Source organism: Meles meles, unplaced genomic scaffold, assembly GCF_922984935.1.
Source record: "Meles meles unplaced genomic scaffold, mMelMel3.1 paternal haplotype, whole genome shotgun sequence".
NCBI classification, from domain to species: domain Eukaryota; kingdom Metazoa; phylum Chordata; class Mammalia; order Carnivora; family Mustelidae; genus Meles; species Meles meles.
In genome coordinates, this window is record NW_025721609.1 from 1,091,268 (window position 1) to 1,163,356 (window position 72,089).

The following is a 72,089-nucleotide window of genomic DNA, read 5'->3' on the forward strand; positions in this document are numbered from 1 at the left end:
GAGAGAATTAGTGATATAGAAGACCAAATGACAGAAAATAAAGAAGCTGTGCAAAAGAGAGACAAACAACTACTGGACCATGAGTGGAAAATCGAGAGATAAATGATACTATAAAACAAGCAAACAAACAAATTAGAATAATTGGGATTCCAGAAGAAGAAGAGAGAGGGGATCAGAAGGTACATTGGAGCAAATTATTGTAGAGAATTTCCCTAATATCACAAAGGGAACAAGAATCAAAATCCAGGAGGCACATAGAATCCCCCTCAACATCAATAAGAAGAGGTCCACACCCATCATTTAATAGTAAAACTTACAAGTCTTAGTGACAAAGAGAAAATCCTGAAAACAGCCGAGGACAAGAAGTGTGTAACATACAATGGTAAAAATATTAGATTGGCATCAGACTTATCTACAGAGACCTGGAAGGCCAGAAAGAACTGGCATGATATATTCAGAGCACTAAACGAGAAAAACTTGTAACCAAGAATACTTTATCCAGCTAAGTTATTGTTGAAAATAGAGATTTAAAAGCTTCCAGGAAAAACAAAAACTGAAAGAATTTGCAAACACCAAACCTGCTCTACAGGAAATATTGAAAGGGGTCCCTAAGCAAAGAGACACCCTAAAAGTAGAAGACCAAAAGGAAAGGAGACAATACACAGTAACAGACAACTTACAGACAATAAAAAGGCACAAAATTGCAGAAGGCCCTTCCTCTGTATTTTTCTTCTGTTGGGTATTCCTCCTCCTAGTCATTTTGGTAAGAAATGACTGAACAGATGCACCTGGACTTATCGATTGTGGTGCAGTCAATGTGCACCCTGGAACCCTTCTGTGCAATCAGGATTCCCCACCCAAATGAGAGAAAAAAGAAAAGAAAAAGAAATAGAGAAGAAGAAAGGGAAAAAAAGGGAAAAGAAAAAAGGAAAAAGAGAGAGAGAGAGAGAGAGAGAGAGAGATAGGAAAAAAAGGGAAGATAAAAGAGAAGGCTCAGCCCAAATGGGCCACAAGGTAAGATTTATGAAGTATACAAACAAAAACTGACAAACAAAAAGACTGATAAAAGCATAGGACAAGAGAAAAATATATATATATATAAGCAAATAAAAGGGAAGAACCTCATCAGAAAGAACCCCAAGTATAAGATTTATATATTATCAGGACAAACACAAATTCACAGAAACACTGACAGAAGGAAAAATTGGGAGAGTGGTTATAAATTCTCAGTGTGGGTGGGGAAGGTTATTTTGATTCTTCCTGAAGGAATCTTGATGTTTTGGTTAAGGGACTCAACTTTCCTAAGTTACAGGGGGATTAGAAACTGGTTTGCCTATAGAGGCAGCATTGATTGTGGAAAGGGGATTACATTGAAGTTTAACTCTATATGTATAGTAGAAAATAAAAATTAAAAAAGAATAAACTAGACTAAACTAAGTTAAATTTAAAAAGAAATAAAAAATAGAAAATCAAAAGAAAAACACAGTTGTATGTATCAAAAAGTTCAGGTTAGAAGGTTATTAAAGAATTTGATGTACTGGACATCTCAGTGTGGTGATAAATAAGTTAAAAAATATCTGTTTGTATATAAAAAAAAAAGAACCAGAATATTGGTAAAGAGTTAAAAATAAAAGTTGTATTTATGAAGTAATGGTGGTTGTTCTCTTGTAGTTTTTTTTTCTTCTTCCTTCCTGGTTGGTTTCCTGGGGGAGGGACCTGCCATGTGCATTTTCAGACAATGATGTTCCCTGAGTTATGTCGTCCCGCTCCCCTCAAGGGGGCGGGCTCCAAGGAAACTGTTTTTTTCAGGCTTTTGTTCTCTGGGGATTTTTATGTTCTTTCATCTGTTTTCTCTCGCCTTGACAGCTTTTGATGGTTTTTGGAGGTTTAGAGAAGAGCAAACTGCACCCCGAACTCCCTCTCAGAGAGAAGCCTCAGAATGTTTTGCAAGAGCTGCTGGCAGAGTCGGTTCTGAATCACTGTCCCTGGGAATGCAGGAGCTCCTCCTTTTACCCAAAACCAGGGCAGCGGTGGCTGTCTGGGCAGCTCCAGACCGCCAGAGAGGTTCCGAGCAGAGATCGCATGCTGAGAATTTCCCGCTCTCCTGGGCTGGCAATGTCTGTTTTTTTCTGGATGCGAGAGCTCCAGGCTAGCGCCTATGAGCACCTATCCCACGGGAGGGTGTGGGACGCGCGCGTTTCAGGATTGCCCTCTGGCCAGGCATAGAGGAAACATTCCTGAACTTCATAAAATCAATCTATGAAAGCCCCACAGCAAATATCATCCTCAGTGGGAAAAAGCTTGCAGCCTTCCCGTTGAAATCATGAAAACGACAAGGATGCCCCTCTCACCAATCTTGTTCAACATAGTATTAGAAGTTCTAGCAATGGCAATCAGACAACAAAGAGAAATAAAAGGTATCCAAATTGGCAAGGAAGAAGTCAAACTCTCTCTCTTCGCAGATGACATGATTCTTTATATGGAAAACCCCAAAGACTCCACCCTCAAACTACTAGAGCTCATACAGCAATTCAGTAACGTGGCAGGATACAAAGTCAATGTACAGAAATCAGTGGCTTTCTTATACACTAACAATGAAAATGCAGAAAGGCAAATTAGAGAATCGATTCCATTAACTATAGCACCAAGAGCCATAAGATTCCTGGGAAGAAAGCTAACGAAAGAGGTAAAGGACCTGTACTTGAGGAACTACAGAACACTCATGAAAGAAATTTAAGAAGACACAAAAAGATGGAAGACTGTTCCATGCTCTTGGATTGGAAGAATAAACATTGTTAAAATGTCTATACTGCCTAGAGCAATCTATACTTTTAATGCCATTCCGATCAAAATTCCACCGGATTTTTCAAAGAGCTGGAGCAAATAATCCTAAAATTTGTATGGAATCAAAAGAGACCCTGAATTGCTAAGGAAATGTTGAAAAACAAAAACAAAACTGGCAGCGTCACGTTACCTGATTTCAAGCTTTACTACAAAGCTGTGATCACCAAGGCAGCGTGGTACTGACATAAAAACAGACACATAGACCAGTGGAACAGAGTGGAGAGCCCAGATATGGACCCTCAACTCTATGGTCAAATAATCTTCGACAAAACAGGAAAAAATATTCAATGGAAAAAAGACAGTTTCTTCAATAAATGGTGCTGGAAAACTGGACAGTGATATGTAGAAGAATGAAACTCCACCATTCTCTTACACCGTACACAAAGATGAACTCTAAATGGATAAAAGACCCAAACTTGGGACAGGAATCTATCAGAATCCTAGAGGAGAACATAGGCAGTAACCTGTTCGATATCAGCCACAGCAACATCTTTCAAGTTATGTCTCCAAAGGCCAAGGAAACAAAAGCGAAATTGAACTTTTGGGACTTCATCAAGATCAAAAGCTTCTGCACAGCAAAGGAAAAAATCAACAAAACAAAGAGGCAACCCACGGAATGGGAGAAGATATTTGCAAATGACAGTACAGACAAAAGGTTGATATCCAGGATCTATAAAGAACTTCTCAAACTCAACACACACAAACAGATAATCATATCAAAAAATGGGCAGATGATATGAACAGACACTTCTCCAATGAAGACATACAAATGGCTATCAGACACATGAAAAAATGTTCATCATCACTAGCCATCAGGGAGATTCAAATTAAAACCACATTGAGATACCACCTGACACCAGTTAGAATGGCCAAAATTAGCAAGACAGGAAACAACGTGTGCTGGAGAGGATGTGGAGAAAGCGGAACCCTCTTCCACTGTTGGTGGGAATGCAACTTAGTGCAGCCACTTTGGAGAACAGTGTGGAGATTCCTGAAGAAATTAAGAATAGAGCTTCCCTATGACTCTGCAATTGCACTGCTGGGTATTTACCCCAAAGATACAGATGTAGTGAAAAAAGGGCCATCTGTACCCCAATGTTTATTACAGCAATGGCTATGGTCGCCAAACTGTGGAAAGAACCAAGATGCCCTTCAACGGATGAATGGATAAGGAAGATGTGGTCCATATACACAATGGAGTATTATGCCTCCATCAGAAAGGAAGAATACCCAACTTTTGTAGCAACATGGGTGGGACTGGAAGAGATTACGCTGAGCGAAATAAGTCAAGCAGAGGGAGTCAAGTACCCTATGGTCTCACTTATTTGTAGAGCATAACAAATAACATGGAGTACATGGGGAGATGGAGAGGAGAGGGAGTTTAGGGAAACTGGAATGGGAGATGAACCATGAAAGACTATGAACTCTGAAAAACAACCAGAGGGTTTTGAAGGGGCGGGGGTTGGGAGGTTGAGGAACCAGGTGCTGGGTAATAGGGCAGGCACGTACTGCATGGAGCACTGGGTGTGATGCCAAAACGATGAACACTGTTATGCTGTAAATAAACAAATTAAAAAAATAAATAATTTTTTAAAAAGGCACAAAATTCATATCTCTCAATAGTTACCCTGAATGTAAATGGGCTAAATGCCTTAATATCAAATCAATAAAAAACAAAACCCATTAATATGCTGCCTACAAGAAACTCATTTTAGACCCAAGGACACCTCCAGATTTAAAATGAGGGGTAGAAAACAATTTACCATGCTAATGGGCATCAGAAGAAAGCTGGGGTGGCAATCCTTATATCAGATCAATTAGATTTTAAGCCAAAGACTATAATAAGAGATGAGGAAGGACACTATATCCTACTCAAAGGGGCTGTCCAACAAGAAGATTTAACAATTTTAAATATCTATGCCTCTAACGTGGGAGCAGCCAACTATATCAACCAATTAATAACAAAATCAAAGAAACACATCTTCAATAATACAATAATAGTAGGGGACATTAACACTCCCCTCACTGAAATGGACAGATCACTCAAGAAAAAGATCAACAAGGGAATAAAGACCTTAAATGACACACTGAACCAGATGGACATCACAGATATATTCAGAACATTCCATCCCAAAACAACATAGTATACATTCTTCTCTAGTGCACATGGAACATTCTACAGAATAGATCACATCCTGGTCACAAACCAGGTCTCAAGAGGCCCCAAAAGATTGGGATTGTTTCCTGCGTATTTTCAGACCACAATGCACTGAAGCTAGAACTCAATCATAAGAGGAAATTTGGAAAGAATCCAAATACATGGAGGTTAAAGAGCATCCTTCTAAAGAATGAATGGATCAACCAGGAAATTAAAGGAGAATTGAAAAAATTCATTGAAACAATTGATAATCAAAGCACAATGGTTCAAAATCTGTGGGACACAGCAAAAGCAGTCCTGAGTGGAAAATATGTAGCAATACAAGCCTTTCTCAAGAACCAAGAAAGGTCTCAAATACACAACCTAACTCTATACCTAAAGGAGATGGAGAAAGAACAACAAAGAAAGCCTAAACCCAGCAGGAGAAGAGAAATAGTAAAGATCAGAGCAGAAATCCATGAAATAGAAAACAATAAATAAGTAAATAAGTAAATAAATAAATAAAACAGTACAACAAATCAAAGAAACTAGGAGCTGGTTCTTTGAAAGAATGAATAAGATTTATAAACCCCTGGCCTGAATTCTCAAAAACAAAAGAAAAATGAACCAAATAAATAAAATCAAGAATGAAAGAAGAGAGACCACAACCAAAACCAAAGAAATACAAACAATTGTAAGAACATATTATGAGCAGATATACACCAAGAAATTTGACAATCTGGAAGAAATGGATGCATTCCTAGGGACATATAAATTTCCAAATTTGAACCAGGAAGAAATAGAAAACCTGAACAGACCCATAACCAGTAAGGAGTTTGAAGCAGTCATCAAAAATCTCCCAATAAACAAAAGCCCAAGTCCAGAGGGCTTCCCATGGGAATTCTACCAAATATTTATTTTTTTAGGATTTTATTTATTTATTTGACAGAGATCACAAGTAGGGAGAGAGGCAGGCAGAGAGAAGAGAGAGAGGAGGAGGAAGCAGTTTCCCTGCTGAGCAGAGAGCTTGATGTGGGGCTCAATCCAGGACCCTGGGATCATGACCCCAGCAGAAGGCAGAGGCTTTAACCTACTGAGCCACCCAGGTGCCCCTCTACCAAACATTTAAAGAAGAATTAATCCCTATTCTCCTTAAACTGTTCCAAGGGATAGAAATGGAAGGAAATCTTCCAAGCTCATTTTATGAGGCCAGCATCACCTTGATCCCAAAACCAGACAAGGATCCCACCAAAAAAGAGAATTATAGACCAATATCATTGACGAACACAGATGCGAAAATTTTCACCAAAATACTAGCCAATGGGATTCAACAGTACATTAAAAGGATGATTCACCACGACCAAGTGGGATTTATTCCAGGGCTGCAAGGTTGGTTCAACATTTGCAAATCAATCAATGTGATACAATACATTAATAAAAGAAAGAACAAGAACCACATGATACTCTTAATATGAAAAAGCATTTGACAAAGTACAGCATCCTTTCTTGATCAATACTCTTCAAATTGTAGGGATAGAGTGTACATACCTCAATATCATCAAAGCCATTTATGAAAATCCCATAGCAAATACCATTCTCAATGAAGAAAAACTGAGAGTTTCTCCACTAAGGTCAGGAACACAGCAGGAATGTACATTATCACCACTACTATTCAACATTGTACTAGAAGTCCTCCAGCAATCAAACAACAAAAAGAAATTGAAGGCATCTGAATCAGCAAAGAAGAAGTCAAACTATCACTCTTTGCAGATGATATGATACTTTATGTGGAAAACCCAAAAGACTCCACTCCAAATCTGCTAGAACTTGTACAGGAATTCAGGAAAGTGTGAGGATATGAAATCAATGCACAGAAATCAGTTGCATTTCTGTACACCAACAACAAGACAGAAGAAAGAGAAATTAAGGAGTCAATCCCATTTATAATTGCACCCAAAACCATAAGATATCTAGGAATAAACCTAACCAAAGAGACAAAGAATCTGTACTCAGAAAACTATAAAGTACTCATGAAAGAAATTGAGGAAGACACAAAGAAATGGAAAATGTTCCCTGCTCCTGGATTGGAAGAATAAATATTGTGAAAATGTCTATGTTACCTAAAGCAATCTATGCATTCAATGCAATCCCTATCAAAATCTCATCCATTTTTTTCAAATAAATGGAATGAATAATCCTAAAATTTATATGGAACCAGAAAAGACCTCGAAAATCCAAAGGAATATTGAAAAGGAAAGTCAAAGTTGTGGCATCATAATTCCGGACCTCAAGCTCTATTACAAAGCTGTCATCATCAAGACAGTATGGTACTGGCACAAAAACAGACACATAGCTCAATGGAACACAATAGAAATCCCGGAAAGAGACCCTCAACTCTTTGGTCAACTAATCTTCAACAAAGCAGGAAAGAATGTTCAATGGAAAAAAAGACAGTCTTTTCAATAAATGTAGTTGGGAATATTGGACAGCCACATGCAGACAAATGAAACTGGATCATTTCCTTGCACTACACACGAGGACAGACTCAAAATGGATGAAGGACCTCAATGTGAGAAAGAAATCAATCAAAATCCTTGAGAAGAACACAAATAGCAACCTCTTGGACCTCAGTCACAGAATTTCTTCCTAGGAACATTGCCAAAGGCAAGGGAAGCAAGGGCAAAATGAGCTATTGGGACTTCATCAAGATCAAAAGCTTTTGCACAGCAAAGGAAACAGTTAACAAAACCAAAAGACAACTGACAGAATGGGAGAAAATATTTGCAAATAACATATCAGATAAAGGGCTAGTATCCAAAACCTGTAAAGAACGTATCAAACTCAACACCCAAAGAAAAATAATCCAATCAAGAAATGGGCAGAGGATATGAACAGACGCTTCTGTAAAGAAGACATCCAGATGACCAACAGACACTTAAAAAAGTGCTCCACATCACTCAACATCAGGGAAATACAAATCAAAACCACAATGAGATACCACCTCACAGCAGTCAGAATGGCTAAAATTAACAAGTCAGGGAATGACAGATGCTGTCAAGGCTGGGGAGAAAGGAGAACCCTCCTACACTGTTGGTGGGAATGCAACCACTCTAGAAAACAGAATGGAGGTTCCTCAAAAAGTTGAAAATAGAGCTACCCTATGGCCCAGCACTCCCATTACTGGGTATTTACCCTAAAGATACAAACATAGTGATCTGAAGGGGCACGTGTACCCGAATGTTTATAGCATCAGTGTTCACAATAGCCAAACTATGGAAAGAACTTAATTGTCCATCAACAGATGAATGGATAAAGAAGATGCAGTATATATATATATATACAATGAAACACTATGTAGCCATCAAAAAATGAAATCTGACCCTTTGCTAGAATGTGGATGGAACTAGAGGGTATTATGCTTAGAAAAATAAGTCAATCAGAGAAAGACAATTATTATATGATCTCCCTGATATGAGGAAGTGGAGAGGCATCCTGGGGGGTTTACGGGGTAGGAAAGGAATAAATGAAACAACAGGGGATCAGGTGGGAGCAAACCATAAAAGACTCTTAATCTCACAATACAAACTGAGGGTGGCCGGGGAGAGGGGCGTAGGGAGAGGGTGGTTGGGTTATGGACATTGGGGAATGTATGTGCTATGGTAAGTGCTATGAAGTGTAAACCTTGCAATTCACAGACATGTATCCCTGGGGCTAATAATTCATTATATGTTAATAAAAAAATTAAAATGGGAAGGAAAAAGAAAACATTGCTAAAACCAATATATTAAAGATTTCCTCCAGTTTTTTATGAGTTTTAACGTTTCAGCTCTTACATTCAGACCTTTGATTCACTTTGAGTTAAAATGAAAAGTGTATGTTCTTCAACTTTTATTTTAATTTTCAAAATCATTTAGTCTGTTTGGGTTACCATGAGATTACAAATGAATTTTAAAGTACTTGGAATATCAGTGCTAGAAGAGTCTATGAGTCATTATTCCAGTTATCATATATGCAAAATACAAATGGAGTTAGTTTATGGTAAAAATGCCTTCCTTTTGAAAATTTGCAAAGGATGCAAGTCGTATGTTAAACAAATGGCACTTGATCACATTTCCAGGGTTCCTTATAGTGGTCTGTAAGTGATAACTACAGATAATTTTCCAGAACTGATTAAAGACAGCAGTATGAAAGATCTAATAACTCCTTGGCAGAAAACAAAACAAAACAAAACAAAAAAAACAGAAGTAGATCTCACAGTGAAATTGCAGAAGAGTAAAGATAAACAAAAAATTACAAAATGAGCAACAGAGAAAGAGGTTACTCGAAGTAATGACAGCTAAATTAACAGCTGGCTTCTCAACAGCAAATAAGGACATTGAAAGTAGAGAAAAGCTATTTTAGTATGAAGTCCTGATATTTGTGGTGTTGTATATGACAGTGCTTAGTGTAAGCAGTGGTGTACTATTCTTACTGTTTATGGAAGCATAACAGTATATTGAGGACTAGAATACAAAAACATTGTTAATTTACCTTGAGATACTTAAACATAATATGAATTGAATTAAAAATAAAATTGGTTAATTGAGACATTGATTCGATATAGATAAAGAGATTGATAGAGTTAGATACATAGAAGTAGAGGAAGAAATAAAGATAGAAATAAAAGTATAGATTAATTTCAGTCTCAATAAATATTAAATATATTTTTAAGTTGAAAAACTATTCTTTTAAAAATTAACGGATCAACAACAGCCAAGACAATGTTAAATAAGAACTCTGTCTTACCAGACATTGTCATACCAGAAATCCAGATTTATTTTAAAACTATATGAGCAAAACAGTGTGAAATGGACATGTTGTGAGACAAATAGATCACAGAGAAAGAAGAAACGATTCAGATATAGGTCCAGGGGGGCCTGACTGACTCAGTGTTTAGGCGTCTGCCTTCAACTCACGTCACGATCCCAGCATCATGGGATCGAGCCCCATATTGAGCCCCATATCAGGTTCCCTCTTCAGCAGGGAATCTGCTTCTTCCTCTCCATCTCCCCCGTGCTTTGCTCCCTCTCTCTCTCTCTGTCATAATTAAAATCTTAAAAAAAAGAAATGGATCCACACATATGTGGCCATTTTATGAGGCATTAATTTATATGATAAATATTTACTGAATTTCTACTGTGCACAATTTCTGGAGGTTATTGAGATATATTAGTGTGCAAAAGAGGCAAAGGACTCTGTTCCAGAAAGGCAACCATTAGAATTGACTAGCATAGCAAAGTTGATCAGATAATCCTGTAAACACAGTCAAATTTTAAAGAAAAAGAGGAAAAGAGAGTAGAGTAAATATAGGAATTGATTAGGATGAGGTAGTGTTTGTTACTTTTTACAGTATCATTAATATCACAGATCATTTGGGAAGGGTAATGTGAGCAAATTCTTAAAGAGATAAAGAATTTAGCATGAAGGTAGCTGGGAAAAGGGAATCCCAAGAAGGAAAAAAAAATCCAGTGTAGTTGTTGTTAGGTGTGTAAGTTTTAAAACTTCCAGTTCCTTTACCAGGAAAAAACAGGTTTATTTGTGAATAACAGAGAATTGCTATTTGGGATGTGTGAGCCAAGGGAAAACCATGGCATGAGTAGAGAACAAGTGAGAAAAGCTAACTTTTATAGGAAAAGGAAGAGTTGGCAGAAGCTTTTATAAACAAAAAGCCATGGTGCCTGGGTGACTCAGTCAGTTAAGCATCTACCTTTGTCTCAGGTCATGATCTCAGGGTCCTGAGATCAGCCCTGCATTGGGCCCTGTTCTCCATAGGGAACCTTCTTCACCTTCTCTTTCTGCCTGCAACTACCCCTGCTGTTTTTTTTTTTTCTCTCTCTCTCTCAAATAGATGAATAAAATCTTTTTAAAAAGTCTGGTGGTGGGTATTATGGAGGGCATGTATTGCATGGAACACTGGGTGTGGTACATAAACAATGAATTCTGGTACACTGAAATGAAATTTTAAAAAATGAATATATACGTAAAAAAAGTCTATTGGAATAAACTAGAAATGTGAAGTATAGTGGGTTTTCACTGACTGAGTTGTAAATGTTTTTCATGGCCTGGGCTGTTGCAAGGGGACAAGAAAAGTTTTCCACCTTGTGCTAGAGTACTAAAGTAGTATTTACTTGCAAGTTAGGTCTGCAATTGAAAACAAATTGTAGGGCATAAGAGGTCCTGCTTTTGTCTTCTCAGCCCATTTTAATTTTATTTTTTAATCCATTTTAATTTTAAAAATTTTTATGGAAGTGAATTTACCAATGTTATGTTGTATATAATGGTGTACAATATAATGATTCAACAAATCTATATATTTCTCAGTGTTTATTGAATAAACGTACTCTTAATCTACTTTATTTTTTTTTAACCTGGTCTTCCACCTGTATTCCCCCAGCAATCACCAGTTTGTTTTCTGTATTTAAGATTCTTTTCTTTTTTTTTTAATTGTTGTTCATGACTCTTCTTTCCTTTGATTATTTGTTTGTTTCTGAATACCACATAAGTGAAATCATATAGTATTTGTCATTTTTGGACATTTAAATTAGCATTATCCCATATATATATGTATATATATATATATATATATATATATATATAATATATGAATGTATGTATATATAATACATATGAATGTAAACTTGCATTTACAATATATATTGTAAATGCAAGTTTACATTCATTTATGGATGAATAATATTCCATACTATACCATACTCTATATGTACCACATCTTCTTTTCCACTTATCTATGGATGGACACTTGGATTGTTCCTTATTTGGATGTTGTAAATAATGCTTCAGTGAACAGGGTGGATATATATTTTTGAATTACTGTTTTCATTTTCTTTTGGTTAATACCCTGTAGTGTAACAACTAGATCATATAGTGACTGTATTTTTAATTTTTTGAGGTTATCCAGGCTGTGAATAACGTGTTTCCACAGTCGATGCACAAATTTGTATTCTCACCAGCAGTGCACATGGGTTTCTTTTTTATCACATATTCACCAAGAGTTGTTATTTCCTTTGTGTTTTTTATTTAGCCATAGTGACAAGTGTAAAGTGATATCTCACTACGGTCTTAACTTACATTTCTCTGATTCTAAGTGATGTGAAGTATCTTTCCATGTGTTTATAAAACATCTGTATGTTCTTTGTCAATTTTTAAATCAGATTATTTGTGTGTTTGATATTGCCTTGTATAAGTTCTCTATATATTTTAGATACGTTTTCTTCTAGGAATTTGTTTCAGATATTGCACTTAGGTCTTTAATCTAATTTAAGTTTATTTTTATGTGTGGCTTAAGTAAGTGGCCTAGTTTCATTCTATTGCATGTAGTTATTCAGTTTTCCCATCATTATTTATTGAAGAGATTGTCTTTTCTTCCACTGTAAACTTTTGGTTCTTTTGTCATAGATTAATTGTCCATAAAAGTGTGGATTTAATTCTGGACCACGAATTCTGTTCCACTGATCTATGTGTTTCTTTTTTACTTTGTACCATACTGTTTTATTACAGCTTTGTAGTCTATCTTGAAATCTAAGGTTGTAAGTTCTTCCTCTTCAAGATCACCTTGGCTCTTCAGGGTATTTTGTAGTTCCAATAAAATTCTAAGACTATTTGTTCTAGTTATGTGGAAAATATTGGAATTTTGACAGGGATTTTATTAAATATGTAGACTGCTTGGAAAGTAAAGGCATCTTAACAATGTTAGTTCTTCCGATCTATAAGCATAAAATATCTTTCCATTTGTTTATGTCTTCTTCAATTTATTTCATCAATGTTTTATAGTTTTTGGAGTGCAGATCTTTTACCTTTTTTTGTTAAGTTTATTCTTAGGTAATTTATTATTATTATTTTTTGGTACAACTGTAAAAGTGATTTTCTTAACTCTTTTTTTGCTACTTTATTATTAGTGTATAGAAATGCAATAGATTTCTATATATTAATTTGTATCATCTGACTTTATCAAATTGATTTATCAAGCTTGGTAATGTTTGATGGAGGATTTAGGGTTTTCTAAAGTTAATATAATGTGTAAAACATGTGACTGTTTTACTTCTTGCTTATGAATTTGGATGCCTTTTATATCTTTTTCTTCTTTGACTGGTGTGGCCAGGACTTCCAGAACTATGTTGAATAAAAGTGGTGAGTGGACATTCTCATTAGCATTTTTCTTCCATTGCCATTCTTTGGAACACTTTGAGAAGAGTGGGTATTAATTCTTCTTTAAATGTTTGGTATAATTCCCCTGGGAAGCCATCTGACCCAGAAATTTTGTTTGTTGAGAGATTGATCACTGACTCAATTTCTTTGCTCTTTATGGGTGTGTTCAAATTTTCTATTTCTTCCTGTTTTGGTTTTGTTACTTTGTAGGTTTCTAGGAATTTTTCCATTTCTTTGACACTGTGCTGTTGGTTGACATATAATTATTCATAGTATTGTTATAATTATTTTCATTTCTGTGGTGTTGGTTGTGATATTTCCTCTTTAATTCATTAGTTGTTTTTTTGTTTGTTTTGTTTTGTTTTGTTTTTGTTTTTGTTTTTCATATCCGGGTCCTTACTCCTTTCTTTTTGATACATCTGGATAGGGGATTATCAAATTTATTAATTCCATGGAAGAATCAGCTCTTAGTTTTATTAATTTGTTCTATTGTTTCATTTCTATATCATTCATTTCTTCTCTAACCTTTATTATTTCCATTCTCCTGTGACTTTAGGCTTTATGTGATGTTTCTTTTCTAGACCTTTTAGGTGTAAGTTTAGTTTATATATTTGAGACTTTCCTTGCCTCTTGAGATAAGCTTTATTTTTATTTTATTTTATTTATTTTATTTTTTCAGCATTCCAAGATTCATTGTTTATGCACTACACTCATTGCTCCATGCAATACATGCCATCTTTAATACCCAACACCAGGTTCATCTAAATCCCCATCCCCTCCCCTCCAAAGCCCTCAGTTTGTTACTCAGATTCCACAGTCTCTCAGTCTCTCATGGTTCATCTCCCCCTATGATTTCCCCCAATTCCCTTTTACTTTCCTTCTCCTAATGTCCTCCATGCTATTCCTCATGCTCCACAAGTAAGTGAAACCATATGATAACTGCCTTTCTCTGCTTGACTTCTTTCACTCAGCATAAACCCCTCCAGTCCAGTCCATGCTAATACAAAAGTTGGATATTCATCTTTTCAGATGGAGGCATAATATTCCATTGTATATATGGATATATTTATCCATTTGACTGTTGAAGGGTATCTTAGCTCCCTCCATCGGTACCCCAATGTTCATAGCAGCAATGGCCACAGTTGCCAAACTGTGGAAAGAGATAAGCCTTATTGCAATATACTTCCTTCTTAGGACTGCCTTTGTACATATGAAATTCTGTCGTGTTTTCATTTTCATTTGCTTCCATGTATCCTTTTTTATTTTATTGTAATTTCTTTTTCTTTTTTTTAATTTCTCTTCAGTGTAACAGTATTCATTGCTTTGCACCACACACAGTGCTCCATGCAATATGTCCCCTCCCCAATACCCAACAACTGGTTCCCCCATCCTCCCACCCCCCACCCCTTCAAAACACTCAGGTTGTTATTCAGTTTCCATAGTCTCTAATGGTTCACCTCCCCTTCAAATTTCCCTCAATTCCCTTCTCCTATCCTTCTCCCCATGTCCTCCATGCTATTTGTTATGCTCCACAAATAAGTAAAGCCATATGATAATTGGCCTCTCTGCTTCACTTATTTCACTCAGCATAATCTCTTCCAGTCATGTCCATGTTGCTACAAAAGTTGGGTATTCATCCTTCTAGGGGAGGCATAGTACTCCATAGTGTATATGGAACACATCTTCCTTATCTATTCGTCCCTTGAAGGGCATCTTGGTTCTTCCACAGTTTGGCAACCGTGACCATTGATGCTATGAACATTGGGGTACAGGTGGTCCTTCTTTTCACTACATCTGTATCTTTGGGTTAAATACCCAGTAGTGCAATTGCAAATTCATAGGGAAGCTCTATTCTTAATTTCTTGAGGAATCTCCACACTGTTCTCCAGTGACTGCATCAACTTGCATTCCCACCAACAGTGGAAGAGGGTTCCCCTTTCTCCACAACCTCTTCAACACACGTTGTTTCCTGTCTTGCTCATTTTGGCCATTCTAACTGGTGTAAGGTGGTATCTCAAGGTGGTTTTAATTTGAATCTCCCTGATGGCTAGTGATGATGAACATTTTTTCATGTGTCTGATAGCCATTTATATGTCTTCATTGGATAAGTGTCTGTTCATATCTTCTGCCCATATTTTGATATGATTATCTGTTTTGTGTGTGTTGAGTTGGAGAAGTTCTTTATAGATCCTGGATATCAACCTTTTGTCTGTACTGTCATTTTCAAATATCTTCTCCCATTCCGTGGGTTGCCTTTTTGTTTTGTTGACTGTTTCCTTTGCTGTGCAGAAGCTTTTGATCTTGACAAAGTCCCAAAAGTTCATGCTCACTTTTGTTTCCATGGCCTTTGAAGACATATCTTGAAAGAAGTTGCTGGGGCAGATATCGAAGAGGTTACTGCCTATGTTCTCCTCTAGGATTCTGACGGATTCCTGTCTCATGTTGAGGTCTTTTATCCATTTAGAATTTATCTTTGTGTACCGTGTAAGAGAAAGTTCGAGCTTCATTCTTCTACATATAGCTTTCCCAGCACCATGTATTGAAGACACTGTCTTTTTTCCACTGTATATTTTTTCCTGTTTTGTCAAAGATTATTTGACCATAGAGTTGAGTGTCCATATCTGGGCTGTCTACTCTATTCCACTGGTCTATGTGTCTGGTTTTATGGCAATACCATGCTGTCTTGGTGATCACAGCTTTGTAGTAAAACTTGAAATCAGGTAATGTGATGCTGTCAGTTTTATTTTTGCTTTTCAACATTTCCTTAGCAATTTGGGGTCTATTCTGATTCCATACAAATTTTAGGATTATTTGCTCCAGCTCTTTGTAAAATACCCTTTGACCCTACAATTTCACTACTGGGTATTTACCCCCAAAGATACAGATGTAGTGAAAAGAAGGGCCATCTGTACCCCAATGTTTATAGCAGCAATGTCTACAGTCTCCAAACTGTGGAAATAACTAAGATGCCTTTCAGCGGATTGGATAAGGAAGATGTGGTCCATATACATGACGGAATATTATGCCTCCATCAGAAAGGAAGAATACTCAACTTTTGTAGCAACATGGACGGGACTGGTAGAGATTATGCTCAGTGAAATAAGTAAAGCAGAGAGAGTCAAGTATCATATGGTTTCACTTATTTGTGGAGCATAACAAATAGCATAGAAGACATAGGTATATGAAGAGGAGATGGGAGTTAGGGAAATTGGAAGGGGAACTGAACCATGAGAGACTCTGAAAAACAATCTGAGGGTTGGGAAAGGGTGGGGTGTGGGAGGTTGGGGGAGCCAGGTGGTAGGTATTAAAGAGGGCACATATTGCATGGAGCACTGGGTGTGTTGCAAAAACAATGAATTCTGTTATGCTTAAAAGAAATTTAAAAAAAGAACCCCAAGTATAAGATTTATATACTATCAGGACAAACAGAAATACACAGAAGCACTGGTGGAAGAGAAAAATGGAGAGTGGTTATAAATTCTCAGTGTGGACGAGGAAGGTTATTTTGATTCTTCCTAGATATATCTTGATATCTTTGTTAAAGGACTCAAATTTCCTAAGATAAAGGGGGTTTAAAAATTGGTTTACCTATAGGGGTAGCACTGATTGGGGAAAGGGGATTACCTTGAAGTTTACTCTATATGAATATTAAAAAAATACAAATAAAAAAGAATAAACTAAACTAAACTAAAATTAAAAAAAAAATTAAAAATAGAAAAGCAAATGAAACACATGGGTGCATGTATCCAAAAGTTCAGGTTAGAAGGTTATTATGGAATTTGATGTACTGGACATCTCACTGTGATGGTAAATAGGTTAAAAATTATCTATGTATAATAAAAAAATGAACCAGAATAGTGGGAATGAATTAAAAATAAAGTATCTAGAAGGATGCTGCTTAGTCTCCATGTATTTGGGTTCTTTCTAGCCGGGCTCGAAAAAGGCATGGAAGATATTAGAGAAACCCTCTCTGGAGATATTAAAGCCCTTTCTGGAGAAATTAAAGAACTAAAATCTAACCAAGTTGAAATCAAAAAAGGTATTAATGAGGTGCAATCAAAAATGGAGCCTAACACTGCTAGGATAAATGAGGCAGAAGAAAGAATTAGTGATATAGAAGACCAAATGACAGAGAATAAAGAAGCCGAACAAAAGAGAGACAAACAGCTACTGGACCATGAGGGGAGAATTCGAGAGATAAGTGACACCATAAGACGAAACAACATTAGAATAATTGGAATTCCAGAAGAAGAAGAAAAAGAGAGGGGAGCAGAAGGTCTATTGGAGAGAATCATTGGAGAGAATTTCCCTAATATGGCAAAGGGAACAAGCATCAAAATCCAAGAGATGCAGAGAACCCCCCTCAAAGTCAACAAGAAAAGGTCCACACGCCGTCACCTAATAGTAACATTTACAAGTCTTAGAGACAAAGAGAAAATCCTGAAAGAAGCCCGAGAAAAGAAGTCTGTAACATACAATGTTAAAAATATTAGATTGGCAGCAGACTTATCCACAGAGACCTGGCAGGCCAGGAAGAGCTGGCATGATATATTCAGAGCACTAAACGAGAAAAACATGCAGCCAAGAATACTCTATCCAGCTAGGCTATCATTGAAAATAGAAGGAGAGATCAAAAGCTTCCAGGACAAACAAAAACTGAAAGAATTTGCAAACACCAAACCAGCTCTACAGGAAATATTAAAAGGGGTCCTCTAAGCAAAGAGAGAGCCTAAAAGTAGTGGATCAGAAAGGTACAAAGACAATATACAGTAACAGTCAGCTTACAGACTAATAATGGCACTAAACTCATATCTCTCAATAGTTACCCTGAATGTTAATGGGCTAAATGCCCCAATCAAAAGACACAGGGGATCAGAATGGATAATAAAAAAACAAAACCCATCAGTATGTTGCCTACAAGAAACTCATTTTAGACTCGAAGACACCTCCAGATTTAAAGTGAGGGGGTGGAAAACAATTTACCATGCTAATGGGCATCAGAAGAAAGCTGGGGTGGCAATCCTTATATCAGATCAATTAGATTTTAAGCCAAAGACTATAATAAGAGATGAGGAAGGACACTATATCCTACTCAAAGGGTCTGTCCAACAAGAAGATCTAACCATTTTAAATATCTATGCCCCTAACGAGGGAGCAGCCAACTATATCAACCAATTAATAACAAAATCAAAGAAACACATCAATAATAATACAATAATAGTAGGGGACTTCAACACTCCCCTCACTGAAATGGACAGATCATCCAAGCAAAAGATCAACAAGGAAATAAAGGCCTTAAATGACACTCTGGACCAGATGGACATCACAGATATATTCAGAACATTTCATCCCAAAGCAACGGAAAACACATTCTTCTCTAGTGCACATGGAACCTTCTCCAGAATAGATCACATCCTGGGTCACAAATCAGGTCTCAACCGGTATCAAAAGATTAGGATCATTCCCTGCATATTTTCAGACCACAATGCTCTGAAGCTAGAACTCAATCACAGGAGGAAAGCTGGAAAGAACCCAAATACATGGAGACTAAACAGCATCCTTCTAAAGAATGAATGGTTCAACCAGGAAATTAAAGAAGAATTGAAAAATTCATGGAAACAAATGTTAATGAAAACACAAAGATTCAAAATCTGTGGACACAGCAAAGGCAGTCCTGAGAGGAAAATATATAGCGGTACAAGCCTTTCTCAAGAAACGAGAAAGATCTCAAGTACACAACCTAACCCTACATGTAAAGGAGCTGGAGAAATAACAAGAAAGAAACCCTAAACCCAGCAGGAGAAGAGAAAACATAAAGATCAGAGCAGAAATCAATGAAATAGAAAAAAAAAATAGAAAAAATCAATGAAACTAGGAGCTGGTTCTTTGAAAGAATCAATAAGATTGATAAAACCCTGGCCAGACTTATCAAAAGGAAAAGAGACAGGACCCAAATAATTAGAATCATGAATGAAAGAGGAGAGATCACAACTAACACCAAAGACATACAGACAATTATAAGAACATACTATGAGCAACTCTACGCCAACGAATTTGACAATCTGGAAGAAATGGATGCATTCCTAGAGACATATAAACTACCACAACTGAACCAGGAAGGAATAGAAAACCTGAACAGGCACATTACCAGTAAAGAGATTGAAACAGTCATCAAAAATCTCCAAACAAACAAAAGCCCAGGGCCAGATGGCTTCCCAGGGGAATTCTACCAAACATTTAAAGAAGAAAGAATTCCTATTCTCCTGAAACTGTTCCAAAAATTAGCAATGGAAGGAAAACTTCCAAACTCATCTTATGAGGCCAGCATCACCTTGATTCCAAAACCAGACAAGGATCCCACCAAACAAGAGAACTACAGACCAATATCCTTCATGAATGCAGATGCAAAAATTCTCGCCAAAATACTAGCAAATAGGATTCAACAGTACATTAAAAGGATTATTCACCACGATCAAGTGGGATTTATTCCAGGGCTGAAGGGTTGGTCCAACATCCACAAATCAATCAATGTGATAGAACACATTAATAAAAGAAAGAACAAGAACCATATGATACTCTCAATAGATGCTTAAAAAGCATTTGACAAAGTATAGCATCCCTTCCTGATCAAAACTCTTCAAAGTGTAGGGACAGAGGGCACATACCTCAATATTATCAAAGCCATCTATGAAAAACCCACCGCAAATATCATTCTCAATGGAGAAATACTGAAAGCTTTTCTGCTAAGGTCAGGAACACGGCAGGGATGTCCATTATCACCACTGCTATTCAACATAGTACTAGAAGTCCTAGCCTCAGCAATCAGACAACAAAAAGAAATTAAAGGCATCCAATTTGTAAAGAAGAAGTCAAACTATCACTCTTCGCAGATGATATGATACTATATGTGGCAAACCCAAAACACTCCACTCCAAAACTGCTAGAACTTGTACAGGAATTCAGTAAAGTGTCAGGATATAAAATCAATGCACAGAAATCAGTTGCATTGCCGTACATCAACAACAAGACAGAAGAAAGAGAAATTAAGGAGTCAATCCCATTTACAATGGTACCCAAAACTATAAGATACCTAGAAATAAACCTAACCAAAGAGGCTAAGAATCTATACACAGAAAATTACAAAGTACTCATGAAAGAAATTGAGGAAGACAAAAAGAATTGGAAAAATGTTCTATGATCCTGGATTGGAAGAATAAATATTGTGAAAATGTCTATGCTACCTAAAGCAATCTACACATTTAATGCAATGCCTATCAAAATACCATCCATTTTTTTCAAAGAAATGGAACAAATAATCCTAAAATTTATATGGAACCAGAAAAGACCTCGAATAGCCAAAGGAATATTGAAAAAGAAAGCCAAAGTTGGTGGCATCACAATTCTGGACTTCGAGCTCTATTACAAAGCTGTCATCATCAAGACAGCATGGTACTGGCACAAAAACAGACACATAGATCAGTGGAACAGAATAGAGAGCCCAGAATTCGACCCCCAACTCTATGGTCAACTAATCTTCGACAAAGCAGGAAAGAATGTCCAATGGAAAAAAGACAGTCTCTTCAATAAATGGTGCTGGGAAAATTGGACAGCCACATGCAGAAAAATGAAATTGGACCACTTCCTTACACCACACACGAAAATAGACTCCAAATGGATGAAGGACCTCAATGTGAGAAAGGAATCCATCAAAATCCTTGAGGAGAATTCAGGCAGCAACCTCTTCGACCTCAGCCATAGCAACATCTTCCAAGTACAACGACAATGGCAAGGGAAGAAAGGGCAAAAATCAACTATTGGGATTTCATCAAGATCAAAAGCTTTTGCACAGCAAAGGAAACAGTTAACAAAACCAAAAGACAAGTGACAGAAAGGGAGAAGATATTTGCAAACGACATATCAGATAAAGGGCTAGTATCCAAAATCTATAAGGAACTTAGCAAACTCAACACCCAAAGTACAAACAATCCAATCAAGAAATGGGAAGAGGACATGAACAGGCATTTCTGCAAAGAAGACATCCAGATGGCCAACAGACACATGAAAAAGTGCTCCACGTCACTCGGCATCAGGGAAATACAAATCAAAACCACAATGAGATATCACCTCACACCAGTCAGAATGGCTAAAATTAACAAGTCAGGAAATGACAGATGCTGGCGAGGATGTGGAGAAAGGGGAACCGTCCTCCACTGTTGGTGGGAATGCAAGCTGGTGCAACCACTCTGGAAAACAGCATGGAGGTTCCTCAAAATGTTGAAAATAGAACTACCCTATGACCCAGCCATTGCACTACTGGGTATTTACCCTAAAGATACAAACATAGTGATCCGAAGGGGCACGTGTACTGGAATGTTTATAGCAGCAATGTCTACAATAGCCAGACTATGGAAAGAACCTAGATGTCCATCAACAGATGAATGGATAAAGAAGATGTGGTATATATACACAATGGAATACTATGCAGCCATCAAAAGAAATGAAATCTTGCCATTTGCGACAATGTGGATGGAACTAGAGGGTATCATGCTTAGTGAAATAAGTCAATCGGAGAAAGACAACTATCATATGATCTCCCTGATATGAGGACATGGAGAAGCAACATGGGGGGGTAGGGGGAAAGGAGAAGAATAAATGAAACAAGATGGGATTGGGAGGGAGACAAACCATAAATGACTCTTAATCTCACAAAACAAACTGGGGGTTGCTGGGGGGAGGTGGGATTGGGAGAGGGGGAGCGGGCTATGGACATTGGGGAGGGGAGGCGAACCATAAGAGACTATGGACTCTGAAAAACAACCTGAGGGTTTTGAAGGGTCAGGGGTGGGAGGTTGGGGCAACCTGAGGGTTTTGAAGGGTCAAGGGTGGGAGATTGGGGGAACAGGTGGTGGGTAATGGGGAGGGCACGTTTTGCATGGAGCACTGGGTGTTGCGCAAAAAGAATGAATACTGTTACGCTGAAAAAATAAATAAAAAATAAATAAATAAATAAATAAAATATAAATCAATTCAAAAAAAAAAAAATAGAACTACCCTATGACCCAGCAATTGCACTACTGTTTATTTACCCTAAAGATACAAACATAGTGATCCAAAGGGGCATGTGTACCCAAATGTTTATAACAGCAATGTCTACAATAGCCAAACTATGGAAAGAACCTAGATGTCCATCAACAGATGAATAGATAAAGAAGTTGTGGTATATATACACAATGGAATACTATGCAGCCATCAAAAGAAATGAAATCTTGCTGTTTGTGACAACGTGGATGGAACTAAAGCGTATCATGCTTAGTGAAATAAGTCAATCGGAGAAAGACAACTATCATATGATCTCCCTGATATGAGGACATGGAGAAGCAACATGGGGGGTTAGGGGGATAGGAGAAGAATAAATGAAACACTTCTGCACTCTTTGTGATAATGTAAATTAGAGCAGCCATTGTGGACACAGTATGAAAGTTCCTCCAAAAATAAAAATAATAGTCCTACCATACAATTTAGCAATTCTACTTCTGGAAATATATCTGAAGGAAACAAAATCACTATGAAGAGGGATACCCGTGTACTCATTTTATTGCAACATTCGTCACAATAGCGAAGACATGGAAGCATTTTAAACAACCACTGAGGGATGAATGGATAAATAAAATGTGATATATAACTAATATGAGTTATATTTTAACTTTTTATTGAAGCAAAATAAACATACAAAAATATTAAATATAAAAAAGTTGGAAGTTTAGGGGCAGCAGGGTGGCTCAGTGGGTTAAGCCTCTGTCTTCAGCAGAGATGATCACCAGGCTCTGCTCCGCAGGAAGTCTGCTTCCCCCCTCACTCTGCCTGCCTACTTGTGATCTCTCTCTTTCAAATAAATAAATAAAATATTATAAAACAAGTATGAACTTGGTAAATTTTCTTAAAATGAACACTGGGTGTGTAATCAGCATCTACACAAAGCAACAGGAAACCACTAACACCCCAGAACCTACCCACAAAACCTTTCAGCCACTAATCTTCCAAGCATAGGGTAGTTTTGATGAATCTGTACTTTATATAAATGTAATCTTTTCTAACTTTCTTCTTCAGTTCATCATGTTTCTGAGATTAATGTATAGCATTGTAAGTAATGTTAGTAGAATGTTTATTCTTCTTCTTTTTTATTATTAATTTTTTATTTTTGTATAAACAAATAATGTATTTTTATCCCCAGGTGTACAGGTCTGTGAATCACTAGGTTTACACACTTCACAGCACTTACCATACCACATACCCTCCCCAATGTCCATAACCCCACTCCCCCTCTCGCAACCTACCTTCCACCCAGCAACCCTCAGTTTGATTTGTGAGATTAAGAGTCACTTATGATTTGTCTCCCTCCCAATCCCATCTCATTTCATTTATTCTTCTCCTACCTCTCTAACCCCCCATGTTGCATCTCCACTTCTTCATATCAGGGAGATAATATGATAGTTGTCTTTCTCCGATTGACTTATTTCACTAAGCATGATACCGTCAAGTTCAATCCATGACATTACAAATGGCAAGATTTCATTTCTTTTGATGGCTGCATAGTTTTCCATTGTGTATATATACCACCTCTTTTTTATCCATTCATCTGTTGATGGACATCTAGGATCTTTCCATAGTTTGGCTATTGTAGACATTGCTGCTATAAACATTCAGGTGCACGTGCCCCTTCAGATCACTATGTTTGTATCTTTAGGGTAAATATCCAGGAGTGCAATTGCTGGGTCATAGGGTAGTTCTATTTTCAACATTTTGAGGTACCACCATGCTGTTTTCAAGAGTGATTACACCAGCTTGCATTCACAACAAAAGTGTAGGAGGGTTCCCCTTTCTCTGCATCCCTGCCAGCATGTGTCATTTCCTGACATATTAATTTTAGCCATTCTGACTGGTGTGAGGTGATATGTCATTTTAGTTTTGATCTGTATTTCCCTGATGGCGAGTGATGTGGAGCACAGTTTCAGGTGTCTGTTGGCCATCTGGATGTCTTCTTTTCAACAATGTTCATGTCTTCTGCCCATTTCTTGATTGGATTATTTGTTCTATGGGTGTTCAGTTTGTTAAGTTCCTTATAGATTTTGGACACTAGCCCTTTATCTGATATGTCGTTTGCAAATATCTTCTCCCACTCTGTCAGTTGTATTTTGGTTTTGTTAACTGTTTCCTTTGCTGTGCAAATGCTTTTGATTTTGATGAAATCCCAATAGTTCATTTTTGCCCTTGCTTCCCTTGACTTTGGCGATGTTCCTAAGAAGATGTTACTGTGGCTGAGGTCGAAGAGGTTGTTGCCTGTGTTGTCCTCAAGGATTTGGATGGATTCCTTTCTCACATTGAGGTCCTTCATCCATTTGGAGTCTATTTTCGTGTGTGGTGTAAGGAAGTGGTCCAATTTCATTTTTCTGCATGTGGCTGTCCAATTTTCCCAGCACCATTTATTGAAGAGGCTGTCATTTTTCCATTGGACATTCTTTCCTGCTTTGTCACAGATTAGTTGACGATAGAGTTGAGGGTCGATTTCTGGGCTCTCTATTCTGTTCCACTGATCTATGTGTCTGTTTTTGTGCCAGTACCATGCTGTCTTGATGATGACAGCTTTGTAATAGAGCTTGAAGTCCGGAATTGTGATGCCACCAACTTTGGCTTTCTTTTTAATATTCCTTTGGCTATTCGAGGTCTTTTCTGGTTCCATATAAATTTTAGGATTATTTGTTCCATTTCTTTGAAAAAAATGGATGGTATTTTGATAGGCATTGCATTAAATGTTTAGATTGCTTTAGGTAGCATAGACATTTTCACAATATTTATTCTTCCAATCCAGGAGCATGGTACATTTTTCCATTTCTTTGTGTCTTCCTCAATTTCTTTCATGAGTACATTGTAGTTTTCTGCATATAGATTCTTAGCCTCTTTGGTTAGTTTTATTCTAGGTATCTTAGAATTTTGCGTGCAATTGTAAATGGGATTGACTCCTTAAAGTCTTTTTTCTGTCTTGTTGTTGGTGTAGAGAAATGCAACTGATTTCTGTGCATTGATTCTATATCCTGACCCTTTACTGAATTCCTGTACAAGTTCTAGCAGTTTTGGAGTGGAGTGTTTTGGGTTTTCCACATATAGTATCATATCATCTGTGAAGAGTGATAGTTTGACTTCTTCTTTGCCAATTTGGATGCCTTTAATTTCCTTTTGTTGTCAGATTGCTGAGGCTAGGACTTCTAGTACTATGTTGAATAGCAGTCGTGATAATAGACATCGCTGTCATATTCCTGACCTTAGCAGAAAATCTTTTGGTTTTTCTCCATTGAGAATGATATTTGCGGTGGGTTTTTCATAGATGGCTTTGATAATATTGAGGTATGTGCCCTCTGTCCCTACACTTTGAAGAGTTTTGAACAGGAATGGAGGCTGTACTTTGTCAAATGCTTTTTTAGCATCTATTGAGAGTACCATATGGTTCTTGTTCTTTCTTTTATTAATGTGTTATATCACATTAATTGCAGATGTTGAACCAACCTTGCAGCCCTGGAATAAATCCCACTTGGTCGTGGTGAATAATCCTTTTAATGTACTGTTGAATCCTATTGGCTAGTGTTTTGGTAAAAATTTTTGCATCTGTGTTCATCAAGGTTATTGGTGTATAGTTCTCTTTTTTGATGGGATCCTTGTCTGGTTTTTGGATCAAGGTGATGCTTGTCTCAGAAAATGAGTTTGGAAGTTTTCCTTCCATTTCTATTTTTTTGGAACAGTTTCAGGAGAATAGGAATTAGTTCTTCTTTAAATATTTGGTAGAATTCCCCTGGGAAGCCGTCTGGCCCTGAACTTATGTTTGTTTGGAGATTTTTGATGACTGTTTCAATCTCCTTACTGGTTATGGGTCTGTTCAGGTTTTCTATTTCTTCCTGGTTCAGTTGTGGTAGTTTATATGTCTCTAGGAATGCATCCATTTCCTCCAGATTGTCAAAATTGTTGACGTAGTGTTGTTCATAGTATGTTCTTATAGTCTGTATTTCTTTGGTGTTAGTTGTGATCTCTCCTCTTTCCTTCATGATTTTATCTATGTGGGTCCTTTCTGTTTTCTTTTTGATTAGTCTGGAAGGGGCTTATCAATCTTATTACTTATTTCAAGAACCAGCTCCTAGTTTTATTGATTGTTTCTATTGCTTTTTTGGGTTCTATGTCATTGATTTCTTCTCTGATATTTATGATTTCTCTTCTCCTGCTGGGTTTAGGGTTCTTTCTTCTTCTTTGTCCAGCTCCTTTAGGTGTATGGTTAGGTTGTGTACTTGAGACCTTTCTTGTTTCTTCAGAAAGACTTGTACCACTATATATTTTCCTCCCAGTACAGCCTTTGCTGTGTCACACAGATTTTGAACAGTTGTGTTTTCATTATCATTTGTTTCCATGAATTTTTTCAATTCTTCTTTAATTTCCTGGTTGACCCATTCATTCTTTATAATGATGCTGTTTAGTCTCCATGTATTTGGGTTCGTTCCACATTTCCTCTTGTGATTGAGTTCTAGCTTCAGAGCATTGTGGTCTGAAAATATGCTGGGAATGATCCCAATCTTTTGATACTGGTTGAGACCTGATTTAGGACCCAGGATGTGATCTATTCTGGAGAATGTTCCATGTGCAGTAGAGAAGAATGTGTATTTTGTTGCTTTGTGATGAAATGTTCTGAATATTTCTGTGATGTCCATCTGGTCCAGTGTGTCATTTAAGGCCTTTATTTCCTTGTTGATATTTTGCTTGGATGATCTGTCCACTTCAGTGAGAGAAGTTTTAACGTCCCTACTATTATTGTATTATTATCAATGTGTTTCTTTGATTTTGTTATTACTTCATTTATATAGTTCGATGCTCCTGCATTAGGGGCATAGATATTTATGATTGTTAGATCTTTTTGTTGGACAGAATCTTTGAATATGATATAGTGTCCTTCATCATCTCTTATTATAATCTTTGGCTTAAAATCTAATTGATCTGATATATGGATTGCCACCCCAGCTTTCTTCTGATGTCCATTAGCATGGTAAATTGTTTTCCACCCCCTCACTTTAAATCTAGAGGTATCTTCAGGTGTGAGTTATTTGAAGGCAACATATTGATTTTTTTTTTTTTTTCCATTCTGATAACCTTTGTCTTTTGATTGGGGCATTTAGCCCATTAACATTCAGGGTTACTATTGAGAGATATGAATTTAGTGCCATTGTATTGCCTGTAAGGTGACTATTACTGTCTATTGTCTCTGTTCCTTTCTGATCTACTACTTTTAGGCTCTCTCTTTGCTTAGAGGACCCCTTTCAATATTTCCTATAGAGATGGTTTGGTGTTTGCAAATTCTTTCAGTTTTTATTTGTCCTGGAAGGTTTTATCTCTCCTTCTATTTTCAATGATAGCCTAGCAGGATAGAGTATTCTTGGCTGCATGCTTTTTTCGTTGAGTGCTCTGAATATATCATGCCATCTCTTTCTGGCCTGCCAGGTCTCTGTAGATAAGTCTGCTTCCAATCTAATATTTTTACCATTATATGTTACAGACTTCTTTCTCGGGCTGCTTTCAGGATTTTCTCTTTGTCACTAAGACTTGTAAATTTTACTATTAGGTGATGGGGTGTGGACCTATTCTTGTTGACTTTGAGGAGGGTTCTCTGCACCTCCTCGATTTTGATGATTGTTTCCTTTGCCATATTAGGAAAATTCTCACCAATAATTCTCTCCAATAGACCTTCTGCTCCCCTCTCTTTCTTCTTCTTTTGGAATCCCAATTATTCGAATGTTGGTTTGTCTTATGGTGTCACTTATCTCTCGAATTCTCCCCTCGTGGTCCAGTAGCTGTTTGTCCCTTGTTTGCTCAGCTTCTTTATTCTCTGTCATTTGGTCTTTTATATCACTAATTCTTTCTTCTGCCTCATTGATCCAGCAGTGAGAGCCTCCGTTTTTTATTGCACCTCATTAATAGCTTTTTTTGATTTCAACTGGATTGTATTGTACTTCTTTCATTTCTCCAGAAAGGGCTTTTATATCTCCAGAGAGGTTTTCTCTAATATCTTCCATGCCTTTTTCGAGCCTGGCTAGAACCTTGAAAATCGTAATTCTGAACTCTTGATCTGACATATTACCAATGTCTGTATTGATTTGGTGCCTAGCCTTCGGTACTGCCTCTTGTTCTTTTTTTTTGTTTTGAATTTTTCTGCCTTGTCATTTTATCCAGATAAGAGTATATGAAGGAGCAAATAAAATACTAAGAGGGTGGCAAAGACCCCAGAAAAATGAGCTTTAACCAAATCAGAAGAGACCCCATATCATGGGGGGGTGAGAAAGGGATAAAAGGGAGTTCAGAAAAAAAAATATTAAAAAAAGAAAACAAATAAAGAAAAATTATAAAAAAGTAAGAAAAATATATATATTAGATAAATTAGTTAAAAAAACATTAAAAAAGAAAATGATAAAAGTTTAAACAATTTAGCAGGAGAAGGAAAAAAATTGAAAAAATAATTAACCCCTAGACTAAAGAATCAAATGGAGAAAGCCATGAGTTCTGTGCTTTGCTTTCTCCTCCTCTGGAATTCCGCTGCTGTCCTTGTTATTGAACCTGCTTTCCTTGGTAGATGAACTTCATCCTGCCTGCACTTTTTGTTAATCTTCTGGGGTAGGGGCCTGTTGTAGTAACTCTCAAGTGTCTTTGCCCGAGGTGGAATTTCTCCACCCTTACCAGACTAAGTCATCCTCCGGAGTTAGCTTTCATGATCTTTTGTTCCCTGAATGCTTTCCGTAGAGTTCTGTAGGACATGAATGAAAATGGCGGCCTTCCAGTCTCCGGCCCAGAGGATCTGAGAGCCCAGGGCCCCACTCCTCAGTTTGCCCCCAGAGAACAGTGCCCAATCACTCCCGTATCTCTGGCCTCTGGCCAGCTCCAAGCTCACCCACCCTGTGTCCAGTTCAAGGTAACCCAGAGCTGAGAGCTCAGTCCTCAGCTCTGTCTCTGTAGCCAGCTTCCCTGTTCTAATACCTGCGAGCTCTGTGACATTCCAACACCCCCGATCCTTCTGTGATCCTCCGGGACCTGGGGCCACACTGACCCTGCATGGTCTTCACCCAGGTTTAGCCTCTGGAGGAATGTCCTCTGTGGAACAGACTTTTAAAGGTCCTGATTTTGTGCTCCATTGCTCCGCCACTTGTGGGGAGCCAGCCCCTCCCCCTGCGGTCTATCTTCCCATCGCTTTGGATTCACTTCCCCCGCCAGTCCTACCTTTCAGAAAGTGGTTGATATCCTGTTTCTAGAATTGCTGTTCTTCTTCTCTTCGATCTCCCTTTGGATTTGTAGGTGTTTGCAATGTTTAGATAAGCTACCTAGCTGATCTCCTGCTACCTGTTGTAGTCTCAGCCTGCTACTTCTCCGCCATCTTGAATCCTCCTCCAGAATATCTATTCTTATTGTTTGACAATGTCACAATTGATTTATCATGTCACCACCAGTGACCTTTTGGGTAGCTTCTCTCTCTCTCTCTCTTTCTCATCTGCTACTACATATCTTTTGGTGAAGATTATGCATATATATTTGTTAGAAATTCACCTGAGTGTGTTTCTTCTGGGCCACAGAGGACATATATGTTCAGCTTTAGTCACTGTTGCTACATACAATGTTGTGGGGACATAAATTGTTTTCTTTTTTTTTAAGATTTTATTTATTTATTTGACAGAGAGAGATCACAAGTAGATAGGTAGGCAGAGAGAGAGAGAGAGGGAAGCAGGCTCCCCGCTGAGCAGAGAGCCCAATGCGGGACCCGATCCCAGACCCTGAGATCATGACCTGAGCCGAAGGCAGCGGCTCAACCCACTGAGCCACCCAGGCGCCCATAAATTGTTTTCTTGACTGCTATTTTTTTTTCCTTTTCATTTCCTTTTCCCCATTAGAATGTAAACTTTTAAACTGTAGGTGTTTTTCTTATCTTGCTCAAAGCTATGAATATTAATGAATACATGGATGTATGATTGAGGAAGCTGTATCTGAAAGATACAGTGTTCAATCAATCACATTCCTTGAAATTTTGCAGCTTAATACACTAATTTAAAATATTACCCTACAGAAGTCCCTTACTTCCTTGATCCCCACTGTTTTCATTTGTAATTAAAGCCATTAATATGTGACTTATTTGTTATGAAATCATTAGAGGGTGACGAACCTTACAGAATATGTGTATTATTAAGTTTTAGACAGATGGCTAATATGATTGATTATGAGTATTAATAATTTAATAAAGTGACCCCTATGATACCTGAGTAAACTCCTTATATAATCAAATGGAACATTGAACATGATTTTCCACATTCTATTGTCCTCCATTTCTGGATCAGTGGGGAATATGAATATGGAATATGAGCAAATTGCTATTATCTGACTGGCTTATGATTAATCCTGATGACCCTGTGACATATTTGAAAAATCATTTTAGAATCCTCTCAGCCCATATCCCGGTGTGTTTCTCTGACATTTAGTAAACCTTTAAGTATATGATACCCTCACATTGTCTTTTCTGGAAAATATTCTTTGTTCTCATCCATTAATTTTAACTTACCTGAAAAATAATTTTCACTTATGTGTTACAAACAGAAGGCAAATACTACATTGCTACTTAAAGTTAAACACACTTAATTATTGTGGGGATCACAATGACTCTTTAAGAAAATTATTCTGCCTCTTCTGACAAACTAACAAATTGGAACATACAGGTAGCTACACAACTGTCTTTCTAAAGGGCTGGGTCAGGTATCAGTCCTCAAAATAGAGAAGATAATATTTTTATTATTTTTAGAGGGTACATATACTTATACAGTAGTATCATATATATCAAGAGTGTCACCTTCCCTCTTGCACTCCTCAACATAGTTCATGCCATTTAAGATCGCATGCAATTTATGTTGTTTCCAAAAGGTGAATCTGAAGAGCAAGAAATTTTATTTTCAATTCCTGAAAAATACTGGACATTTATTTTGAATTCATGTGAACAGGATTAAAATAAAGGGAAGATACAAGAAAGAAGACTAGATGAAAAAAATGAAGATCAAGAGGATGCATTTTTGTATTGATCCTTTTCCCTTTTTTCCTGCACAATTGAGCCTACTTTCCAGTTTAATCCCTCATTGAGAACATGGTCACAGTGTCCACAACGGCTCCCATTTACTATTGATATGAGAAGAAGCCACTATCAAAACATTTCTCTTGACACTCTTTGTGTACCCTTGAATCTGCCTAGTGCCCTCTTCAGAGCTCCAGTCACATCCTTGTTCCTCAGACTGTAGATGAGCGGATTTAACACTGGTGTAAGGATTGTGTAGAACACAGAAAAGACTTTGTCCTGGGCTGGACTGTGGTAAGAGTGTGGAAGCATGTAAGTGTACATGGCAGCCCCATAGAACAAGATCACCACTGTCATATGAGATGAGCAGGTGGCAAATGCCTTCTTCCTCCCCTCCACTGAACTCATGTAGTGGACTGTGGTTAAGATTCGGGAATAAGAAGCAATTACCACAGAGAAAGGAATCAGCAGCATAAGAACACAGCACACATACATTACTGTCTCATAGAGGGCCGTGTCTGCACATGCCAAATGCAGGACTGCAGGTGCCTCACAAAAGAAATAGTTAATTTCCTGGGAGTTGCAGAAAGGAAAGCTCATGGTGATGGGAGTTAGAAGGAAGCCATCCAAAGAGCCCCCAAACCAGGAACCTGCTATGATCATCAACAGACCGGGCGACTCATAAGGACAGGATAGCGAAGGGGTTTGCAGATGGCCACATAGCAGTCATAGGCCATGAGACCCAACAGGAAGAACTCAGCTCCCACAAGGGTGAGGTAGAGGAAATGCTGAGTTGTGCACCCCATAAAGGAGATGGTTCTTTGACCAAGCAGGTAATCAACCAACATCTTGGAGACAATGGTGGAGATGTACACCATATCAATGAAGGACAGGTGACTAAGCAAGAAGTACATGGGAGTGTGAAGTCGTGAATCAGTGTGGATTAAGAAGATCATGACTCAATTTGCCATTAGTTCAGTGAAAAAGATGATAGAAATAATAGCAAAAAGAAGTCCTGAGATGTCCTTCCTGTTGAACAGTCCCATGAAGATGAAGTCTGCAGAGGAGGTGTTGTACACTTCCACTGATCCCATGACAGTGATGCTGTGACCTAGAATATTTTGAATAAAATAACATTATTTTAAGAGAATTAACATAACAGCATATGAGTGACTCTTAGACAACAAAGTTCTGAAAGTGGGAGGACAACATTTAAAAATATTTTATTACAACTTTGGCACAGATATCTAGCAACTAATATATTCTAGATGATATTTTGACATAAAATTGATAACCTTGAATTAATAGTTCTTTAAATACATTGGACAAGATGATGTCAACAGATGTTATTTTACTATAGTGACACATATAACAACACATAACATGGTGTAAACCATGTTATTCAGTTAAACATACCCTGGTGTGTGTGTGTGTGTGTGTGTGTGTGTGTGTGTGTGTTTGTGTGTACATATTACCTTATATGTGTTTAAATTGGTACCCTTATTAAATGAATTTTTATTATGATCAACATTATCACCAACTTAAAAATATCTCATTACTGAATAATGAATAATAGTGAATAATTTCACTGCAGGTGAAATTGTACGGGAGAAAATAAAATAGAAAATGGAAACCATTCTTGCAAACTCAGAAAAAAGAGGCAAGTTACTCTTGTAGAATTACTATTGTTTATTTTTAAGAAAAAAAATTTAATTTTAGGATGATGAAGAATTGGCATCAGGATTATGTATAAGCATCAACATTATTCAGGTATTAGCAATTAGCATTAGCAATTAGGATTCAGAGTAAATAGTACAGAAACATAGATGGTAAGAAATAAACCACCTATTATTTTTGGAAATTGATTTTTTATAGTGATTAGTAATTAAGAAAAACTGATGGCTTTATGTAATTTCAGGTGATGGTAAATCTACAGTTCTGAAATATCTACAACAAAGTTTTTTAAAGTTAAGGATGATTTTTCATGTCCTTTAACATTAAATATGTCAAGGCAAGATATATTTTACCAATATGTTTTTTTGAGATTAAGTGACTAAACTAAACTATGTTCCTATAAATATTCTAAAAATACGAACATTTGAGTCAACCACTCAGAAAACAAAAAGCTATTAAGAATAATTGTGAAGGGGCGTCTCAGTGGCACAGTTGGTTAAGAATCTGCCTTCAGGGGCGCCTGGGTGACTCAGTGGGTGAAAACTTCTGCCTTCGGCTCAGGTCATGATCCCTGGGTCCTGGAATCAAGCCCCACGTCGGGTTCTCTCCTCCACAGAGAGCCTGCTTCCTCTTCTCTCTCTGCCTGCCTCTCTGCCTAGTTGTGATTTCTGTCTGTCAAATTAATAAAATATTAAAAAAAAAGAATCTGCCTTCAGGTCATGATCCCAGGTTCCTAGGATTGAGTCCCATATCTTCTCCCTCTGCCATTCCCTTCTTCTGCTTGTTCTCTCTCTCTCCGCCCCTCTCTGGCAATAAATAAAACCTAAAAAATGATAATTTTGAAGAATTTACTTTGTGCCAAGTGCTTCATATCTATTGACTTGCTGAGCTTCACAATAAACCTTTCTCACTGATAGCAGAATTATGAGTAACGTTCTAATGGTCACATATGCTGTTATTGGCAGAGATTTTTGGACCAAGCAGTGCTTGAATCACTGTGTTCTCACCTACATTCTAAAAAATCTAGACATTTACATTACTTGTCAAATGAAATGCGCCAACAATGTGAATTTGTTAAATTTTAACTATATGTATTCATTAATGTGGTTAATAAAAATGTCATAACTCAAAATACTTCACATAAATTATTATAATCATGACTGCTGATTTTTAATAGGATAAACTCTTAATTTTTGTTGTTTATCTTCTTCTTTTGGTGCTAATTTTAAAAGCTTTGAGCCAAATTTCATAAATTTCCCTGACACCGTGTACCATTTCATCATTTCTAATCTGCCTAATTTTTCTTCTAACTTTCTAATTTCATTAATGGAACACATTAACATATGTATCTCTGGGAAAATTTCAAGTTTATAGAATAGCCTATATATTAGTAGAATTCTGTTTCCACACCTCCTACATTTTGGGTCTAACTTTTATCATGTTTTAAGATTCCAGTAACAGAAAGAAGATGAGGTATTGGATTCCAAGGTCTACTAGATTTACCTGTTCACCATTTCCATGCATTCTAAAATCTTTTAAAAATATTCTGTCCCTCAAGGTTTTTTTTTTCCTATCTCATCTATCTTCCTAGCAGTAACAAAGGAAAACACTAAGTCTTCTCTAGTTTTCATCTGATTGGCTTTATTCTCCTTTTTTTTTTTTGTATATAAAAATGTCTAATTAGCTATTGTGGACATCCCTGCTATAAACATCGGGGAGCATGTATCTCTTCAAATCACTATGTTTGCGTCCTTCAGGTGAATACTTAACAGTGCCAAAATATGGAAAAAGCCCACATGTCCATCGATAAATTAGTGGATAAATAAGTGGTTATATATATATATATATACATATATATATATATATGTATATATATATATATATGAAATGATGAAATTATATGGGAGAAAATATGTGGAATTTAAGAAACAAAACAGATAAACATTAAGTGAAGGGAAGAAAAAATAATAAGATGAAAATTGATAGGGAGGCAAACCATAAGAGACTCTTAACTCTAGAAAACAAACTGAAGGTTGCTGGAAAGGAATGAGGATGTAGGGGATAATTCGGTTATGACATTAAAGAGGGCACCTAATGTATTGAGGGCCGGGTGTTATTTTCAACTGATGAATCACTGAAGTCTATGTCTGAATATAAAACAACAAAACAACAATAACAACAGCAACAACAACAACAAATGTCTACTTGGTCAAAAGACAAGTCCCATTTGGTTAAATTTATCATCTGTTATCTTACTATGAGAAAGAATAATGAGAAGGATCAGTATTTTTGAATATATATATATATTTTTCATATGTAATGTATGTACAATAATTGTACAATACAATTGTTTATATATGTGTGTATTATACACATATATAATATATTATATATATTCATATATATATATATAGTTGAATTTCTGTTGAGCAGAGATTGTATTGCTTTGTTATGGTTAGCACAAATAAAAATGATCAGAAAATATGAGAAAAAGTTATTGTGTAACTTTATATAGGTATTTGCTTCTGAAATGATGTAGTAGACCTAGAGTAAAGCAAAATTTAAAATAAGATGAAGTGAGTTCTTTCCCTGACATTAATGAATTCTGTTGATTTGGCTTCTCTTCCCAAACTCTGAGTTTCAGTTTCCATTTATATTAAATTTAGATAATATAATATGCATGATTGCTCTATGGATCAAATGAGAAATTCTTAGGTGAATATATTTTATAAAATGCAAAGCAAAGTGCCAATGTTTTACCCATATATGTTAGTTCAAAACTATTGGTAAGTATGTAAGAATCTCCAATTTATTATTTAAGCAATCCATATATTGAACTAAAATGCATGAATTTGAATTGTAAAATACTCCTGAACTTCAATTCAATGGACTCTGGTAACGCTGGCAAAACTACTTCAGCTGTTAAATTCTATATTTTTTTCTTTAATTTTCTCTTCAATTATAGGAAGTGGACATTAGCATAACTTCTCAGAAATATATGAATCACTTTTAAGCCTGAAGAGAATCCAAATATCTATGAGAAGAATATATATGCTTGAACAGGAAATTATAAGAACACAAAAAACTTATTGGATAAAATTTGCATGACTTTATTGAATGAAATTATCTTCAAAATTTACTTAAATTACTAATTTTTACACTATATCACAAATTGAAAGAAAAACAATGCTTTCATTCTATCATGACATTTACAAATAAATATTCTCTCTTATTTTGTAAGGGGTACATATTTAGGTGAGTACAGATATTTGAAGTTACTTCTCCCACCTAACTGAAGTCAGGATATGATTCATGCTCAGGCCTGGGACGATCACTGGGAGCATCTTTTGAATCAAGTTACAATAGAAACTCTAAGTTGTAAGGTGCAGCATTTTCCTAATTCTGTATGGCCACTTGTGAACTTCCTGCCAAATGAAAGAACATACTCTATGTTTTGTTTTTTTGTTTTTGTTTTTTTTTCAGTGGAACGGCACCATTGCTAGGAAGCTCTGTGCTCACTCGGATTAAAAATTGCCCCATGGAACCTCCTTCTTGATCTCTAGATCTGCTTAGAAGCAGCTTATTCCTTTTTTAACTTTAAGCCTTTCATAATGTGAATATGGTTAGGATTTCTTCATGCATCTCTGTGCCAAGTTATGCTTCCTTATTCTTGTATACGTTCATGAAGACCTTGCCAAAATGCTCAGGTTCCAGGTAATAACTTGAGATGATCTTTGGCAATGTCCATGTCAAAATACAATATCTCAATTTCAACAATTACTTCAGGTGAAGTTTATTCAGTGCAGAATACTCTAGAAATATTATTTTTTTCTGTTCTTATATAGATACATCACACTTTTGCCACATTCTGTACACATTTAAATTCTTCTGGTTGAATCCTTACATAAGAATCTCTCAAGCCAGGGCAATTCATAGTTGTGCAGTTTTGAAACTAAATACTTTACATTTATCCCTAAATCTTCTCTGTACTCCTAAATTTGGCATAGTATCTCAAAAAGTTGTCATCATTAGTAATAAAATCAAATTGAACTAGGAATCATAGACAATGAAATGTCAATGTAATTAGACAATTTGCTTATTGTTTTTTAGAGCATCACTTGAAGGAGTGACTTAGAAACACATTCCTTTGTCAAACATATACCCCTCCTGCCCGAACCCCTGAAGAGATCACATTCCTGGATAACCACATCTACAGAGCTACAGAGACCCACCGTTTCTGATTGAAGTTCATTTTATGGTATGATTGGCATAAAACAAAAACAAACAAACAAACAAACAAAAAACAATAAGAAAACTTGCAAACCTCTTCCAGAGTGGAATTGAGGAATATAGGCACCAGTACAACCTTTAAAGGCATTTATGGAAAAATGATATGTAAAACATTTGCATCCTGACAGCAAGGCAAGAGCTCTTTGCTTGAAGTCAGAGGGCCTACGGGAGTCTGTCTATGTGTTGTTAAGTCAAGCACCTCCACTTCCCAAACTTCAGTGTCCTTTTCTGTAACAAGAGGTCAAGGATACAAAGGCAATCATGCCAGTGGTGGTGATAGTGGAGAACCCCAGCAGGGAAATAGGAAGCATTTTTTTTCCATTGGTGCCCTATAAACTAAGACTAACTGCAAGTTTTTCATTTAACCTCTCTGTGTATTCCAAGTAATATTGTACATATCCCATCTAATTCACAGGCCAATTTTCCCCTAAATCTTTAGAAAAAGAAAAAAAAAAAGAGCAGCAAATATTTTGCTAAGATCATATACACACAGACATAAAAAGGTATTATATAGAAAAGAAGATTCTTTGCACTATTCTATTCAATAGCACCATGACAATTGGGTATTTGCAATGCATACTCTGGGTAATTTCCCAGAATAAACAGACAGTCCACATCTCAATGTAGTTGGGTACATTGAGCAGTCATTACCTCACTAAGCTTGACATTAAGCAGTCATTACCTCACTAAGCTTGCACATGAGATTTGAAGCCCATGAGTTTTAGACAACCCTGCCTCTGTTTCCTTAGGTTTAACTTCATAAGTTTTATTTACATCATATAAAGAGAGTTGATTCATTTAGAACCCTAGGAAATACTGAGGAAGTTCAGTAATTTCCTTATTCTTCAGATATTTAAAGTCTCCTTTGAAGAGCTAGGCTAAGTGATCATCAGGATTTGAATTGTCATCTGTGATTTCCTTGAAAATTTCAACAGACCTGGGTTCTCATTAAGGTAATAGGAAATGAGGAATAAACAGAGTTGCTCTAGAAGATCTAAAAGCTTAGCTGATTCACTGAATTGCTTAGATTTGAACAAGAATTTTGCGTTGTTTAGAAAAAATTCAAACTATTTAATCCAATAATTTGATTTACAGAAACTTTCAGAATGATTTATTCATTTCCCCAATATCATGTTAAGCCTCATCACCCCACATTCTTCAATACTTTTCTCATCCATGCAATCTGAATGCTATGTATTAAAAAGAGCTGCTAGACACATTTCTTGGTATGCATAAATTAGGAAGGTAAGGCACATAATCAATATAAAGAAAATCACCCTATTTCTAATTTTATTTATTTTATTTTTTAAGATTTTATTTTTTTTTTGCTTGACAGAGATCACAAGTAAGCAGAGAAGCAGGAACCCTGCTGAGCAGAGAGCCAGCACCCTGGGATCATGACCTGAGCTGAAAGCAGAGGCTTAACCCTCTGAGTCACCAAGACGCCCCACCCTATGCATAATTTTAAACTAAACTTAGGTCTGACTAAAGAAAGATCAGCTTGTCACTTACTCAGAGTGGAATCCTCTCCAGATAGCCATTCAGAGTAGGGTGCGTTGTTCAAAGGTAGAGATGGTCATATAAAATTTAGTAAATAACAACAACAAAACAATAACAACTCACCAGGAAACTATAAAAACTTTCTATAACTAAGAAAGGAAAGAGGAATGAACAAAGACTTTCTAAAATAAAGGTCATCTGTTACTGGAATATAAATAAATGATAAAGATTAGTAGATTTAATTTATCCTCTAGTTTACACTGACAAAGGAAAACACAAGGTTATTTTTAGTCAGGGGTATGTACAATGGGAAAACTTTCAAGATCTGGCCAATCTGTATGTCTAGGTGTCCTCTGCATGAAAGTCTAGCACACACAGGTTTTGAATTTGAATTTATGAACTTGAATTTCCTGAACTATAGACTAGAATTATCCTTAGCAATGGATGTTGGAATTAGCACAAAGAGAGATGTGTAATTTATTAAGAGCTCTTTTGCAATATAACTCTACAGAAGAAAGTATCATTAAAATAATGTCATCCTGGTCAAGATGGCGGGGAAGTAGGAGGAGGCACCATTTCAACCTGTACCCTAAAGTGAGCTGATTACCTACCAAAGAACCCCGACCACCCATGAAATCAGCCTGAGATCAGAATTATACACGTCTGGATCTCCACAGGAGCAGAAGACGCCAGTGGCAGGTAAAGCAGACTGGGAGCGTCGGACTGATATCTGAAGATAAACCAAAGGGGGAGGGAGCCACCAGAGGTGACCAATTGGAAAGTAATACCCCAATGCGAGAGTGCTCTGCATATGGGGACCAGCATTAACTTGGAGTTTGGTTGAAAGCACTCAAAAAACAAAGAGCAAAGGATCGCGGGGGGTAATAGTGGGAACCTGGGCGGTAAGGTTCAGGGACCTAAGTCCCCGGACCCAGGACAGCATCCCCTGGTGCTGAGCCAGAGAGAGTGTGGCGGAGAAATCAGGTCTCCATCCCTGAGCGGCCAGTGCACCTGAACACCAGCGTGCCTGAGAACGAGTGGGGTCTGGCTCCCATGAGGGGCTGGGAGCCTGGCCAGACAGCAATCCTGAAATGCGTGCGTCCCACACCCTCCCTTGAGATAGGTGCTTATACGCATTAGCCTGGAGCTCTGGAATCTGGAAAAACCAGACATTCCCAGCCCAGGACAGCGTGAAAAGCTCAGTGTGCAATCTCTGCTCGGAACCTCTCTGGCGGTCTGGAGCTGCCTAGACAGCCACTGCTGCCCTGGTTTTGGGTACAACGAGGAGCTCCTGCATCCCCAGGGACAGTGACTCAGAACGGAATCTGCCAGCAGCTTTTGCAAAACATTCTGAGGCTTCTCTCTGAGGGAGGTCGGGTGCAGTTTGCTCTCCTCCAAAACTCCAAAAACCATCAAAAGCTGTCAAGGCGAGAGAAAGCAGATGAAAGAACATAAAACCCCCAGAGAACAAAAGACTGAAAAAAACAGTTTCCTCAGAGCTCACCTCCCTTGAGGGGAGCTGGAGGACCTAACTCAGGGAACATCATTGTCTGAAAACCTACGTGGCAGGCCCCTCCCCCAGAAAACCAACCAGAAAGGAAGAAAAAAAAAAAAGACTACAAGAGAACAACCACCACTACTTCATAAATACAACTTTTATTTTTAACTCTTTACCAATATTCTGGTTCTTTTTTTTTATACATACAGATAATTTTTAACCTATTTACCATCACACTGAGATGTCCAGTACATCAAATTTTTTAATAACCTTCTAACCTGAACTTTTTGATACATACACCTGTGTTTTTCTTTTGCTTTTCTATTTTTTAATTATTTTTTAAATTTAACTTAGTTTAGTCTAGTTTATTCTTTTTTAATTTTTATTTTCTACTATACATATAGAGTTAAACTTCAAGGTAATCACCTTTCTCCAATCAATGCTACCCCTATAGGCAAACCAGTTTCTAATCCCCCTTAGGAAAGTTGAGTCCCTTAACAAAAAAATCAAGATACCTTTAGGAATAATCAAAATAACCTTCCTCACCCACACTGAGAATTTATAACCACTCTCCCAATTTTTCCTTCTGTCAGTGTTTCTGTGAATTTGTATTTGTCCTGATAATATATAAATCTTATACTTGGGGTTCTTTCTGATGAGGTTCTTCCCTTTTTTTGCTTATATATACATATTTTTTCTCTTGTCATATACTTTTATCAGTCTTTTTGTTTGTCTGTTTTTGTTTGTATACTTCACAAATCTTACCTTGTTGCCCATTTGGGCTGAGACTTTTATTTTCCCTTTTTTTCCTATCTCTCTCTTTCTCTCTCTCTCTCTCTCTCTCTTTTTTTTCCTTTTTTCTTTCCCCCTTTTTTTTCTTTCCTCTTCTCTATTTCTTTTTCTTTTCTTTTTTCTCTCATTTGGGTGGGGAATCCTGATTGCACAGAAGTGTTCCAGGGTGCACATTGACTGCACCACAATCGATAAGTCCAGCTGCATCTGTTCAGTCATCTCTTACCAAAATGACTAGGAGGAGGAATAACCAACAGAAGAAAAATACGGAAAATAATCTGTATTTGTATACAAAAAATACTCTGTTGCCTTCTGCAACAGAGCTAATGGCTATAGACATAGACAATATGTTAGAAAAGGAATTCAGACTAAAAATTAACCAGGCAATAGCTAGGTTGGAGAAAGCCATGGATGACCAAACAGAATTGATTAGGGCAGAACTGAAAGCCACCTGGGATGATGTTCACAATGTTCGGGCAGAACTGAAAGCCACCAGGGATGATGATCAAAATGCTCACAATGAGTTCCAATCTAATCTAAATTCTCTAAGAGCTAGGGTAACTGAGACAGAAGATAGATTTAGTGATCGGGAGGACAAACAGATAGAGAGAAAGGATCAGGAGGAAGCCTGGAACAAACAGCTCAGAAGCGACAAAAACAGAATCAGGGAAATAAAAGATACCATGAAACTTTCCAATGTCAGAATTATTGGAATCCCTGAAGGGGAGGAAAAAGAAAGAATTCTAGAAGATATAGTGGAAGAAGTTGTCTATGAAAATTTTCCCAATATCACGAATGGAAACAACGTTCATGTACTAGAGGCAGAAAGATTTCCTCCCAAGATTTTAGATTCTCAAAAGTCCTCACGACAACTTATAGTTAGAATGAGGAATTATGTTTCACGAGAGACCCACTTAAAAGCAGCTAGGACAAAGAGGCTCCTTACATACAGAGGAAAACCCATTAGAAAAACGTCAGACCTTTCCACAGAGACCTGGCAAGCCAGGATGGGCTGGCAAAATATATTCAGAGTACTAAATGAGAAAAATATGCAACCAAGAATACTCTATCCAGCAAGACTGACATTTAAAATGGATGGAGAGATAAAGAGTTTCCAAAACCGGCAAGGCTTAAAAGACTATGCAACCACCAAGCTGACACTGCAGGAAATATTAAGGACGGTCCTATAAAAGAGAAAAAATCCTAAGAATATCATTAAACAGAAATATAGAAACAATCTACAGACAGAAAGACTTCAAAGGCAACACGATGTCAATAAAAACATATCTCTCAATAATCACTCTCAATGTGAATGGCCTAAATGTGCCCATAAAATGACACAGGGATGGGGCACCTGGGTGGCTCAGTGGGTTAAAGCCTCTGCTTTCGGCTCAGGTCATGATCCCAGCGTCCTGGGATCGAGCCCCACGTCGGGCTCTCTGCTCCGTGGAGAGCTTGCTTCCTCCTCTCTCTCTGCCTGCCTCTCTGCTAGTTGTGATTTCTCTCTGTTGAATAAATAAAAAATAAAAAAAAATTAAAAAAAAAAAAAAACGACACAGGGTAGCAGATTGGATAAAACGACAGGACTCATCCATATGTTGTCTACAAGAGACCCATTTTGAACCTAAGGATACACCCAGACTGAAAGTGAAGGGATGGAGAAACATCTTTCATGCCAATGGGCCTCAAAAGAAGGCCGGGGTAGCGATTCTCATATCATATAAATTAGATTTTAAACTAAAGACTGTAGTCAGAGATACAGAAGGACACTACATCATTCTAAAAGGGACTATCCACCAAGATGATCTAACAAATGTGAATATCTATGCCCCCAATATGGGAGCACCCAATTACATAAGAAAACTATTAATCAAGATAAAGATTCATATTGATATGAATACAATAATAGTAGGAGATCTTAATACGCCTCTCTCAGAAATAGACGGATCATCAAAGCAGAAAATTAATAAAGAAATAAGAGCATTGAATGACACATTGGACCAGATGGACCTCATAGACACCTGGAAGCTAAAGACCACCTTGCTTAACAATGCTTGGATCAACCGGGAGATCAAAGATGACCTTAAATAATTCATGGAAACCAATGAGAATGAAGAAACTTCAGTTCAAAACCTATGGGATGCAGCAAAGGCGGTTCTAAGGGGGAAATACATAGCCATCCAAGCCTCCCTCAAAAACATTGAAAAATCCAGAATACAATAGCTGTCTCTACACCTTAAAGAACTGGAGAATCAACAACAAATCAAACCAACTCCACATGCAAGAAGGGAAATAATCAAGATTAGAGCAGAGAACAATGAGGTAGAAACGAGAGATACAGTAGAACGTATCAATGAAACTAGAAGCTGGTTTATTTAAAGAATCAATAAGATCGATAAACCATTGGCCACACTAATCCAAAACAAAAGAGAGAAAGCCCAAATTAATAAAATTATGAATGAAAAGGGAGAGATCACAACTAACATCAAGGAAATAGAAACAATCATCAGAAATTATTACCAACAGTTATATGCCAATAAGCTAAGCAACCTAGATGAAATGGATGCATTCCTGGAAAGCTACAAACTCCCAAAATTGAACCAGGAAGAAACTGACAACCTAAATAGCCCGATATCTAGTAACGAGATTGAAGCAGTGATCAAAACCTCCCAAAAACAAGAGCCCAGACCTGATGGATTCCTTGGGGAATTCTACCAAACTTTCAAAGAAGAAATAACCCCAATTCTCCTGAAGCTATTCCAAAAAATTGAAACAGAGGGACAACTTCCAGAATCTTTTTATGAAGCCAGGATTACCCTGATCCCCAAACCAGGCAAAGACCCTACGAAAAAGGAGAATTTCAGACCAATATCACTGATGAATATGGATGCAAAGATTCTCAACAAGATCCTAGCAACCAGGATCCAGCAGCACATTAAAAAGATTATCCACCAGGACCAGGTGGGATTCATCCCCGAGTTACAAGGTGGGTTCAACATTCGCAAATCAATCAATGTGTTAGAACAAATCAATAAGAGAAGAGAGAAGAAGCACATGGTCCTCTCAATTGATGCAGAAAAAGCATTTGACAAAATCCACCATCCGTTCCTGATGAAAAAGCATCAAAGTGTAGGGATAGAGGGAACATTCCTGAACTTCATAAAATCTATCTATGAAAGACCCACAGCAAATATCATCCTCAATGGGAAAAAGCTTGCAGCCTTCCCGTTGAGATCAGGAACACGACAAGGATGCCCACTCTCACCACTCTTGTTCAACATAGTATTAAAAGTTCTAGAAACGGCAATCAGACAACAAAGAGAAATAAAAGGTATCCAAATTGGCAAGGAAGAAGTCAAACTCTCTCTCTTCGCAGATGACATGATTCTTTATATGGAAAACCCCAAAGACTCCACCCCCAAACTACTAGAACTCATACAGCAATTCAGTAACGTGGCAGGATACAAAGTCAATGTACAGAAATCAGTGACTTTCTTATACACTAACAATGAAAATACAGAAACGGAAATTAGAGAATCGATTCCATTTACTATAGCACCAAGAACCATAAGATGCCTGGGAATAAACCTAATCAAAGAGGTAAAGGACCTGTACTCGAGGAACTACAGAACACTCATGAAAGAAATTGAAGAAGACACAAAAGGATGGAAGACTGTTCCATGTTCTTGGACTGGAAGAATAAACATTGTTAAAATGTCTATATTGCATAGAGCAGTCTATACTTTTAATGCCATTCCGATCAAAATTCCACCGGTATTTTTCAAAGAGCTGAAGCAAATAACCCTAAAATTTGTATGGAATCAGAAGAGACCCCGAATTGCTAAGGAAATGTTGAAAAACAAAAACAAAACTGGCGGCATCATGTTACCCGATTTCAAGCTTTACTACAAAGCTGTGATCACCAAGACAGCGTGGTACTGGAAAAAAACAGACATATAGACCAGTGGAACAGAGTGGAGAGCCCAGATATGGACCCTCACCTCTATGGTGAAATAATCTTCGACAAAACAGGAAAAAATATTCAATGGAAAAAAGACAGTCTCTTCAATAAATGGTGCTGGGAAAACTGGACAGTGATATGTAGAAGAATGAAACTCCAGCATTCTCTTACACCATACACAAAGATAAACTCGAAGTGGATAAAAGACCTCAACGTGAGACAGGAATCTATCAGAATCCTAGAGGAGAACATAGGCAGTAACCTCTTCGATATCAGCTACAACAACATCTTTCAAGATATGTCTCCAAAGACCAAGGAATCAAAAGCAAAAATGAACTTTTGGGACTGCATCAAGATCAAAAGCTTCTGCACAGCAACGGAAACAGTCAACAAAACAAAGAGGCAACCCACGGAATGGGAGAAGATATTTGCAAATGGCAGTACAGACAAAAGGTTGATATCCAAGATCTATAAAGAATTTCTCAAACTCAACACACAAAAAACAGATAATCATATCAAAAAATGGACAGAAGATATGAACAGACACTTCTCCAATGAAGACATACAGATGGCTATCAGACACATGAAAAAATGTTCATCGTCACTAGCCATCAGGGAGATTCAAATTAAAACCACATTGAGATACCACCTTACACCAGTTAGAATGGCCAAAATTAACAAGACAGGAAACAACGTGTGTTGGAGAGGATGTGGAGAAAGGGGAACCCTCTTCCACTGTTGGTGGGAATGCAAGTTAATGCAGCCACTTTGGAGAACAGTGTGGAGATTCCTGAAGAAATTGAGAATAGAGCTTCCCTATGACCCTGCAATTGCACTGCTGGGTATTTACCCCAAAGATACAGATGTAGTGAAAAGAAGGGCCATCTGTACCCCAATGTTTATTGCAGCAATGGTTACGGTCGCCAAACTGTGGAAAGAACCAAGATGCCCTTCAACGGATGAATGGATAAGGAAGATGTGGTCCATATACACAATGGAGTATTATGCCTCCATCAGAAAGGATGAATAGCCAACTTTTGTAGCAACATGGACGGGACTGGAAGAAATTATGCTGAGCGAAATAAGTCAAGCAGAGAGAGTCAAGTATCATATGGTCTCACTTATTTGTGGAGCATAACAAATAACATGGAGGACATGGGGAGATGGAGAGCAGAGGGAGTTGAGGTAAATTGGAAGGGGAGAGGAATCATGAGAGACTATGGACTCTGAAAAACAACCAGATGGTTTTGAAGGGGCGGGGGGTTGGGAGGTTGAGGAACCAGGTTGTGGGTAATAGGGAGGGCACGTACTGCATGGCGCACTGGGTGCGATGCCAATACAATGAACACTGTCATGCTGTAAATAAACAAATAAAATAAAATAAAATAAAAAGTAAAGAGCTTGAGAAAAAAAATAATAATGTCATCCTAAAATCTCTGAAATACTTTGCATTACCAGGACAAATCATACAAATATCAAGCCTTCTACAAAAGTATGTTAATTCTTCCTTCCTATCTTTACAAGAACATACCCAGAAACTAAAGAAAGACAATTATGAAACAGTAAGAAGGCAGGAAAAAAGCTGCGGACCATTAAAGAATGCTGAATCCTCTCTGGGTGTTCTGTGTTTGCATTCCTGGGTGCCATGGGGAGGCCCATGGTGAGAAGAAGCAGGAGCTTAAACAGTTTTGTGAGAAGGCAATGAAATGAAGTGCTCTTGGAAAGAGCAGGTCTCTTCCCTATGGATTGCAGCAGACATTAATGAGACAGATATGTCACAGCTAATTAGAAGTGTTTCATGGGGTAGAAGAGAGTGAGCCCTGGAGTCAAAGGGGCTTTGAGAAAAGTGTTTCAATCACTGGACTCACAAATACAACTCCCTGATTTTCTTAGCATTTCATCAGAAATTTTCTCCAGCAGGTTTTCCTCCTACAGAAATGTAGGGGACTAATGTGAAAAGACATTAAAAAACATGAAAAATAGCCCAATTCATGTTATTTATTTTAGCATTTTATTGGCAGCCTAATAATAGTTATTATATTTGTGTATAAAGGCGATGCATACACTAGGAAAAATAAGAAAATGTTTAAAAATTTAAAAGACTCCCCCCAAAAATTTACAAGCTTTCTTAATATCCAGAAATAGTTGCCAAAAACATATGTAGAAAGTCATCCTTACAAAATTGCATTTCCAACATGTGTATGCATACATACATAAATATAATATATACATACAACATTTATACACCAACACATATATATGCAAGGGTATGTGTATGCATCTCATATAATTTGACAGTATATATTATTCATAAACTACTTTATATGAAGTGTCTCTGATGTGAAATATTCTTCCAAAGGTAGAATTCAGTGTTCACAGGGTATTCTACACTACAGCTATGCTCCCTTATATTTAACCTATGCTTCATTTTTGATACATATATCCCTTTAATTGTGGCACTGATAAATTGTGTAATGGTAAATATCCTTATACTTAATTTTGAGTGTAGATTTTTTAATTTTTTTCACATTCTCTTCATTCAGAATTATTTAGTCAATTTGTGTAAATATATTTCAAGTTTTTTTATTGTTTTGTTAGTCACCACAAAATACATCATTAGTTTGTTTTTTTTTATTTTACTTTTTTCAGTGGCCCAAGATTCATTGTTTATGCACCACACCCAGTGCTCCATGCAATACATGCCCTCCTTAATATCCACCACCAGGCTCACCCATTCCCTCACTCCCCTCCCCTCCAAAAGCCACAGTTTGTTTCACAGAGTCCACAGTCTCTCATGCTCTCTCCCCCTCAAATTCCCCCCAACTCACTTTTTCTTTCCTTCTCCTAACATCCTCCGGTTATTCCTTATGCTCCACAAGTAAGTGAAATCATATGGTAATTGACTCTTTCTGCTTGACTTATTTCACTTAGCATAATCTCCTTCAGTTTGGTCCATGATGATACGAACACTGGGTATTCATCTTTTCTGATGTAGGCATTCCACTCCATTGTATATATGGACCATACCTTCTTTATCTATATGTCTGTTGAAGAGCATGTTGGCTCTTTTTACAGTTTGGCGACTGTGGCCATTGCTGCTATGAACAATGGGGTACAGATGTCCCTTCTTTTCACTACTTCTGTATCTTTGGGGTAAATACCCAGTAGTGCAATTGCAGGGTGATAGGGTATCTCTATTTTTAATTTCTTAAGGAATCTCCACAATGTTTTCCAAAGTGACTGCAACAACTTGCATCCCCACCAACAGCATAAAAGGGCTCCCCTTTCTCCACATATTATCCAACACTTGTTGTTTCCTGCCCTGTTAATTTTGTCCATTCTAACTGGTGTAAGTTGGTATCTTAGTGTTGTTTTGATTTAAAACTCCCTGATGGCTAATGATGATAAACATATTTTCATGTGTTTATTAGCCATTTGTTCCATTCCACTTCTCATTGGAGAGTGTTTGTTCATGCTTTCTGCCCATTTTTTCACATTATTATCTGTTTTCACAGGTGTTGAGTTTGAGGAGTTCTTTATAGATCTTGGGTATCAGCCCTTTGTCCATAGTGTCGTTTGTGAATATCTTCTCCCATTCCATGGATTGTGTCTTTGTTTTGTTGACTGTTTTCTTTGCTGTGTAGAAGCTTTGGATCTTGATAAAGTCCCAACAGTTCATTTTTGCTTTTTTTCCCCTTTGTGTTTGGAGACATGTCTTGAAAGAAGTTTCTGTGGCCAATGTTGAAGAGGTTACTGCCTATGTTCTTCTCTAGGATTTTGATAGAGTCATGCCTCACATTGAGGTCTTTTATCCATTTCAAGTTTATCTTTGTGTGGTGTAAGAAAATGGTCAAGTCACATCATTAATTTTTTGTTTCATTTTTAAGTCGCATTTTGCAACATTATCAGTTTACTTTCTTATTGGTTAATAGTTCCTGTCACAAAGTCTCTTAAGAGAAGTAAGTAGGCCCACACAGGGTTACATTTCTGGTAATAACGGCCTAAGATGACTGAATTTAATTATTATTTTAAAAAACTTAGGATGGTACTTCTTGAATGTGTTAATATTTATTATTTTAAAAATTATCTGCCAATATTATTTTTATTTATTAGAAATGTTATTTTAAATTCTCATTTAACCTTCTCTTTACATATTTAAGTATGAATATGTGTCTACCAATATGTTTCAAATACTGTTTACATTTTCTTGTTTTTTTTTCTTTTTTTATTGTTCATGGCTTTTTGTTAAACAAGAATTTTTTAAATTATGAAGTAAAAATCATCAACATTACTTCCATAGTTTCTTTTACAAATTCTATGACTAGAAAATGCCTAAATAGTTTAAACTTGAGAAATATTTTGTAACTTTTATTAATTATCATTTGTCTGTGTGTGTGTGTGTGTGTGTGTGTGCGTTTACACTTAACTCTTTGAAGTCTGGAATTTTGGGATATGATTATGAAGCAGATATTTACTGTATTCTCTCTGAAAAACTATATTTATCCTAAAATCAATTTTTGAGAAACTATTCCTTTAAATGATGAGTTTCCACATCAATTTTTTTATATACTAAATTTTTACATTTTTCAGGGACTAACTCTTCTAACTCTTCAAACTGTACCTCACCATTTCGATTATTTTAAGGTGTTACTTGTTTTCTGCAGCACATGTATTAAATATAATGGTCTTTTTTCTTCCTATTCCAAACAATTTTATAAATATTTCCCCATTTATTTAAAAAAGGAAAACAACTCTAGAAATTTGCAGTAATGATTCAAAACAACAGCAACAAAAACCTTTTATAGTTCTTATTGAGATAGCACTAGACTTATCATTCATTTGAAAAATACTGACATTTTAATAAAGTGACTCCTCTCAACTAGGAGATTACTAGACGCTCCTTTAGTTAGGTATTCAGTTACCTTCCTTTGTTGAGATTTATAATTTGTATGTGGTATGTAGATATTTGTGTGATTGTGTTTTATATATTTTTGCATGTTTTAAATTATATTAATTTCTGTATATTTCTTTTTTTCCCATTTTATTTATTTTTTCAGCGTAACAGTATTCATTGTTTTTGCACAACACCCAGGGCTCCATGCAAAACGTGCCCTCCCCATTACCCACCACCTGTTCCCCCAACCTCCCACCCCTGACCCTTCAAAACCCTCAGGTTGTTTTTCAGAGTCCATAGTCTCTCATGGTTTGCCTCCCCTTCCAAAATTTTTTTTAATAAACATATAATGTATTTTTAACCCCAGGGGTACAGGTCTGTGAATCGCCAGGTTTACACACTTCACAGCACTCACGATAGCAAATACCCTCCCCAATGTCCATAGCCCCCTCCCCCTCTCCCAATCCCACCTCCCCACAGCAACCCCCAGTTTCTTTTGTGAGATTAAGAGTCATTTATGGTTTGTCTCCCTCCCAATCCCATCTTGTTTCATTTATTCTTCTCCTTTCCCCCTAACCCCCCATGTTGCTTCTCCATGTCCTCATATCAGGGAGATCATATGATAGTTGTCTTTCTCCGATTGACTTATTTCACTAAGCATGATATGCTCTAGTTCCATCCACGTCGTCGCAAATGGCAAGATTTCATTTCTTTTGATGGCTGCCTAGTATTCCATTGTGTATATATACCACATCTATTTTATCCATTCATCTGTTGATGGACATCTAGGTTCTTTCCATAGTTTGGCTATTATAGACATTGCTGCTATAAACTTTCAGGTACACGTGCCCTTTCGGATCACTATGTTTGTATCTTTAGGGTAAATACCCAGTAGTGCAATGGCTGGGTCATAGGGTAGTTCTATTTTCAACATTTTGAGGAACCTCCATGCTGTTTTCCAGAGTGGTTGCACCAGCTTGCATTCCCACCAACAGTGGAGGAGGGTTCCCCTTTCTCCACATCCGCGCCAGCATCTGTCATTTCCTGACTTGTTAATTTTAGCCATTCTGACTGGTGTGAGGTGATATCTCATTGTGGGTTTGATTTGTATTTCCCTGATGCCGAGAGACGTGGAGCACTTTTTCATGTGTCTGTTGGCCATCTGGATGTCTTCTTTGCAGAAATGTCTGTTCATGTCCTCTGCCCATTTCTTGATTGGATTGTTTGTCCTTTGGGTGTTGAGTTTGCTAAGTTCCTTATAGATTTTGGATACTAGCCCTTTATCTGATATGTCATTTGCAAATATCTTCTCCCTTTCTGTCACTTGTCTTTTGGTTTTGTTAACTGTTTCCTTTGCTTTGCAAAAGCTTTTGATCTTGATGAAATCCCAATAGTTCATTTTTGCCCTTGCTTCCCTTGCCTTTGCCATTGTTCCTAGGAAGATGTTGCTACGGCTGAGGTCGAAGAGGTTGCTTCCTGCATTCTCCTCAAGGATTTTGATGGATTCCTTTCTCACATTGAGGTCCTTCATCCATTTGGAGTCTATTTTCGTGTGTGGTATAAGGAAGTGGTCCAATTTCATTTTTCTGCATGTGGCTGTCCAATTTTCCCAGCACCATTTGTTGAAGAGGCTGTCATTTTTCCATTGGACATTCTTTCATGCTTTTTCGAAGATTAGTTGACCATAGAGTTGAGGGTCGATTTCTGGTCTCTCTATTCTGTTCCACTGATCTATGTGTCTGTTTTTGTGCCAGTACCATGCTGTCTTGATGATGACAGCTTTGTAATAGAGCTTGAAGTCCGGAATTGTGATGCCACCAACTTTGGCTTTCTTTTTCAATATTCCTTTGGCTATTTGAGGTCTTTTCTGGTTCCATATAAATTTTAGGATTATTTGTTAAATTTCTTTGAAAAAAATGGAATGTATTTTGATAGGGATTGCATTAAATATGTCAATTGCTTTAGGTAGCATAGACATTTTCACAATATTTATTCTTCCAATCCAGGAGCATGGAATATTTTTCCATTTCTTTGTGTATTCCTCAATTTCTTTCATGAGTACTTTATAATTTTCTGTGTATAGATTCTTAGCCTCTTTGGTAAGGTTTATTCCTAGGTATCTTATAGTTTTGGGTATAATTGCAAATGGGATGTACTCCTTAATTTCTCTTTCTTCTGTCTTGTTGTTGGTGTACAGAAATCCAACTGATTTCTATGCATTGATTTTATATCCTGACACTTTACTGAATTCCTGTACAAGTTCTAGCAGTTTTGGAGTGGAGTCTTTTGGGTTTTCCACATATAGTATCATATCATCTGTGAAGAGTGATCGTTTGACTTCTTTACCAATTTGGATGCCTTTAATTTCTTTTTGTTGTCTGATTGCTGAGGCTAGGACTTCTAGTACTATGTTGAATAGCAGTGGTGATAATGGACATCCCTGCCGTTTTCCTGACCTTAGCGGAAAAGCTTTCAGTTTTTCTCCATTGAGAATGATATTTGCGGTGGGTTTTTCATAGATGGCTTTGATAAAATTGAGGTATGTGCCCTCTATCCTTACCCTTTGAAGAGTTTTGATCAGGAAGGGATGCTGTACTTTGTCAAATGCTTTTTCAGTATCTATGGAGAGTATCATATGGTTCTTGTTCTTTCTTTTATTAATGTGTTCTATCACATTGACTGATTTGTGGATGTTGAACCAACCCTGCAGCCCTGGAATGAATCCCACTTGATCGTGGTGAATAATCCTTTTAATGTACTGTTGAATCCTATTGGCTAGTATTTTGGCGAGAATTTTTGCGTCTGTGTTCATCAAGGATATTGGTCTGTAGTTCTCTTTTTTGGTAGGATCCTTGTCTGGTTTTGGGATCAAGGTGATGCTGGCCTCATAAAATGAGTTTGGAAGTTTTCCTTCCATTTCTATTTTTTTGAACAGTTTCAGGAGTATAGGAATTAGTTCTTCTTTAAATGTTTGGTAGAATTCCCTTGGGAAGCCGTCTGGCCCTGGGCTTTTGTTTGTTTGGAGATTTTTGATGACTGTTTCAATCTCCTTACTGGTTATGGGCTTGTTCAGGTTTTCTATTTCTTCCTGGTTCAGTTGTGGGAGTTTATATGTCTCTAGGAATGCATCCATTTCTTCCAGATTGTCAAATTTGTTGGCGTAGAGTTGCTCATAGTATGTTCTTATAATTGTCTGTATTTCTTTGGTGTTAGTTGTGATCCCTCCTCTTTCATTCATGATTTTATTTATTTGGGTCCTTTTTCTTTTCTTTTTGATGAGTCTGGCCAGGGTTTTATCAATCTTATTGATTCTTGCAAAGAACCAGCTCCTAGTTTCATTGATTTTTTTCTATTGTTTTTTGGTTTCTATTTCATTGATTTCTGCTCGGATCTTTATGATTTCTCTTCTCCTGCTGGGTTTAGGGTTTCTTTCTTGTTCTTTCTCCAGCTCCTTTACGTGTAGGGTTAGGTTGTGTACTTGAGACCTTTCTTGTTTCTTGAGAAAGGCTCGTACCGCTATATATTTTCCTCCCAGGACTGCCTTTGCTGTGTCCCACAGATTTTTGAACTGTTGTGTTTTCATTATCATTTGTTTCCATGAATTTTTTCAATTCTTCTTTAATTTCCTGGTTGACCCATTCATTCTTTAGAAGGATGCTGTTTAGTCTCCATGTATTTGGGTTCTTTCCAGCTTTCCTCTTGTGATTGAGTTCTAGCTTCAGAGAATTGTGGTCTGAAATATGCAGGGAATGATCCTAATCTTTTGATACCCGTTGAGACCTGATTTGTGACCCAGGATGTGATATATTCTGGAGAAGGTTCCATATGCACTAGAGAAGAAGGTGTATTCTGTTGCTTTTGGATGAAATGTTCTGAATAGATCTGTGATGTCCATCTGGTCCAGCGTGTCATTTAAGGCCTTTATATCTTGTTGATCTTTTGCTTGGATGATCTGTCCATTTCAGTGAGGGGAGTGTTAAAGTCCCCTACTATTATTGTATTATTATTGATGTGTTTCTCTGATTTTGTTATTAATTGGTTGATATAGTTGGCTGCTCCCACGTTAGGGGCATAGATATTTAAAATTGTTAGATCTTCTTGTTGGACAGACCCTTTGAGTAGGATAGAGTGTCCTTCCTCATCTCTTATTCTAGTCTTTGGCTTAAAATCTAATTGATCTGATATAGGATCGCCACCCCAGCTTTCTTCTGATGCCCATTAGCATGGTAAATTTTTTTCCACCCCCTCACTTTAAATCTGGAGGTGTCTTCGCGTCTAAAATGAGTTTCTTGTAGGCAACATAATGATGGGTTTTGTTTTTTTATCCATTCTGATACCCTGTATCTTTTGATTGGGGCATTTAGCCCATTAACATTCATGGTAACTATTGAGATATATGAATTTAGTGCCATTATTTGTCTGTAAGGTGACTGTTACTGTATATTGTCTCTGTACCTTTCTGATCTACTACTTTTAGGCTTTCTCTTTGCTTAGAGGACCCCTTCAATATTTCCTGGAGAGCAGGTTTGGTGTTTGCAAATTCTTTCAGTTTTTGTTTGTCCTGGAAGCTTTTGATCTCTCCTTCTATTTTCAATGATAGCTTAGCTGGATAGAGTATTCTTGGATGCATGTTTTTCTCCTTTAGTACTCTGAATATATCATGCCAGCTCTTCCTGGCCTGCCAGGTCTCTGTGGATAAGTCTGCTGCGAATCTAATATTTTTACCATTGTATGTTAATGACTTCTTTTCTCGGGCTGCTTTCAGGATTTTCTCTTTGTCACTAAGACTTGTCAATTTTACTATTAGGTGACGGGGTGTGGACCTATTCTTGTTGACTTTGAGGGGGGTTCTCTGCATCTCCTGGATTTTGATGCTTGTTCCCTTTGCCATATTAGGGAAATTCTCTCCAATGATTCTCTCCAATAGACCTTCTGCTCTGATCTCTGTTTCTTCTTCTTCTGGAATCCCAATTATTCTAATGTTGTTTTGTCTTATGCTGTCACTTATCTCTCGAATTCTCCCCTCATTGTCCAGTAGCTGTTTGTCCCTCTTTTGGTCGGCTTCTTTATTCTCTGTCATTTGGTGTTCTATATCACTAATTCTTTCTTCTGCCTCATTTATCCTAGCAGTGAGAGCCTCCATTTTTGATTGCACCTCATTAATAGCTTTTTTGATTTCAACTTGTTTAGATTTTAGTTCTTTAATTTCTCCAGAAAGGGCTTTAATATCTCCAGAGAGGCTTTCTCTAATATCTTCCATGCCTTTTTCGAGCCCGGCTAGAATGTTCAGAATCGTCATTCTGAACTTTTGATCTGACATATTTCCAATGTCTGTGTTGATTAGGTCCCTAGCCTTCGGTACTGTCTCTTGTTCTTTTGTTTGTGGTGATTTTTCCGCCTTGTGATTTTGTCCAGATAAGAGGATATGAAGGAACAAATAAACTACTAAAAGGGTGGCAAAGACCCCAGAAAAATGTGCTGTAACCAAATCAGAAGAGACCCCTAATTGTGGGGGGGGGGGAAGGGGATAAAAACAGGTTCTGAAAAAAAAAGAAAAAAATTTAAAAAAATAAAACAAATAAAGAAAAAATATAAAAAAGAAAGAAAAATATATATATTTAGATAAACTAGTCAAAAAACGTTAAAAAAGAAAAGGGTAAAAGTTTTAAAAAATTTAGCAGAAGAAGAAAAAAAAATTGAAAAAAAAAAAATGAAGTAGCTGCAAGATGAAAGAATCATGGGGAGAAAGCCATGAGTTCTGTGCTTTGCTTTCTCCTCCTCTGGAATTGCTCTGCTGTCTTAGGAATTGAATCTACTTTCCTTGATAGAGGAACTTCATCCTGGCTGGATATTTTGTTGATCCTCTGGGGGAGGGGCCTGTTGTAGTGACTCTCAAGTGTCTTTGCCCGAGGCGGGATTGCACCGCCCTTACCGGCGGCCGGACTAAGTAATCGGCTCGGGTTCGCTTTTGGGAGCTTCTGTTCCCTGAACGCTTTCCGTAGAGTTCCAGAGGATGGGAATGAAAATGGCGCCCTCTAGTCTCTGGCCCGGAGGAGCCAAGAGCCCGGGGCCCCACTCCTCAGTGCGCCTCCAGAGGACAGCACCCAATCACTCCCGTATCCCCAGCCTCTAGCCACGCTCCGAGCTCACCCAGCCCGCGACCAGTTCAAGGTAACCCCAAGCTGAGATTTCAGTCCTCGGCTCTGTCTCTGCAGCCGGCTTCTCCATTCTAATACCTGCGAGATCTCCGACACTCCGACACCCCCGATCCTTCTGTGACCCTGCAGGCCTGGGGCCACACTGACCCCGCGTGGGCTTCACCCCGGTTTAGCCTCTGGAGCAATGTCCCTCAGTGGGACAGACTTTTAAAAGTCCTGATTTTGTGCTCTGTTCTTCCGCCGCTTGCCGAGAGCCGGCCCCTCCCCCCGCGGTCTATTGTCCTGTCGTTTTAGATTCAGTTCTCCGCCAGTCCTACCTTTCAGAAAGTGGTTGATTTTCTGTTTCCAGAGTTGCTGTTCTTCTTCTCTTTGCTCTCCTGTTGGATTTGTAGGTGTTTGCAATGCTTAGATAAGCTATCGAGCTGATCTCCTGCTACCTGATGTAGTCTCAGGCTGCTACTTCTCCGCCATCTTGACTCCTCCCCCAATTTCTGTATATTTCTAATTAAATTCACTCATAACTAGTTAATTTGTGATTGTCTTTGTAATTTTTTATATTTTCCAATGTTTTTTTTCTGGGAAAGTGGGGACTCCTGGTTTTTAAATATTGATACATTTTTTTTAATTTTTATAACAAGTTTTTTATTATATTCAATTAGCCAACATACAGTATATCTTTAGTTTTTGATGTAGTGTTCAACAATTCATTAGTTGCATATAAAATGTAAATTGTGTAATGCAATCACAACTTTACAAATACTTCTAGAAGTTAGTAATTATTGACATTTCAATTGAACCATTTATATCCTTCTCTAAGTTAAAGTTATCATTAATTCTTTTTTCCATTTTTAATTTATTTTTTATTATGTTCAATTGAAGATAACCCTTTTAGAGACGAAAAATCTGCATCTCACAAGGCCAAATACTCAAATAAGTAGAGCAGATTCGAGTTCTGATTTCACTGTGAAGTCCATTATTTTCAATTATTCATGGCCTCATATCTTATTGTAACATTAATCCCTGAAAAGAAGCACTCACCTTCTTTTACATCATCCTCAAGTTGTTTGATTAATACGTCATGTTTACATAGCAGGTAATTGTGCAGCGCTGCCTATCAGGTAAGAACATGTCTCATGTGAAGGCTGCCTGCATCATGTGTGGGTACCTGAAACTGCTGCCCATGTTCCTCATGGTGATGCCAGGAATGATCAGCCACATCTCATACACAGGCAAGTCATTGATTCATAAATCCTCTTTCTTTTATGCTTGAACTCTGAGTAGTGGGGTTTTTTAAAATTTATTTATTTATTTTCAACGTAACAGTACTCATTTTTTCTGCACTACACCCAGTGCTCCATGCAGTACATGCCCTCTCTATTACCCTCCACCTGGTTCCCCAACATCCCACCACCCGCCCCTTCAAAATCCTCAAGTTGTTTTTCAGAGTCCATAGTCTCTCATGGTTCATCTCCCCTTCCAATTTCCCACAACTCCCTTCTCCTCTCCATCTCTCCATGTCCTCCATATCATTTGTTATGCTCCACAAAGAAGTGAAACCATATAATACTTGACTCTCCATGCTTGACTTATTTCCTCAGCATAATCTCTTCCAGTCCCGTCATTGTTGCTACAAAAGTTGGGTATTCATCCCTTCTGATGGAGGCATAATACTCCATCGTGTATATGGACCACATCTTCCTTATCCATTCATCCGTTGAAGGGCATCTTGGTTCTTTCCACAGTTTGGCGACCGTAGCCATTGCTGCAATAAACATTGGGGTACAGATGGCTCTTCTTTTCACTACATCTGTATCTTTGGGGTAAATACCCAGCAGTGCAATTGCAGGGTCATAGGGAAGCTCTATTCTTAATTTCTTCAGGAATCTCCACACTGTTCTCCAAAGTGGCTGCACTAACTTGCATTCCCACCAACAGTGGAAGAGGGTTCCCCTTTCTCCACATCCTCTCCAGCACATATTGTTTCCTGTCTTGCTAAATTTGGCCATTCTAACTGGTGTCAGGTGGTATCTCAATGTGGTTTTAATTTGAATCTCCCTGATGGCTAGTGATGATGAGCATTTTTTCATGTGTCTGATAGCCATTTGTATGTCTTCGTTGGAGAAGTGTCTGTTCATATCTTCTGCCCATTTTAGATAGGATTATCTGTTTTGTGTGTGTTGAGTTTGAGAAGTTCTTTATAGATGCTGGATATCAACCTTTTGTCCGTACTGTCATTTGCAAATATCTTCTCCCATTCCATGGGTTGCCTTTTTGTTTTGTTGACTGTTTCCTTTGATGTGCAGAAGCTTTTGATTTTGATGAATTCCCAAAAGTTCATTTTTGCTTTTGTTTCCTTGGCCTTTGGAGACATATCTTGAAAGAAGTTGCTGTGGTTGATATCGAAGAGGTTACTGCCTATGTTCTCCTCTAGGATTCTGATGGATTCCTGTCTCACGCTGAGGTCGTTTATACATTTGGAGTGTATCTTTGTGTACAGTGTAAGAGTATGGTCAAGTTTCATTCTTATACATACATCTGTCCAGTTTTCCCAGCACCATTTATTGAAGAGACTGTCTTTTTTTCCACTGTATATATTTTTTCCTGTTTTGTCGAAGATTATTTGACCATAGAGTTGAGGATCCATATCTGGGCTCTCTACTCTGTTCCACTGGTCTCTGTGTCTGTTTTTATGCCAGTACCATGTTGTCTTGGTGGTTACAGCTTGGTAGTAAATCTTGAAATCAGGCAATGTGATGCCACCAGTTTTATATTTGTTTTTCAACATTACCTTAGCAATTCGGGGTGTCTTCTGATTCCATACAAATTTTAATATTGTTTGCTCCAGTTCTTTGAAAAATACTGGTGGAATTTTGTTTGGAGTGGCATTAAAAGTATAGATTTAATCTAGCCAGTATAGAATTTTTAACAATGTTTTTTCTTCTGATCCAAAGCATGGAATGGTCTTCCATCTTTTTGTGTCTTTTTCAATTTCCTTCATGAGCGTTCTATACTTCCTTGAGTACAGATCCATTACCTCTTTGGTTAGGTTTATTCCCAGGTATCTTATGGTCCTTGGTGCTATAATAAATCAATTGATTCTCTAATTTCCCTTTCTGTGTTTCCATTGTTAGTGTATAAGAAAGCCACTGATTTCTATACATTGACTTCGTATCCTTCCACGTTACTGAATTTCTGTATGCATTCTAGTAGCTTGGGTGTGGAGTCTTTTGGTTTTCCATATAAAGAGTCATGTCATCTGTGAAGTGAGGGAGTTTGACTTCTTCCTTGCGAATTTGGATACATTTTATTTCTCTTTGTTGTCTGATTGCTGTTGCTGGGATTTCTAATACTATGTTGAACAAGAGTGGTGAGAGTGGGCATCCTTGTCGTGTTCCTGAACTCAACGGGAAGGTTGTGAGCTTTTCCACATTGAGGATGATATTTGCTGTGGGTCTTTCATACATAGATTTTATGAAGTTCAGGAATGTCCCCTCTATCCCTATACTTTGAAGTGTTTTAATCAGGAACGGATGCTGGATTTTTTCAAATGCTTTTTCTGTATCAATTGAGAGGACCATGTGTTTCTTCTCTCTCCTCTTATTGATTTGTTATATCACATTGATTGATTTGTGAGTTGAACCATCCTTGCAACCCAGGGATAAATCCCACCTGGCCATGGTGGATAAGCTTTTTAATGTGCTGTTGTATCCTGTTTGCTAGGATCTTGTTGAGAAGCTTAGCATCCATATTCATCAGTTATATTGGTCAGAAATTCTCCTTTTTGGTGAGGTCTTTGCCTGGCTTGGGGATCACGGAAATGCTGGCTTCATAAAAAGAGTCTGGACGTTTTCCTTCTGCTTCAAATTTTTGAAACAGCTTCAGGAAAATTGGTGTTATTTTTTCTTTGAATGTTTGGTAGAATTCCCCAGGGAATCCATCTGGTCCTGGGCTCCGGTTTTCTGGGTGGCTTTTAATCACAGTTTCAATCTCATTACTAGATATCGGTCTATTTTGGTTGTGGGAAGCCAAGGTGGGGTTCGAGACGAGAGCCAAACCAGGCTCTGACTTGTGCCTCCTCCAATGTCTCACTGCCTGATTCAAGGCAGAGTATAATGGCGTTGAGTTGCATTTGAGAAAGAGCCTGTGCCATGGTCTGCTTGCTTGCCTACGTGACTTCTCACATGCCCTCTAGATATTTGACCTTCAAAACAGCCCAGATGCACTCATTAATCTTCTAGTGGTTCTTGCTGTCCTGAGAAAAGCTATGAGATAATATTTCAAGTGTGTTTATTTTTTTTAATTTTTATTTATTTATTTTTTCAGCATAAGAGTATACATTGTTTTTGCACAAACCCAGTACTCCATTCAATACGTGCCCTCCCTATTACCCACCACTTGGTTCCCCCAATCTCCCACCGCTGCCCCTTCAAAACCCTCAGGTTGTTTTTCAGAGTCCATAGTCTCTTATGGTTCACCTCCCCTTCCAATTTCCCTCACCTTCCTTCTCCTCTCCATCTCCCAATGTCCTCCATGTCATTCGTTATGCTCCACAAATAAGTGAAACCATATGACACTTGACTCTTTCTGCTTGACTCAAGTGTGTTTCTAGTGGTGGATGTTTACCATCCACTACCTGGCGCTGGTATGTCTGTGGTGAAAAATATTATGAAGCTGGTGTGTGAACCTTTAATCCTGCAGCAACACTTAGATAAGTCACCCTTTCACTGTAAGACTTCTATATAGTCTCTTGTATTTACTAATAAAGCGGCATTTGGTGGAAATCATCCCCTGTGCTCCTCCTGCCCCATCTCTTTGTCTCTTTGATTTATTTTCACCATCCTCTTACCCTCGCATTCCTGATCGAGTTGTCATGCGGGCCGTGGCATTAGGTTGTCAATTTATTCCTGGTTCAATTTTGGGATTTTTATAGTTTTCCAGGAATGCATCTATTTCATCTAGGTTGCTTAACTTATTCACATATAACTGTTGATAATAACTTCTGAGGATTGTTTCTACTTCCTTGATGTTAGTTGTGATCTCTCCCTTTTCATTCATAATTTTATTATTTTGAGCTTTCTCTCTTTTCTTTTGGGTTAGTGTGGCCAATGGTTAATCAATATTATTGATTCTTTCAGAAAACCAGCTTCTGGTTTCATTGATACATTCTCTTGTATCTCTAGTTTCTACCTCATTGATCTCTGCTCTAATCTCGATTATTTCCCCTCATATGTGTGGAGTCGGTTTAATTTGTTGTTGATTCTCCAGTTCCTTAAGGTGTAGAGACAGCTGGTGTATTCCGGATTTTTCCATTTTTTTGAGGGAGGCTTCGGTGGCTATGAATTTCCCCCTTAGGACTGCTTTTGCTGTATCACTTAGGTTTTGGACCAAAGTGTCTTCATTCTCATTGGTTTCCATGAATTGATTAAGTTCATCTTTGACTTCCTGTTGATCCAAGCATTCTTAAGCAAGGTGGTCTTTAGCTTCCAGGTGTTTGAGTTCCTTCCAAACTTTTCCTTGTGATTGAGCTCCAGTCTCAAAGCACTGTGACTGAGAAATATGCAGGGAATCATCTCAGTTTTTGGTATCGGTTGAGTCCTGATTTGTGACCCAGTATGTGGTCTATTCTGGAGAAGGTTCCATGTGCACTTGAGAAGAATGAGTATTCTTTAGTTTTAGGGTGGAATGTTCTGTATATATCTATGAGGTCCATCTGGTCCAATGTGTCATTCAATGCTGTGGTTGCTTTTTTGATTTTCTGCTTCTATGATCTATTACTGAGTGAGGTGTGTTAAGATCTTCTACTATTAATGTATTCATAGAAATATGACTTTTTATCTTGATTAAGAGCTTTGTTATGTAATTGGAGGCACCTTTATTGGGGTTGTAAATATTTAGAATTGTTATATCATCTTGCTGGATAGTCCCTTTGAGAATGATATAGTGTCCTTCTGTATCTCTGACTGCAGTCTTTAGTTTAAAATCTAATTTATCTGATATGGGAATCGCTACCCGGCCTTCTTTTGAGACCCATTGGCATGAAAGATGCTTCTCCATCCCTTTGCTTTCAGTCTGTGTGTATCTTTAGGTTCAAAATGGGTCTCATGTATACAACATATTGGTGGGTCCTGTCGTTTTATCCAGCCTGCAACCCTGTGTCATTTTGTGGATGCATTTAGGCCACCACATTGAGAGTGATTATTGATAGATACATTTTTATTGACATCGTGTTAACTTTGAAGTCTTTCTTTCTTTAGATTGTCTCTGTATTTCTGTTCAATGACATTTTTAGGATTTTTTTCTCTTTTATAGCAGCCCCCTTAATATTTCCTGCAGTGTCGGCTTGGTGGTTGCATAGTCTTTTAATCCTGCTGATCTTGGAAAATTTTTATCTCTCCATCCATTTTGAATGCCAGTCTTGCTGGATAAAGTATTCTTGGCTGCATGTTTTTCTCATTTAGTGCCCTGAATATATCTTGCCAGCTCTTTCTGGCTTGAGAGGTCTGACGTTATTCTGATGGGCTTTCTTCTGTATGCAAGGAGCCTCTTTGTCCTAGCTGCTTTCAAGAGGGTCAGCCTACAATTGTAATTCTTCATTCTAACTATCAGGTGTCGTGAGGACTTTCAAGAATCTAAAATCTTGGGGGGGGGGCCTATCTGCCTCTAGTACATGTACACTCTTTCCATTCGTGAGATTGGGAAAATTTTCATAGACAACTTGTTCCACTATATCTTCTAGATTTTTTATTTCTCCTCCCCTTCAGGGATTCCAATCATTCTGATGTTGGAACATTTCATGGCATCATTTATTTCCCTGATTCTGTTTTTGTGGCTTCTGAAATGTTTGTTCCAGACTTCCTCCTGATCCTTTCTCTCTATCTGTTTGTCCTCCAGATCACTAATTCTATATTCTGTTTCAGTTACCCTAGCTTTTAGAGAATTTAGATTCGATTGGAACTCATTGAGAGCTTTTGAACATCATCCCTGGTGGCTTTCAGTTCTGCCCTAATCAATTCCATTTGGTCATCCATGGCTTTCTCCAACCTAGTTATTGCCTGGATGATTTTTAGCCTGAATTCCCTTCCTGACATATTGTCCATGTCGCTTGCCATTAGCTCTGTTGCAGAAGGCCCATCCTCTGTATTTTTCTTCTGTTGGGCATTCCTCCTCTTAGTCATTTTGTTGAGAGATGGCTGAACGGATATAGCTGGATGTATCGACAGTTGTGCAGTCAAGGTGCACCCTGGAACACTTCTGAGCCATCAGGTGTACCCACCCAAATGAGAGAAAAAAGAAAAGAAAAATAAAGAGAGAGAGAGAAAAAAGGGAAGAGAAAAGAGAAGGTTCAGCCCAAATTGTACCCAAGGTAAGATTTTTGAAGTATACAGACAAAAACAGACCAAAAAAATAAATAAAAAAGACTGATAAAGGTATATGACACGAGAAAACATATATATATATAGATAGATAGATAGATAGATATAGATATATATAAAAGCAAATAAAGGGCAAACTTCATCAAAAAGAACCCCAAGTATATGATTTATATACTATCAGGACAAACACAAATACACAGGAACAATGGCCAAGATAAAGATGGGAGAGTGGCTATAAATTATCAGTGTGGGCTAGGAAGTTTATTTTGATTCTTCCTGGCTGTATCTTGATGTCTTTGTTAAAGGACTCAACTTTCCTTTGATTAAGGGGGATTAAAAATTGGTTTACCTATAGGGGTAGCATTGATTGGCGAAAGGGGATTACCTTGATGTTTAAGTCTATATGAATATTAGAAAACAAAAATAAAAAAGGAATAAACTAGACTAAAGTAAACTACAATTTAAGAAAAAATTTAAAAGAATAGAAAAGCAAAAGAAAAACACGGTTGTATGTATCAAAAATTTCAGGTTAGAAGGTTATTATGGAATTTGATGTACTGGACATCTCACTGTGATGGTAAATAGGTTAAAAAATTATCTATATAAAAAAGTGAACCAGAGTATTGGGAACACGTTAGAAATAAAAGTTGTATCTATGAAGTAGTGGTGGTTGTTGTCTTGTCATGTTTTTTTTTAATTTTTTTTCTTTCCTGGTTGGTTTTCTGGGATAGGGACCTGCCACGTGGGTTTTCAGTCAATGGTGTTCCCTGCGTTAACCCCCCCCCCCCCCAGCCAAGGGTTGGGCTCTGAGAAAACCGGTTTTTCAGGCTTTTGTTCTCTGGAGGTTTTTTTGTTTGTTCATCTGTTTTCTCTTGCCTTGACAGCTTTTGATGGTTTTGGAGGTTTAGAGGAAAGCAAACTGCACCCAACCTCCCTCTCAGAGAGAATTCTCAGTCTGTTCCCATTTGGGTCTCCAGAGCACTTTAACTTCCCCCTCGGCTGCTGGCAGAGCAGGTTCTGAGTCGCTTTCCCTGGGACCACAGGATCTCCTGCTTGTACCCAAAACCATGACAGCAGTGGCTCCAGACCGCCAGAGAGGTTCCAAGCAGCAATCGCACACTGAGAATTTCCTTCTGGCCTGGGCTGGGAGTGCCTGGTCTTTCCGGGTCTGAGAGCACCCGACTGGCGCCTTCACGTACCTCTCTCATGGGAGGGAATGGAGTACTTCTCAGTCTCTGATAGTATGGCATGGGTCTAAGAGTGCCAGGGTAGCACTTGTGTGCCCTCTCTCAGGGCAGGGTGTGGGACACGCGTGTCTCAGTCTCTGATGGCAGGGTCTGGTGTTCTGCATCTGGTGAGGCTCCCAGCCCCTCATGGGAGCTGGACACCAGGCGTTCTTGGGCACACCAAGACCTGGTTTCTCCGCCACACTCTTTCTGGCTCAGTGCCTGGGGAGGCTGTTCTGGGTCCAGGACTTAGGCCCCTGTCCTTAACTGCCCTGCTTCCGACAATTTCCCCCATGATCCTTTGCTCTTTTGAGTGCTTTCAACCAGATTCCAAGTTAATGCTGGTCCCCAGTTGCAGGGCACTCTCATATTGGGGTAGTACATTCCAATTGGCAGCCTCTGGTGGCTCCTTCCCCCTTTCGTTTATCTTCTGATATCAGGCCAGCATTCCCACTCTGCTTTACCTCCTCACTGGCGTCTTCTGCCCCTGTAGAGATCCAGTCGTGTATAATTCTGATCTCAGGCTGATATCATGGGTGATCGGAGTTCTTTGGTAGGTAATCAGCTCCCTTTAGGGAACAGGTTGAAATGGTGCCTCCTCCTACTTCCCCACCATCTTGTCTCTCTAAATGTTAATTTTAATGTATCTAATTATTTTTAAGAAGCTTAATTCTTTAGCCATCCTAGAAAATTGTTTTGTTCGTTGTGTTTCTTCAAATATTATTCTTTGAACACATTTAAGGAAGCAGAAATTTTATGAAAAATAATGGAAGATTTTATATCCAATGAACAATAATATTAATTCTGAATTTGAATGAAGATTTCCAATAATGGTCTTTAATGTGTGCCAAAGGATGTAGAAACCTGAAACCTTGTTACCATGGCATAGAATTGATTCCTCTGGCTCAAGGTATCACTATCAAAAACACTTGAATAAATTAAAAAATTGAAAATGTTAAAGTATTTTATAGCTGCTAATTATATGATACTTGTAAGCAAGTGCATTTGAGTGCTTGTAGCTCTTCCATTTCAGTTTTTAACTCTAGATGCAAGAAATTTGAAACACAAATTCCAAGTATTAGGTGTTGTATATATTTGAGAAATAACTTTACCAACTACATAAAACTTGTAAACTATTATTAGTAAAGACTATGGAAATTATATTTTAGGCACATTACCTAAAAAGAAAACTAATTGTTCTAAAAAGTTTTAAAGTGATTTTTGTTGTTGTTGTTGATGTTGTTGAAGATAGAGTTTTTTTTGTTGTTGTTGTTGTTGGAAAAATTGGACAGCCACATGCAGAAGAATGAAACTGGACAATTTCTTTGCACTACACACAAAAATAGGGTCAAACTGGATGACAGACCTAAATGTGAGACAGGAATCCATCAAAATCCTTGAGGAGAACATAGGCAGCAACCTCTTCGACTTTAGCCACAGCCACTTCTCACCAGACATGTCTCCAAATGCAAGGGAAACAAAGGCAAAAATGAACTACTGAGACTTCATCAAGATGAAAAAAAAAAAAAAAAACTTTTGCACAGCAAAGGAAACAGTCAACAAAACCAAAAGACAACTGACAGAATGGGAGAAGATATTCACAAATTAAGGGTTAGTATCTCAAATATATAAAGAATTTATGAAACTCAGTGAGTTTCATGGAACAAATAATCTAATCAAGAAATGAGCAGAAGACATAAACAGACATTTCTGCAAAGAAGACATCCAAAAAGCAACAGACAAATGAAAAACTGCTCAATATCACTTGGCATCAAGGAAACACAAATCAAGACAATGGGATATGACCTCATCTCAGTCAGAATGGTAAAATTAAGTCAGAAAATGACAAATGTTGTCCAGGATGTGGAGAAAGGGGAATCCGCCTACACTGTTGGTGGGAATGCAAGATGGTGCAGCCTCTTTGGGACAGAACATGGAGGTTCCTCAAAAAGTTGAAAATAGAGATACCCTATCACCCAGCAATTGCCCTACTGAGTATTTACCCCACATATGTAGTGATCCAAAGGGACATCTTCTTCCCAATATTTATAACAGCAATGTCCACAATAGCCAAACAGTGGAAAGAGCTCAGATGTCCATCACCAGATAAATGGATAAAGAAGATGTGATTACACACACACACACACACACACACACACACACCACAATGGAATGTTACACAGCCATAAAAAATGAAATCTTTCCATTTACAATAATATGGATGGAACTAGAAGATATTATGCTAGGTGAAATAAATTAATCAGAGAAAGATAATTATCATACGATCTCAATGATACGTGGAATTTAAGAAACAAGGCAGAGGTTCATAGACGAAGAGAGGAAATAAATGGATCAAGACAAAATCAGAGAGGGAGACAAAGTATAAGAGAGTCTTAACCTCAGGTAACAAACTGAGGGTTGTTAGATGGGAGGGCAGTGGTCGAATGAGGAGACTGAATGACGGACATTGGGAAGGATATGTGTTATGGTAAGTGCTGTGTGTTGTGTAAGACTGATGAATCACAGACTTGTACCCCTGAAACAAATAATACATTATATGTTAACAATACAAATAAAAAATAAAAATTTTTGAAATAAAAAAATCTTTGTAATAATATAGCTCAATACCACATTTTGTTTTATTTTGTCTCATTTTGTTTTACATGCCTGGGTGTTGTAAATGGAACCATGAAACGTATTATTATAGTCATAAAATTGAGGGGTGATACATACGTTTCTTAATTACTTTAGAGTGTCCATATTCTATTCAGTTTTATTGCAATAAAAAATATTGAGAATTGGTTTTCTGACATTGTTTTCCAAAACGCTGCATGATCTTTGTTTTACAATAATGAACTAATCAAGTGTGTTAAGAGGAAAATTAATCCGTACTTTCAAAACTGTCTGATTTTTCACAAGTTGGACACAGCCCCATTATAAAATATAGCTATGTAACCATGTCCGTGGGTTCGAAAGGCCCCACATATTCCAAATATACCTTTCCTCCGTCCAGTCCATCCTGGTGTCAAGGCATGGTCCATTCAATTTAGATCAACACCATCTACTTCACCATCTTCGCTCACTTCGTCTCTCTACTTGCAGTGCTGTACTTTCCCAAATGACCACTAATTTAACATTTCTAAAGAGCAGATCTAATCATTTTGCTTCTGTTTGTAGAACTCTGGGTCACAGAAGGGCAAGAAAGAAGTCTATAAAATAAAGTAAGAAGGAATGAACGATTGGAACATTTATCCCTTATACTTTGCCAACATTCAGACCTTTGCACATGTTGTGCCTTTTCTGTGGTATATTGTCCCTGAGAAAGTCCCCTCTGCCACAGTCTCCTGTACTCATCTGAGGGAACATCTAGTCAACATTTGCACTGAGTTCCAGAGGCTGATCTCAGTCCCCTTTTTTGACCAAATTCTTGTACCGCAGATAAAAGGGATGTGTCCTTATGAGCCATACACTTTCCGCATTAGCATCATATATAAGATATTAGGTTTATCATACATTGTATAGTACCTCTTTCCATATAAAACTATACAGATTCAAATTCCTTGAAAACAACAACCATATAGTGCTCAGATTTTAAACTCATTTAGCTGTTATTTTGGATTATAAGAGTTTAAATGTTTATTGAATAAATGACTAAATTTGAATATTTGATATCATGCTTCTCTTATTTTGTCTAATAAATTACATACTTCAAAACTCTGTTCAGACATCACCTCAAGCAGGGTACCTCCCCTAAATCTTCCTTCCATTCTGAGTTCACATTTGTCCCACAGTTTCTTATGCAAGCATAGATACTAAACCTAAAGTTTAACCACTAGGTGCTTTCAGTTTTGGACCAGGTCCACATAGTGCATATCATTGTGGTCTATCATATTAAGGGATGATAGAAGGTAGGAAGATGACAGGATTGTCACAGTAATAATTAGTCACATTGAAATGAGCACATTTTATAAGATTGTCACTTACACTGTCAACAAACAGAATACAAAGCTTATAAATGTAGGACAAGTGATATTTTAACTGTTTGTGTGGAAAAATTTTACACTTACATAAAAGTAGTATGAATAAGAATGGTGTAAACCACAGCCACATACCTTTTACCCAGACTCAACAGTTAGCTTTTTTTTTAACCTCTTTCTTTACATCACCCTTCTCTCACTCCCTCATTTCAATCAATTACATAGAATCACATGATTTTCTTTCTCTAAATATTTTAATTATGTATTTCCTAAGAATATGGGTGTTCTACAGTGTCAGAGTGTATTTATCAACTTCAATAAATATAACATCACTATAATATAATTGTATATATGTTTTGAAAGAATAAGAATTAGAAAATTAAAGATATTTTTTAAAAAATTAAAAAGAGGTTTCTTTTTTTTAATACAGAGAGGCAATATTTAAAAGTTTCCTACTCCATGGTTTCTTTTAAAAAAATATTTTACTTATTTGAGAGAGAGAGAATGAGTGGGTGGAAGGGGCAGAAGGAGAAGCAGACTCCTCACTGAGCAAGAAGCCCAGTGTATGGTTTGATCCCAGAACTCTGGGATCATGACCTGAGCCAAAGGCAGATGCTTAACCTACTGAACCATCCAGGTGCCCCTACTTTGTAGTTTCTTAAAAGACAGGTCCCACATTCAACATTTTCTTCAGAGCTCCCATAACATTCTTATTTCTTAGACTATAGATCAAAGGGTTGAGCACAGGAGTGAGTATGGTGTAAAAGACAGATACCATGATGTCCTTCTCTGGTGTATGGTAGGATTTGGGGAGCATGTAAGTATAAATGGCAGCCCCATAGAAGAGGATGACCACAGTCATGTGGGAAGAACAAGTGACAAAGGCCTTCTTCTGTCCTTCTGCTGAGTTCATCCTATGGATGGTGATGAGGATAAAGTAGTAAGAGCCTGAAATGACTATCACAGGAATGAGAAGCATAAGGACACAGCACAGGTACATGAAAATCTCATAGATGGAAGTGTCCGAACAAGAGAGTTTCAATACAGCAGGGACTTCACAGAAAAAATGATGTATCTCCCGAGATCTGCAGAAGGGGAAGGTCATGGTGATGGGAGTAAACAAGAAGCCATCCACTGAGCCCAGGAACCAGCAGCCAGATGATAGAAGGTGTAACACGCGATGGTTCATGAGGACAGGGTAATGAAGAGGATGGCAGATGGCCACATAGCGGTCATAGGCCATAGAGGCTAGAAGAAAAAATTCTGAACCTGCTAGTGTCAGATAGAGAAACATTTGTATCCCACATTCTATGTCTGAGATCTTGTTCATACCCATGACTTGGTCCATGAGCATCTTGGGCACAGTAACAGAAATATACATCATGTCCATGAGAGATAGCTGGCTAATGAAAAAATACATGGGGGTGTGGAGGTGGGCATCGGAATGTATCAATAGTATCAAGATGGTGTTTCCAGACACGGCCATTAGGAAAAGCACGAAAATGACCAAACAAAGGAGAGCTGGGTGTTTGGATTCACTGAAGATTCCCACCAGGATGAAATCTGATCTCCCAGTATGGTTAGCTAGCCAGTTGGCGTTCTCCATGTGATTTCACCTGGGCAACCTAGGGAAGTTTTGGGATTAATGAATCAATCACGAACCACCACCCACTGAAATGAATGTGTTGAGAGAGAAAGAGAGAATGAGAACCCAATTATGTTATTAGAAAAAAATTCCATGGTTTTATGGATTTAGAGAATACAAATTATCTGTAATTATATAAATTTACCATTTGGGAGGTTGCATTGTTCATTGTATCGTGAGTTTTCCTTTTTCTATAGTATCCTTTACCAATAAGCATGTACAATTTTTTAGGTTAGCTGTTGCCCTAACCAAACACAAAAAATGAATCAAAATGTAAAATTTATATATATATATATATTTATATATATATATTTATATATATATACACATATATGTATATTTATATATACATATATGTGTGTGTATGTATATATGTATACAAATATATGTATACATATGTATATATGTATTTAAATGTGTGTGTGCATATATATACGTATGTATATATATGTGTGCATATATATATGCATACACACACACACACACACACACACACACACACACACAAAATCTCCCCTTCTAGAATTTTTATTGTAGATAATCAAAATATCATTAATCTCTCTGGTCTAAGAATCCAACTGAGATTTTTTTTTTTTTTAAATTTCATTTATTTGACAGAGGGAGAGCACAGCAGGGAGAGCGGCAGGCAGAGGGAGAGGGAGAAGCAGACTCCCTGCTGAGCAGGGAGCCCAATACAGAACTCAATCCCAGGACCCCAGATCATGACCCAAGACAAAAGTAGATGCCCAGCTGACTGAGTCACCCAGATGTCCCTTCAACTGAGATCTTAAAAACTCTTTAAGGTGCATTCTATATAAGAAAAAAAATCATTAAAAATTTTATATAAGAAAAAATAATTTCACATTGCACAGAATTATCAAATCATTACTTTGTACAATGGAAACTAGTATAATTATATGTCAGTAATACCCCAAAAAGAACAATCTAATGAACCATTGAACATTATATCAAAAGCCAAGGATTCACTAATTGAATTTAAATTTAAAAAGAGAAAAAGAAAAAAATAATAAAGAAAAATGAAAAGTAACCTCAACAAAATTTGGGGGAAAATCTATATGAAATTCTTGAACCCCACAGTGAGGCACTGTGATTGTATGGAGTAACCCACAAATCCCCCTCAAACAGATCATGATCCTAACCAATGACCAAACTCTTAGATAGCCGAGGGGCACCATTTTGGAGTTCCAACTCTGAAGCCAGACTGGCTGTGGGTCCAGCTTATCCTCTCCACACTCTTCCTCCATTCATTCTACATACATAAAAAAGAGGAAAAGAATAATGTTAAATCTTGCATATGCTTAGGATTAAATGAGGAAAGTGTTTGGACCATTACTGGTTACAGATGACTAATGATTAAATAGCTAATAGGTACAGTAATAATTATGCAGAATCTATGTAAGAGATGGCTGTTATATATATATGTATATATATATACACACACATATACGTATATACATATGTGTATGTGCATGTACATATGTATATGCATATACATGTATGTATATATATGTATATATATATATATATATAATCTTATTTTAACCCTGATTAAGCATAACTTTATGAGAAATCTATCTAATTTGTATCCAGTACATGTTTTTCCAAGTTGAAATTCATCTTAAAATTTTTACTATCTACTCTATATTTCAGAGGACAAGGAAGTAGTATTTAGACAGTCATTGCTATTTATCAGAGAAGGCTTTAGTTGTTTCCCCAAATGTTATCTGCTTTAATGCACATAGCAATTAATTGCTCATGGAACTGAGATTC

General features: G+C 37.5%; 1 protein-coding gene and 1 pseudogene across 1 annotated transcript; both read right to left on the minus strand.

Annotated features, from left to right (window-relative positions):
• Positions 1 to 31,439: 31,439 nt before the first annotated feature.
• On the minus strand, positions 31,440 to 34,508 carry LOC123936576 (annotated as a pseudogene).
• Positions 34,509 to 69,311: 34,803 nt separating this feature from the next.
• On the minus strand, positions 69,312 to 70,259 carry LOC123936581 (olfactory receptor 2T4-like). The gene has a single exon (XM_045997022.1). It carries the CDS (start codon positions 70,257 to 70,259, stop codon positions 69,312 to 69,314), a length of 948 nt encoding a protein of 315 aa, XP_045852978.1.
• Positions 70,260 to 72,089: the final 1,830 nt, after the last annotated feature.

What these genes read in the sequence shown, in the direction of transcription:
- LOC123936581 (XM_045997022.1), bottom strand. Translation starts at nt 70,259, where the DNA reads ATGGAGAACGCCAACTGGCTAGCTAACCATACTGGGAGATCAGATTTC.